Here is a 71,777-nt window from a genome sequence, read left to right as displayed (position 1 = left end):
ATTATTTTTAATCTAGACATCATTAAGAAGTATCTGACCTTTTTAATAGAATCCTACAAGTATTATTTGGCATTACAGACATTTTGAAATTTCCTTCTTTCACAAACAAGCATGTGACGTTTAGAAAAATCATGTTGAGAAACCATTTTTTTAGACTATTAACAACTCAATGGTTTCTCTCATGTGTGAACTGCCAGGTGGCGTTTCAGATTTCTACTTTCTTTATATCTTTTACCACAAACTGAACAGCTAAATGGTTTCTCTCCTGAGTGAACTGCCATGTGGGTCTTCAGATTTCCATTTAGTGTAAATTTTTTACCACAAGCTGAACAGCTAAATGGTTTCTCTCCTGAGTGAACTGCCAGGTGGGTCTTCAGATGTCCATTTTGTGCGAATCTTTTACCACAAACTGAACAGCTAAATGGTTTCTCTTCTGAGTGAACTGCCATGTGGGTCTTCAGACTTCCATTTTGTACAAATCTTTTACCACAAACTGAACAGCTAAATGGTTTCTTTCCTGAGTGAACTGCCATGTGGTACTTCAGATCTACATTTCGTTTAAATCTTTTACCACAAACTGAACAGCTAAATAATTTCTCTCCTGAGTGAACTGCCATGTGGCACTTCAGATCTACATTTCGTTTAAATCTTTTACCACAAACTGAACAGCTAAATGGTTTCTCTTCAGAGTGAACAGCCATGTGGTACTTCAGCTGTCCATTATGTGTAAATCTTTTACCACAAACTGAACAGCTAAAGGGTTTCTCTCCTGAGTGAACTGCCACGTGGATCTTCAGAGTTCTATTTAGTGTAAATCTTTTACTACAAACTGAACAGCTAAATGGTTTTTCTCCTGAGTGAACAGCCATGTGGTACTTCAGACCTCCACGTTGTGTATATCTCTTTCCACAAACTGAACAGCTATATGGTTTCTCTCCCAAGTGAACTGCCATGTGGATCTTCAGAGTTCCATTTAGTGTAAATCTTTTACCACAAACTGAACACTTGAAAGGTTTCTCCCCTGTGTGGGTCCTCATGTGTATCACAACAGCTGCTTGGGAAGAAAAACTTTTTTTACAAAGTGAACAGATGTTTTTTTTGCAATTCAAAAGCTTCACTCCTGTTTGGATTCCTAGTTGTTTTTTTCGTTTCTTTTGTCCGAAGCTTGTAGCACATTCCGAGGAGCTGACTGATACTTCAGCTGTATTACATACCACATTACTCACAGGTGCATTATTGTTTTGCACAGGGTTTACATCTTCATGAGGATTCCTGGAGCCCTCCAAAGCCCAACTTGTGTCATCTGTCTTTGATTCAGAGAGTGAGGTGTTGTCAGGAGTATCTGGTATGTCTTTGTTTGGCAGAAGTTTTAAACCTTCCTGAGGTTCATCTCTCTCCTCCCAATCACCACTGTCATCAGTATCAGATCCAGAAAAGTCTGAAGTCTTGTCAGGAGTATCTGGCTGTAAATGACTGTCTGGATTAAAGTCTCTTCCTGGTTCTGCTCCTCCACAGTCCTCTCCGTCAGCTTCTGTTTTTATATGCTGCGTGTCTCTGCTGTCTTCAGTTTGGTTTTCAGGAAGCTGTGAGATCTGAGGTTTCTCTTCGTCTTCTTCTTCCTTCTTCACAGGGACAAGTTGGAATGTCAACATGCTGACATCAACCTCCTCCTGCTCTCCTTCCTGTCTGCCCCAGAGTTCCTTCTCTTCATCTTTAATTTGTGCTGAGTTTGGTGGCTCGCTCTGGTCCAGTCTAGGGCTCAGATCCTGCTGCTCAGGGGAAACCTCGTCTTGACTCACCACCAGCTGCTGCACATCTGTGAAAACAGTGAAATACATGAAGTTATAAAATCCTGAATTTACTAATCAGATGAAACCACTGACAGCACTACCTCATAGAGGGTATGCACGAGATGTCTCAGTGGGCAGAGTCCACTGAGACAGTGGTCGGATTGCGTCACACCGGCGTGATAAGTGCTGTCCCAATTCAGCAGCTCCTTCGAATGCAGCCTTCTTCTCCTCAATTTGGAGGCTCCAACGGTTGGATCCTTTGCAGTCTTCCCTTCCCAAGATGCATTGCGCGCAAGGGACATTCAACTTTAACAATGGCATCCCCGTCATTCAGATGGTTTGCTATGACTCCAGTAGCTAAACTGGAGTGAAGCATAATTTAACGTTACATCGCTTCAACATATTTGGTTTGATCAGAGTCAGGGAGAGAAAGAGAGAGAGAGAGACTTCGATGGGGAGCTGATGGACCTCATCAAAGACGACATGAGGTTACAGAGAGCGCAGGAGAGCGAGGCACAGATGGAGAAGATGTTCTGGAACATTTCATAGAGAAATAATTTCAGTTAAATATTCAAATTGAAATAGTTTATTCTGTTACATGTTCGTCATGTTTTCTATGTTTAATGTTATTTTAATATAGGTTTTAATTTGATCTGACTATGTATGGATGCACCAAACTGATTAAAATGACAACTTCTGAATCGTTGATTAATTTATTTTAAGAAATGCAGCATGATTCACTACAGGTGCAAACTAAATCACAAGAACATCATCTGACCTTCCAAGAAAATATTTAGACTGCACATTATTTACTGTACTGCCAGCTACCTACCTGAGAGAGCAGACAACAAGCAGACTCCCCATGCCAGCAGGCAGCATTAGAGTATTATGATAAGAGAAGGCCATTTTTACGTGTATTATAGGGAGTCTACTAATCCAGAATAATGTCTGATAAAAGGTTGAAAATGTCACTGGTGTCGTCAGCCCTTGGTCGTCAGTAGAAAAGGCAAAGAAGAGGCGAAGGCAACAGATGAGGAGAAACCTCACTAAAAACCTTTCTAACTATGTTATTTATGATCTTATGTACACAACATTAACTCTCTTAAAGTATCACAGATGACGTCTTCACCATTTGTTGAGATTTGGTCATTTTGTATTCAAGTTCTGGACAAATATTATGTACATTATCCGAATCGTGAGCTGTGGTGCAACACCACGAAATGGAGGCAAAATGAAGCGCAGGGGAGGCGAAATCTGTGGCTTCGCAAGAGTTGAAAACATCCAACTTAAAATTCAACACATTCACAAACAAACGGGTAATGTTCACATTTTACTGGGAATGAAAAAGCATAAAAAAACAATACAAACCTAATCTGTGGAGGCAGACTCGAGGGTTGAAAGCATCCAGCAGGTGGCGTTGTTGCTTCGCTTCCCGTTTTAATCGACGGATTTCCTCCTCATATTCCGCTTTTGTTCTTTCAAAGTGCTCCAGAATCTTTTCAGCAGCTGCAGGCAGTCTCTGCTCGGTGAAAGCTCTCAGCAACTCAACTTCAGACATTTTAGGAAAAAAATCGCGGAAACTTCTCTCCCAAAAACTCCCGTTTATATTTCAAACTGAAGTTACTGAGCCGTTACCATGGTTACCTTACCCATAGATATGTCTAAAAAGAAGAAGCTCCTTTTCCACACAGCAGTCCGGTACGGATCAGTACAGTCTGGTTCGATGAAGTATGATCCCGTTTGAGTTTCCTCAGCCACCCGCGTGTTAGTCTTATGTAAAAAGCGCCATGTGATAGCAGCTAACAGCTAACAGCTAACTAATAAATTCAACAAAGGAGAAAAACGCTACTCAAAAAAAAAATCCACGCTGGAAGACATCCAGCGGTTCATCCACTTCGTCACTAGCATGTAGATCTTTCTAACAAAACTAAATCAAGCTTTGTCTCAGAGAAGGCTGTGTGCCGCGAGGAGAAATAAACAGACGTAAACGATCACAGTCTATGGTTTAAACATGGCGGAGTGTTTTTTTTTTACTGTTGTAACACGGGAAGTGACGATTTCTTCAACCAATCAACGGACTGCAGTGTTTGGCTCCACCCCGAACCAACTACGACAGGAAGAAGGGAGAGTTTTTCTACAAAATAAAAGTAAAGAAAAACGAATGATAGCGTGATGATGGCGCTCACCATCACCTTCTACAAGAGTATGGTCCATGTCTTATACCTATAAGAAATCTAAATTATTTTAACTTGACCCAAATAACATAAAAATGTTAGAAGAGTGGTTGAAAATTACAGATACAACTCATAGACCATAAACTCGCTTACAGGAGACCAAAACCTTATCTCTTTACTTAAATTTGCAAGATGTTTTTAGAAGTTTTGAATCAAGTGGTTTTTGAAAATCAATCATTTTCTTTTGGTCATCTTGAAACCTTGCAATTATAGCATCAAAATCGCAAAACAGCTTCTTTGCGACAGGATCAATGTCCTGTCCTGTATTCAACAAGGAGAAAATCTTTTTAAATTCACTCCTTATACATTCAGAGGTGTAGGTCATTTCTTCCTTAATAATGAGTGATGTGTTACCAGAATGCCGTCTCTCTATAGATTCAAAAACCTTTCGACCATTCTTTAACCATAAAATAATGCATGTCATTCTCCAGGCTTTTTCTTCACCTGACACCGTCTGCTTGAATGGGAACACGATTGTAGGAATCGCATTACGCGTACAGGGATTCTTCCCCAAGTCTCTGTCAGTCAGCACTGATTGAGCTATCAGCCACTCACAATGTCATCGTCGCCAGACTGTCCGGCTGCAAAAGCTATGTGTGGTACATGTGATACTGCATGTGTTAACTTCTTGGAATGTTGTCCCTCTGTAACATCAGAGCAGGCATCTTGTATGTCATTGACACCAGCTTGAACCATCGTAAAGTCAACGTGTTTGTTGGTTCTAAGTTTCCCCTTGTCATTAATTTTAACGTTGCCGGGCCACTGAGAACTCATCAACTCCCACGCTTTGAATACAGACAGCATGTATTCTTTGTCCCACATTGGATCACAAACAGAAGTATTGTCAACTAAATAACCACGAATCAGATCGAGTTTGTGTTCTTCAAAACTTCCTTCTATGGGATAACGATTATCAGTCCATGAAGCCAACGTGCTTAAAAAAGGTTCTACATAGTAAAAAACGATTTTGCTCTGAATCCATTCCCTCGGGGTCATATTTTTGACAGGTTTGTCAGGTAAAAGAGTTAAGTTGGGATTGGCTTTTAACAAGGCTTTCATAGCTTTACGTTCTGTCCTGGGCAAATCAAGCACAGTTTTATATTTGATACTGGGTAAAGTATTTGTTGAGGTTTTACTATTGTGATTCCCCATGATCTAATGTATTTGAGGTTTAATGAAGTTAATGAAAAAGTTTTCAAGAGAAATAGCTTGTACAAGTTATTTGTCATCTAAAGCAATTTTAGTATGTTACTTATTAGTAGTTAGTTAGGTCTAATAAACAATATACAATTTCAAAAGGAATTAAGATATATAAATGTTTATATGTATATTGACATGTACTAAACAACAAACAGTTATGCACATTTTATATGCTGCAAAATAAATACAGTCTGTAATAATTTTGTTTTGACATTTTTTGAAATCTAAATTTTGTTTCCTGGATGGTATGATCATAAAATTGTGATTGCTCGAGACTTTTTAGACACAATATATAAAACAAGACAACAACATAAATCAACGATCAACAAACAACAAATCAGGCCTATTCAGTCATTTAGTTCATTTTGTCAAAGACTTTGTATTTTCCACATCGATGTCTTGTACCACATCATCAATAATGAAAATTCGAACCTCATTATACAACTCCTTATCATCGTCCACTCAATGATCTCCTCATAGGTACTATTCGCTTTGACTCAGGCGTCCACTCGCCAATCTCCACATTAAATCTGACTCCCTTGGCGTCCACTCGCCAATCTCCACATTAAATCTGACTCCCTTGGCGTCCACTCGCCAATCTCCACAAACGACGATATTTTATAACCCAAAGATAAACTTTGTCATAGTAGAAAGTCCTCTAATGAGTCATTAGTATATCACATGAAACAAAGAACAATACAACAACATAGAACGATTTTATGATCCAGATAGTCCAAGAATTATAACACTTTAAAGTAAATTTAAGTATAATATCTATTTATCCAATTAAAATGATAGAAACAGCCGCAAACAGGTTCTTGATTGACAGAGATTTACACTTCTCACCCAGTAAAGTAGTTAAGAAAATCAACCACTTATCTGGGCTTGAAGTCTCCGTCAATCTGTTCGTAGACGCCACTGATGGGTTGAATAATATAAATGTCCATAAAGTTGAATCTATCAACAGACTGGATAATATTAACGCAGCATATCACGGCCGTGGTTCTGATCTAACAGACAACACTGAGACTCTGTGCAGGCTGAGAGATAGACGGTTTATTGGTGAGTGTGTAGTGTGGAGCCCTTATATACAGCACAACAGATGTCACAAATTCCTTCCCACTTTAGATATTTCTGCATGTGGTATGAAGAATCACATTACCTTTACACTTTAAATGTCAAACCTCTATTTGAGGAACACTTCATCATTGTACTGTCAACTGAGGCCATACATTATACTTTTATGATACCTCATATATCGTGTTTCTCTTCACATATGGTAATATCTTCTCAGAATAAATCGTAGTCTGCTAACAGCAAAATCATCTCCACAAGATGTAACCAAACTGAACGTATTCACAGAAATTCGTACTATCAGAGAGTTTGTAAAGAGTCGCTCTGTGATGAGCTGGGATTAAAAAGAGTCTGACGAAGAGGAGTCCAATTTATATTCTCACTTATTTATCTTCTGAACGTTTCATCATTTAGATTCTAATCAATCATTTTCAGTATCCTGACACATAAATATCTGTATTTATAAAATGCAGAGTTCGTTGTCTAAATACAGGCTAGGTTAAGTCCAAACTGTTTGATAATAATTAATAATTATAGACAATTCACAATGAAATATTTTAGTCAGTAGAAACTGTCCTTTTGGTTATGAGTAGACTGCAGGTTGTTCTTCAGGTGTTTGTTGTCAGGTAAAGACACTAAACACTGTAACTGTGTGTGTTTGATTAGAAATAATACAGTGTGTGTGTTTGATTAGAAATAATACAGTGTGTGTTGGATGAGAAATAATACAGTGCGTGTTTGTGTGGACATAAACAGCTGTTCGGCTGATTGACAAATGAACGTGATCAGCTGATGTCGCGTCATGTGACGCTGTCGAGGAAACGACGTGTCATGTGTCTTAAAGCTGATTTCCTCCGTCCTCTCTCATCGGCTTCGTTTCCTCCGTGCATCTCTGGTGGGCGGGACTAAGACGCAAGTGGAGGAGACAACTTTGGAGGACACTCGATGCAAAGAAAGATAGAAAGATAGAAAGATAGACACTTTATTGATCCCGAGGAATTTTAGCGTCGGAAATTCAAGCAAAATAAGGGAACCGGAGCTCCATAAGGGACGCTCCCATAGATGACCTGAGGGGCCGAGATGTAAACTGGAGTGAAGCCATGAAGGGCTTAAAACACAAGCAGGATATTTACGTGCGTCTATTCTGAGCTGGGAGCCGGTGCAAGAATGTCAAAAGAGATGTTATGTGATGACATATTTTGCATCTGCAAGAGTCTGGCTTCAGCATTTTGAACAAAATGTACATGCGTGTAGAGGTCTGGTTAATATCAAAATATTGAATTTCAGTAGTTGGGTCTGGAGGTCATCAGGGCATGGATGCGGCTTACCCAAGGAGACTTTGACATGTGGCTGCAGGAGCTGGGCATAAACCGACCAGTGATCCACGGCTGCCCCTGGCTGCATGCACATCCAAGGATTGTCTCAGAGCTCCATTTTTTTTGCACATCCTGTACTGCAAAGGGAACACAAGTAAGAATTGTCTTCTGTGTATCAGTATGTGTATCTGTTCTTTTGGAAATATTTTGTTCACAATCAGAGCAGCTGAAATATGTCATTAAGCACTCAGTGAGCAGGTCAGTAAATACCAAGACCAATTTACAAAACACAAAAAGAAATATTGCAAACAAGAATTTATTTTGTTTGGAACAAAGAGATATTTTACATACAAAACAAATACAAATTTGAATTACTGTTTCAGAATGCATAATTTATTTAATCGTGTGACTTAGTCTGCTGTAAAGATCAAACTGAAGAAGACATATTTTGGAATCTGTTTTATTTATTATTTTTAATCTAGACATCATTAAGATGTGTCTGACCTTTTTAATAGATTCCTACAAGTATTATTTGGCATTACAGACATTTTAAAATTTCCTTCTTTCACAAACAAGCATGTGACGTTTAGAAAAATCATGTTGAGAAACCATTTTTTTAGACTATTAACAACTCAATGGTTTCTCTCATGTGTGAACTGCCAGGTGGCGTTTCAGATTTCCATTTTGTGCAAATCTTTTACCACAAACTGAACAGCTAAATGGTTTCTCTCCTGAGTGAACTGCAATGTCTGCGCTGTGAGCGCTGCAGTAAGACTCTGGCTGCTGGCAGCCACGCAGAGGTGAAGGATACGTGCAACGCCACCACGAGTCAGACACATGATTGTTTTTTTACTTTTTTTTAACAATATTAAATAACGAGGAGGAAATCTGATGTTTCTGTTGCAGCATGATGGACAGCCGTACTGCCACAAACCGTGCTACGCTGTTCTGTTTGGACCGAAAGGTAAGAAGAAAGAAACACTCATCAAACAACTAAAATTATTATTATTATTATTATTATTATTATGGTTATGTCAGACCTATATATATATATATATATATATATATATATCAGGGCGCGGTTGTCTCCTACCACGCCCGAGCATGATTGATCCCGTCTCACCCGTCGGTAACATCGTTCTGTACTCGAGCACACTCGCGTATGAACACAGTCAGATACAGCAGGTGGAAGTAGTTCACACAGTTGGTTTGTAAATCTCGCATAATTAGGGGTGTGGCTTAGTTGAGGCATCTGCACGCTTGTTTATCAGTTTAATGGAGGATTGTTGATCGGGCCTTTTAGAGTTCAACCCTGTGTTGTGCTCCCCTCCAGGTGTTAACACTGGAGGTGTCGGCAGCTACATCTACGACGATCCTGAAGCCGAGGCGCAGCAGTGAACTCTGACGAAGCTCCACCTCCAGGACCCTCGATGTCTCTCTGATTTGCCTTCCTCAGTCGCTCGATATGTACTGCACTCACAGGGACGGATACGTAGATGTTCTGTTGTATTTGTATATTGTTTATATATCTATTTTTTGTACCAAAACAAACCTTAAACATGTTTTCCCAAGTGAGCTTTGGATTTCCCTTTAGGTCTTTTGGTTCTCGTTGCCGAATATTTAACAGCATTGTAGTGAATGAATTAACACGTCAGAGATTTTTTCACTTATTAAAACTTTTTCAGACTTTTGTGCACTTAAAAAAATGTACTGTGTGAAAACAGCCCACCAGTTAACCGTCAGTGTTATTTAAACAGGTTTATCCGGGAGGAGGTATAGCTAATGTAACGCACAGAAATGTGCTGGTTTTAATGAATGTTTGACGCTGATTTTTTGTCTGTTGTGAATTTAAAAAATGCACATCAGATTTTCTAACGTAAAACTTTGTGTTCATTGCCTCCAGAAAATAAATGTTTGGATGATACAAAATGACAAAAAATACTCAAAAGATCAGCTTTCTTTTTCCTTTATTTTAATCGATGAGTAACTTTGACAATGGGTCCGAATTGCCAAAGGACGAGTCGGAATCAGTCACAGCGAGAAAACTGTTTTCTTAAGAAGCTAATTTAGAAAGTATTAATTTGATTAATGGTCATATGCAAAATCCACTTTACTATGTTTTTCTAACACCATGTGTCCCTAGTCTGTCCATCCTCTCCGTCTTCTGCCTGCTCCACTTTTCAGAAAATGTGTGCTCAAACAGGCTGTTTGGAGATTTTCCCTTCATGACATCACAAAGGGCAGTAGCCCCTCCCCCAGGTGGGTGACACTCCCACAGCTAGGTGTTTGTTCTGCCCTCTGAGTCTGCCTTCTCACCGTAAACAATAGGACATGGAGCGAGAAAGCAGCGAGTACACCCGAGCCCTTCCAGAGAGGGGGCGTGGCCAGACACAGCTCATTTACATATTTAAAGCTACAGACACAGAAACAGCCTGTTCTGAGCAGGGCTGAAATAGAGGGGTTTATAGACATGATCAAATACAGGATCAGAGTGGATTTACAACAACAGACTGCACATACATTTTGGAGGGCTCTGAGAAATTAATAAAGAAAATCCATTATGTGAGTGTTTTATGTTTTTTAGCAGTATTACTATTTTTTAGTACTACTATTTTTTTCTGTCAAATTGTTTGTTTTATATCTGCAGTATATCTGAAGCAGCATAATACTTCCTGTAAAAAAAGATTAACAACTCAAGCATTCACAACACAACACAGCTTTCACCTTGACATTGACAGTGGATGTTGTGTCAAAAACATCCACTAAAAACCACAGTTGAACTGAGAGTTTCATTCAAAGAACTTTGAAGTTTTTACGCAAACTTTAAACGGCGGTTGCTAACAAGTAGCTAACAAACTAGTGGTTATTGCAGACATTACACGTCATCGCACAACTTATTAAGATAACGTTTAGCTGTCTTGTCAAATCCGCTGATTAGATCGATGAAGCATAACGGTTGTGACGTCATTATAAACTGACCGTGTACTTCGCGAGAGCATAACGTTAGCTCGGCTGCATTAACTCTTCAAACTTCATATAAATGATGTTTATCTGTAAAGATTATCCAGCTGAACTAAACAGCTATACATCAGAAACGTGTCTGACACGGAGATTATTTTCTGCATTGATCCAGAATCCAACGCAAAAATCCCATAGGCGAATTTTCGTAGGAACCACCATTTTTTCCATTCTTGTCATTTTTGTCTATAGACTATAGACTGGTATAATAATGACAATAGACTTAGACATGTAAGGACTATCTTCTGTGTATCTCATCTCTTGGAAGTATTTTTTCACAAACAGAGCAGCTGAAATATTTCATTAAGCACTGTGAGCGGGTCAGTAAATATCAAAACCAATTTACAAAAGACAAAAAAAGAAATATTGCAAAAACAACATATTTGTACAAACAAAATGTCATTCATTAATTCATTCAGAATGCATAATTTATTTAATCGTGTGACATGTCTGCTGAAAAGATCAAACTGAAAAAGACTTATTTTGGAGTCTGTTTTGTGTGCGTGTTTTTTTTATCTAAACATCGTTAAGATTTGTGACCTTTTTAAGAGATTCCTACAGGAATTTACTGGCATTACAGACATTTTGAAATTTCGTTCTTTCACAAACAAGCATGTGAAATTTGGAACAATCACGTTGAGTCCATTTTTTAAGACTATGAACAACTCAATGGTTTCTCTCATATGTGAACTGCCAGGTGGCGTTTCAGAATTCTACTTTCTTTATATCTTTTACCACAAACTGAACAGCTAAATGGTTTCTCTCCTGAGTGAACTGCCATGTGGGTCTTCAGAGTTCCCTTAAGTGTAAATTTGTTACCACAAACTGAACAGCTAAATGGTTTCTCTCCTGAGTGAACTGCCATGTGGGTCTTCAGAGTTCCCTCATGTGTGTAGAGGTCTGGTTAATATCAAAATATTGAATTTCAGTAGTTGGGTCTGGAGGTCATCAGGGCATGGATGTGGCTTACCCAAGGAGACTTTGACATGTGGCTGCAGGAGCTGGGCATAAACCTACCAGTGATCCACGGCTGCCCCTGGCTGCATGCACATCCAAGGGTTGTCTCAGAGCTCCATTTTTTTGCACATCCTGTACTGCAAAGGGAACACAAGTAAGGACTATCTTCTGTGCATCTCTTCTCTTGGAAATATTTTGTTCACAAACAGAGCAGCTGAAATATTTCATTAAGCACTCTGTGAGCAGGTCAGTAAACATCAAGACCAATTTAAAAAACACAAAAAGAAATATTGCAAAGAAGAATTTATTTTGATTGGAAGAAAGAGATATTTTACATACAAGACAAAGACAACATATTTGTACAACATTTTTGAATAATAATGTTTCAGAAAGCCGAATTTATTTAATCATGTGACTTTGTCTGCTGTAAAGATCAAACTGAAAAAGACTTATTTTGGAGTGTGTTTTGTGTTTTTTTTTTATCTAAACATCGTTAAGATGTGTCTGACCTTTTTAAGAGATTCCTACAGGAAATAATTGGCACTACAGACATTTTGAAATTTCCTTCTTTCACAAACAAGCATGTGACTTTGGAAAAATCATGTTGAGAGAGCATTTTTTTAAGACGATGAACAACTCAATGGTTTCTCTCATGTGTGAACTGCCAAGTGGCGTTTCAGATCTCCACTTCTTGCAAATCCTTTACCACAAACTGAACAGCTAAATGGTTTTTCTCCTGAGTGAACTGCCATGTGGGTCTTCAGATTTCCATTTAGTGTAAATCTTTTGCCGCAAACTGAACAGTTAAATGGTTTCTCTCCTGAGTGAACTGCCATGTGGGTCTTCAGAGGTCCATTTTGTGTAAATCTTTTACCACAAACTGAACAGCTAAATGGTTTCTCTCCTGAGTGAACAGCCATGTGGTACTTCAGAAATCCATTATGTGTAAATCTTTTACCACAAACTGAACAGCTAAATGGTTTCTCTCCTGAGTGAACTGCCATGTGGGTCTTCAGATTTCCATTTAGTGTAAATCTTTTGCCACAAACTGAACAGTTAAATGGTTTCTCTCCTGAGTGAACAGCCATGTGGGTCTTCAGAGTTCCATTTTGTGTAAATGATTTACCACAAACTGAACAGCTATATGGTTTCTCTCCTGAGTGAACTGCCATGTGGTACTTCAGAGTTCCATTTCGTGCAAATCTTGTTCCACAAATTGAACAGCTAAATGGTTTCTCTCCTGAGTGAACTGCCGAGTGTCGTATCAGATTTCTATTATTTGTAAATCCTTTACCACAAACTGAACACTTGAAGGGTTTCTCCCCTGTGTGGGTCCTCATGTGTCTCACAACAGCTGCTGGGGAAGAACAACTTTTTTTACACAGTGAACTGGTGTTTTTTTTGCAATTCAAAAGCTTCACTGCTGTTTGGATTCTTTTTTGTTTTGGTTTCTTTTGTCCGAAGCTTGTAGCACATTCAGAGGAGCGGACTGATATTTTAGCTGTATTACATACCACATTACTCACGGGTACACCTTTCTTTTCCATAAGTTTTAAACCTTCCTGAGGTTCATCTCTCTCCTCCCAATCACCACTGTCATCAGTATCAGATCCAGAAAAGTCTGAAGTCTTGTCAGGAGTATCTGGCTGTAAATGACTGTCTGGATTAAAGTCTCTTCCTGGTTCTGGTCCGGCACAGTCCTCTCCGTCAGCTTCTGTTTTTATATGCTGCGTGTCAATGCTCTCTTCGGTTTGGTTTTCATGAAGCTGTGAGATCTGACGTTTCTCTTCGTCTTCTTCTTCCTTCTTCACAGGGACAAGTTGGAATGTTAACATGCTGACATCCACCTCCTCCTGCTGCTCTCCTTCCTGTCTGCCCCAGAGTTCCTTCTCTTCATCTTTAATTTGTGCTGAGTTTGGTGGCTCGCTCTGGTCCAGTCTAGGGCTCAGATCCTGCTGCTCAGGGGAAACCTCGTCTTGACTCACCACCAGCTGCTGCACATCTGTGAAAACAGTGAAATACATGAAGTTATAAAAACCTGAATTTAGTAATCAGATGAAACCACTGATAGCACTACCTCATAGAGGGTATGCACGAGATGTCTCAGTGGGCGGAGTCACTGCACTTCAAGGCAGCGAGTGACATCATCAGTGGTGTGAAATTCAAGTCAAAATTCAATTCAAGTGTGAACTGGAACGCCCCCTGAAGTCATATTTATTAGTCAGAAAGTCAGAACAACGATTGTGTCCCACCAACCGCGCTGACCGACGCCGATAAGAAATGTTGAATCGGCCAAAAAATGGCGACGATCCCTCACTGACCGTCTAACCAGGAGTGATGGCCGACGATCTCCTCACTGTGTCAGGGCCTTTAAAGTCCCTGGAAGCCAAATTCCACAAAACGTGTCTAACTATGTTATTTATGATCTTATGTACACAACATTAACTCTCTTAAAGTATCACAGATGACGTCTTCACCATTTGTTGAGATTTGGTCATTTTGTATTCAAGTTCTGGACAAATATTATGTATATTATCCGAATCGTGAGCTGTGGTGCAACACCACGAAATGGAGGCAAAATGAAGCGCAAGGGAGGCGAAATTTGTGGCTTCGCAAGAGTTGAAAACATCCAACTTGAGATTCAACACATTCACAAACAAACGGGTAATGTTCACATTTAACTGGGAATGAAAAAGCATAAAAAAACAATACAAACCTAATCTGTGGAGGCAGACTCGAGGGTTGAAAGCAGCATCCAGCAGGTGGCGTTGTTGCTTCGTTTCCCGTTTTAATCGACGGATTTCCTCCTCATATTCCGCTTTTGTTCTTTCAAACTGCTCCAGAATCTTTTCAGCAGCTGCAGGCAGTCTCTGCTCAGTGAAAGCTCTCAGCAACTCAACTTCAGACATTTTGGAAAAAAAATCGCGGAAACTTCTCCCCCAAAAACTCCCGTTTATGTTTCAAACTGAAGTTACTGAGCCGTTACCATGGTTACCTTACCCATAGATATGCCTTAAAAAAAAGCTCATTGTCCACACAGCAGTCCGGTACGGATCAGTACAGTCTGGTTCGATGAAGCATGATCCCGTTTGAGTTTCCTCAGCCACCCGCGTGTTAGCCTTATGTAAAAAGCGCCATGTGATAGCAGCTAACCGCTAACAGCTAACTAATAAATTCAACAAAGGAGACAAACCCACGCTGGAAGACATCCAGCGGTTCATCCACTTCGTCACTAGCATGTAGATCTTTCTAACAAAACTAAATCAAGCTTTGTCTCAGAGAAGGCTGTGTGCCGCGAGGAGAAATAAACACACGTAAACGATCACAGTCTATGGTTTAAACATGGCGGAGTGTTTTTTTTTACTGTTGTAACACGGGAAGTGACGATTTCTTCAACCAATCAACGGACTGCAGTGTTTGGCTCCACCCCGAACCAACTACGACAGGAAGAAGGGAGAGTTTTTCTACAAAATAAAAGTAAAGAAAAACGAATGATAGCGTTACAGCAATAAGCTGAAGACTGATAAAAGCTTTCCCTCGGGATCAATAAAGTATCTATCTATCTATCTATCTATCTATCTATCTATCTATCTATCTATCTATCTATCTATCTATCTATCTATCTATCTATCTGTCTGTCTGTCTGTCTGTCTGTCTGTCTGTCTGTCTGTCTGTCTGTCTGTCTGTCTGTCTGTCTGTCTGTCTGTCTGTCTGTCTGTCTGTCTGTCTGTCTGTCTGTCTATCTATCTGTCTATCTATCTATCTATCTATCTATGTAACGTGTTTTTCTTTAGGGGAACCAAATCTTGGTTTTCCTAAAAAAGGCGCTCACCATCACCTTCTACAAGAGTATGGTCCATGTCTTATACCTATAAGAAATCTAAATTATTTTAACTTGACCCAAATAACATAAAAATGTTAGAAGAGTGGTTGAAAATTACAGATACAACTCATAGACCATAAACTCGCTTACAGGAGACAAAAACCTTATCTCTTTACTTAAATTTGCAAGATGTTTTTAAAAGTTTTGAATCAAGTGATTTTTGAAAATCAATCCTTTTCTTTTGGTCATCTTGATCCTGTCGCAAAACAGCTTCTTTGCGACAGGATCAATGTCCTGTCCTGTTTTCAACAAGGAGAAAATCTTTTTAAATTCACTCCTTATACATTCAGAGGTGTAGGCCATTTGTTCCTTAATAATGAGTGATGTGTTACCAGAATGCCGTCTCTCTATAGATTCAAAAACCTTTCGACCATTCTTTAACCATAAAATAATGCATGTCATTCTCCAGGCTTTTTCTTCACCTGACACCGTCTGCTTGAATGGGAACACGATTGTAGGAATCGCATTACGCGTACAGGGATTCTTCCCCAAGTCTCTGTCAGTCAGCACTGATTGAGCTATCAGCCACTCACAAATGTCATCGTCGTCAGACTGTCCGGCTGCAAAAGCTATGTGTGGTACATGTGATACTGCATGTGTTAACTTCTTGGAATGTTGTCCCTCTGTAACATCAGAGCAGGCATCTTGTATGTCATTGACACCAGCTTGAACCATTGTAAAGTCAACGTGTTTGTTGGTTCTAAGTTTCCCCTTGTCATTAATTTTAACGTTGCCGGGCCACTGAGAACTCATCAACTCCCACGCTTTGAATACAGACAGCATGTATTCTTTGTCCCACATTGGATCACAAACAAAAGTATTGTCAACTAAATAACCACGAATCAGATCGAGTTTGTGTTCTTCAAAACTTCCTTCTATGGGATAACGATTATCAGTCCATGAAGCCAACGTGCTTAAAAATGGTTCTACATAGTAAAAACCGATTTTGCTCTGAATCCATTCCCTCGGGGTCATATTTTTGACAGGTTTGTCAGGTAAAAGAGTTAAGTTGGGATTGGCTTTTAACAAGGCTTTCATAGCTTTACGTTCTGTCCTGGGCAAATCAAGCACAGTTTTATATTTGATACTGGGTAAAGTATTTGTTGAAGTTTTACTATTGTGATTCCCCATGATCTAATGTATTTGAGGTTTAATGAAGTTAATGAAAACGTTTTCAAGAGAAATAGTTTGTACAAGTTATATTTCATCTAAAGCAATTTTAGTATGTTACTTATTAGTAGTTAGTTAGGTCTAATAAACAATATACAATTTCAAAAGGAATTAAGATATATAAATGTTTATATGTATATTGACATGTACTAAACTCTAAAATCGATGTCTTGTACCACATCATCAATAATGAAAATTCCGGCACGGACCAAGTCCGGAAACTGGTCTGGTAACTGGAGAGGTGCCAGTCCATTTCCTGAGCACTGCCGAGGTGCCCCTGAGCAAGGCACCGAACCCCAAAACTGCTCTGGAGCGCTCGCTGTGGGCAGCCCCCTCACTCTGAGACCTCTCCATTAATGCATGTCACTAGAACCCTGTTTGTGCATGAGTGTGTATCTCGGCCTATGTGTGTGTTAGACAGAGTGTAAAAACTGAATTTCCCCTCGTGGGATTAATAAAGTGTAAATTATTATTATTATTACAACTCCTTATCATCGTCCACTCAATGATCTCCTCATAGGTACTATTCGCTTTGACTCAGGCGTCCACTCGCCAATCTCCACATTAAATCTGACTCCCTTGGCGTCCACTCGCCAATCTCCACAAACGACGATATTTTATAACCCAAAGATAAACTTTGTCATAGTAGAAAGTCCTCTAATTAGTCATTAGTATATCACATGAAACAAAGAACAATACAACAACATAGAACGATTTTATGATCCAGATAGTCCAAGAATTATAACACTTTAAAGTAAATTCAAGTATAATATCTATTTATCCAATTAAAATGATAGAAACAGCCGCAAACAGGTTCTTTATTGACAGAGATTTACACTTCTCACCCAGTAAAGTAGTTAAGAAAATCAACCACTTATCTGGGCTTGAAGTCTCCGTCAATCTGTTCGTAGACGCCACTGATGGGTTGAATAATATAAATGTCCATAAAGTTGAATCTATCAACAGACTGGATAATATTAACGCAGCATATCACGGCCGTGGTTTTGATCTAACAGACAACACTGAGACTCTGTGCAGGCTGAGAGATAGACGGTTTATTGGTGAGTGTGTAGTGTGGAGCCCTTATATACAGCACAACAGGTGTCACAAATTCCTTCCCACTTTAGATATTTCTGTTCGTGGTATGAAGAATCACATTACCTTTACTCTTTAAATGTCAAACCTCTATTTGAGGAACACTTCATCATTGTACTGTCAACTGAGGCCATACATTATACTTTTATGATACCTCACATATCGCGTTTCTCTTCACATATGGTAATATCTTCTCAGAATAAATCGTAGTCTGCGAACAGCAAAATCATCTCTACAAGATGTAACCAAACTGAACGTATTCACAGAAATTCGTACTATCAGAGAGTTTGTAAAGAGTCGCTCTGTGATGAGCTGGGATTAAAAAGAGTCTGACGAAGAGGAGTCCGTTTTATATTCTCACTTATTTATCTTCTGAACGTTTCATTATTTAGATTCTAATCAATCATTTTCAGTATCCTGACACATAAATATCTGTATTTATAAAATACAGAGTTCGTTGTCTAAATACAGGCTAGGTTAAGTCCAAACTGTTTAATAATAATCAATAATTATAGACAATTCAAAATTAAATCTTTTAGTCAGTAGAAACTGTCCTTTTGGTTATGAGTAGACTGCAGGTTGTTCTTCAGGTGTTTGTTGTCAGGTAAAGACACTAAACACTGTAACTGTGTGTGTTTGATTAGAAATAACACAGTGCGTGTTTGTGTGGACATAAACAGCTGTTCGGCTGATTGACAAATGAACGTGATCAGCTGATGTCGTGTCATGTGACGCTGTCGAGGAAACGACGTGTCATGTGTCTTAAAGCTGATTTCCTCCGTCCTCTCTCATCGGCTTCGTTTCCTCCGTGCATCTCTGGTGGGCGGGACTAAGACGCAAGTGGAGGAGACAACTTTGGAGGACACTCGATGCAAAGAAAGATAGAAAGATAGATAGATAGATACTTTATTGATCCCGAGGAATTTTAGCGTCGGAAATTCAAGCAAAAAAAGGGAACCGGAGCTCCATAAGGGACGCTCCCATAGATGACCTGAGGGGCCGAGATGTAAACTGGAGTGAAGCCATGAAGGGCTTAAAACACAAGCAGGATATTTACGTGCGTCTATTCTGAGCTGGGAGCCGGTGCAAGAATGTCAAAAGAGATGTTATGTGATGACATGTTTTGCATCTGCAAGAGTCTGGCTTCAGCATTTTGAACAAAATGTACATGTGTGTAGAGGTCTGGTTAATATCAAAATATTGAATTTCAGTAGTTGGGTCTGGAGGTCATCAGGGCATGGATGTGGCTTACCCAAGGAGACTTTGACATGTGGCTGCAGGAGCTGGGCATAAACCTACCAGTGATCCACGGCTGCCCCTGGCTGCATGCACATCCAAGGATTGTCTCAGAGCTCCATTTTTTTTCACATCCTGTACTGCAAAGGGAACACAAGTAAGGACTATCTTCTGTGCATCTCTTCTCTTGGAAATATTTTGTTCACAAACAGAGCAGCTGAAATATTTCATTAAGCACTCTGTGAGCAGGTCAGTAAATATCAAGACCAATTTATAAAACACAAAAAGAAATATTGCAAACAAGAATTTATTTTGTTTGGAACAAAGAGATATTTTACGTACAAAACAAATACAACATATTTTAATTACTGTTTCAGAATGCAGAATTTATTTAATTGTGTGACTTTGTCTGCTGAAAAGATCAAACTGAAGAAGACATATTTTGGAGTCTGTTTTGTTTATTATTTTTAATCTGAGTGAACAGCCATGTGGTACTTCAGGCCTCCACTTTGTGAATACCTCTTTCCACAAACTGAACAGCTAAATGGTTTCTCTCCCGAGTGAACTGTCATGTGGAGCTTCAGATCTACATTTCGTTTAAATCTTTTACCACAAACTGAACAGCTAAATGGTTTCTCTCCTGAGTGAACAACCATGTGGGTCTTCAGACCTCCACTTCGTTTAAATCTCTTTCCACAAACTGAACAGCTGAATGGTTTCTCTCCTGAGTGAACTGCAGAGTGTTTCCTCAGGTCTCCATTTCGTGTAAATGTTTTACAACAAACTGAACAGCTAAATGGTTTCTCTCCTGAGTGAAATGCCATGTGGATCTTCAGAGTTCCATTTTCTCTAAATCTTTTACCACAAACTGAACAGCTAAATGGTTTCTCTCCTGAGTGAACTGCAGAGTGTTTCCTCAGCGCTCCATTTCGTGTAAATGTTTTACCACAAACTGAACAGCTAAATGGTTTCTCTCCTGAGTGAAATGCCATGTGGATCTTCAGAGTTCCATTTTCTGTAAATCTTTTACCACAAACTGAACAGCTAAATAGTTTCTCTCCTGAGTGAACTGCAGAGTGTTTCCTCAGCGCTCCATTTCGTTTAAATGTTTTACCACAAACTGAACAGCTAAAAGGTTTATCTCCTGAGTGAACTGCCATGTGGGTCTTCAGAGTTCCATTTAGTGTAAATCTTTGACCACAAACTGAACAGCTAAATGGTTTCTCTCCTGAGTGAACTGCCATGTGGGTCTTCAGAGTTCCATTTAGTGTAAATCTTTGACCACAAACTGAACAGCTAAATGGTTTCTCTCCTGAGTGAACTGTAGAGTGTTGCCTCAGCTCTCCATTTCGTTTAAATCTTTTACCACAAACTGAACAACTGAATGGTTTCTCTCCTGAGTGAACTGCCATATGGGTCTTCAGAGTTCCACTTTGTGTAAATCTTTTACCACAAACTGAACACTTGAAAGGTTTCTCCCCTGTGTGGGTCCTCATGTGTACCACAAGAACTGCTGGGGAACAATAACTTTTTTGACAAAGTGAACAGCTGGATTTTTTTAAATTCAAAAGTTTCACTCTTGTTTGGATTCCTTTTTGTTTTGGTTTCTTTTGTCCAAAGCTTGTAGCACATTCAGAGGAGCTCACTGATATTTTAGCTGTATTACATACCACATTACTCATGGGTACGCTTTTGTTTTTCATAAGTTTTAAACCTTCCTGAGGTTCATCTCTCTCCTCCCAATCACCACTGTCATCAGTATCAGATCCAGAATAGTCTGAAGTCTTGTCAGGAGTATCTGGCTGTAAATGACTGTCTGGATTAAAGTCTCTTCCTGGTTCTGGTCCTCCACAGTCCTCTCCGTCAGCTTCTGTTTTTATATGCTGCGTGTCTCTGCTGTCTTCAGTTTGGTTTTCAGGAAGCTGTGAGATCTGAGGTTTCTCTTCGTCTTCTTCTTCCTTCTTCACAGGGACATGTTGGAATGTGAACATGCTGATATCAACCTCCTCCTGCTCTCCTTCCTGTCTGCCCCAGAGTTCCTTCTCTTCATCTTTAATTTGTGCTGAGTTTGGTGGCTCGCTCTGGTCCAGTCTAAGGCTCAGATCCTGCTGCTCAGGGGAAACCTTGTCTTGACTCACCACCAGCTGCTGCACATCTGTGAAAACAGTGAAATACATGAAGTTATAAAAACCTGAATTTACTAATCAGATGAAACCACTGATAGCACTACCTCATAGAGGGTATGCACGAGATGTCTCAGTGGGCAGAGTCCACTGAGACAGTGGTCGGATTGAGTCACACCGGCGTGATAAGTGCTGTCCCAATTCAGCAGCTCCTTCGAATGCAGCCTTCTTCTCCTTGATTTGGAGGCTCAAACGGTTGGATCCTTTGCAGTCTTCCCATCCCAAGATGCATTGTGTGCAAGGGACATTCAACTTTAACAATGGCATCCCCATCATTCAGATGGTTTGCTATGACTCCAGTAGCTAAACTGGAGTGAAGCATAAGTTAACGTTACATCGCTTCAACATATTTGGTTTGATCAGAGTCGGGGAGAGAAAGAGAGAGAGGGGACTTCGATGGGGAGCTGATCATCAAAGACGACATGAGGTTACAGAGAGCGCAGGAGAGCGAGGCACAGATGGAGAAGATGTTCTGGAACATTTCATAGAGAAATAATTTCAGTTAAATATTCAAATTGAAATAGTTTATTCTGTTACATATTTGTCCTGTTTTCTATGTTTAATGTAATTTTAATATAGGTTTTAATTTGATCTGACTATGTATGGATGCACCAAACTGATTAAAATGACAACTTCTGAATCGTTGATTCATTTATTTTAAGAAATGCAGCATGATTCACTACAGGTGCAAACTAAATCACAAGAAGAACATCTGACCTTCCAAGAAAATATTTAGACTGCACATTATTTACTGTACTGCCAGCTACCTACCTGAGAGAGCAGACAACAAGCAGACTCCCCATGCCAGCAGGCGGCGTTAGAGTATTATGATAAGAGAAGGCCATTTTTACTTGTATTATATGGAGAAATAGTCTGGACAAATATTATGTACATTATCCGAATCATGAGCTGTGGTGCAACACCACGAAATGGAGGCAAAATGAAGCGCAAGGAAGGCGAAATTTGTGGCTTCGCAAGAGTTGAAAACATCCAACTTGAGATTCAACACATTCACAAACAAACGAGTAATGTTCACATTTTACTGGGAATGAAAAAGCATAAAAAAAACAATACAAACCTAATCTGTGGAGGCAGACTCGAGGGTTGAAAGCAGCATCCAGCAGGTGGCGTTGTTGCTTCGCTTCCCGTTTTAATCGACGGATTTCCTCCTCATATTGCGCTTTTGTTCTTTCAAACTGCTCCAGAATCTTTTCAGCAGCTGCAGGCAGTCTCTGCTCGGTGAAAGCTCTCAGCAACTCAACTTCAGACATTATAGAAAAAAATCGCGGAAACTTCTCTCTCAAAAACTCCCGTTTATATTTCAAACTGAAGTTACTGAGCCGTTACCATGGTTACCTTACCCATAGATATGCCTTAAAAAAAAGAAGCTCCTTTTCCACACAGCAGTCCGGTACGGATCAGTACAGTCTGGTTCGATGAAGACTGATCCCGTTTGAGTTTCCTCAGCCACCCACGTGTTAGCCTTATGTAAAAAGTGCCATGTGATAGCAGCTAACCGTTAACAGCTAACTAATAAATTTCGATCGTCCCAAAGCTCTTATAGCGAACGGAGGAGAGAGGAGGCTGATCCGAGGAGCGATGACCGAGGAGACACAAGAGCCAACTGCTCGGAAGTTGACTGCACGGAAGTCTTTTCACTGACAGACACGCCCCCTTCTCGTATATCACTCATTGATTGGACGCTGCACAGGATTGGACTTAAGTGGAACTTCTCAACATGAGCAGAGTTTAATACCGGAGAAAAGACGGACATTAAAAAGACGCTAAACGGAGCGTCGGACATTTAAACAGATGATGAACATCTGGGAGTGATGGGTTGAATAATATAAATGTCCCTAAAGCTGAATCTATCAACAGACTGGATAATTTTAACGCAGCATATTACGGCCGTGGTTCTGATCTAACAGACAACACTGACACTCTGTGCAGGCTGAGAGATAGACGGTTTATTGATGAGTGTGTAGTGTGGAGCCCTTATATATAGCACAACAGATGTCACAAATTCCATCCCACTTTAGATATTTCTGTACGTGGTATGAAGAATCACATTACCTTTACTCTTTAAAAGTCAATCCTCTATTTGAGGAACACTTTATCATTGTACTGTCAACTGAGGCCATACATTATACTTTTATGATACCTCACATATCGTGTTTCTCTTCACATATGGTAATATCTTCTCAGAATAAATCGTAGTCTGCGAACAGCAAAATCATCTCTACAAGAGATCTATCAGTTCCCCCTTTTTTTTATGTAACATGTTTTTCTTTCGGGGAACCAAATCTTGGTTTTCCTAAAAAAGGCGCTCACCATCACCTTCTACAAGAGTATGGTCCATGTCTTATACCTATAAGAAATCAAAATTATTTTAACTTGACCCAAATAACATAGAAATGTTAGAAGAGTGGTTGAAAATTACAGATACAACTCATAGACCATAAACTCGCTTACAGGAGACCAAAACCTTATCTCTTTACTTAAATTTGCAAGATGTTTTTAAAAGTTTTGAATCAAGTGATTTTTGAAAATCAATCCTTTTCTTTTGGTCATCTTGATCCTGTCGCAAAACAGCTTCTTTGCGACAGGATCAATGTCCTGTCCTGTTTTCAACAAGGAGAAAATCTTTTTAAATTCACTCCTTATACATTCAGAGGTGTAGGCCATTTGTTCCTTAATAATGAGTGATGTGTTACCAGAATGCCGTCTCTCTATAGATTCAAAAACCTTTCGACCATTCTTTAACCATAAAAAAATGCAAGTCATTCTCCAGGCTTTTTCTTCACTTGACACCGTCTGCTTGAATGGGAACACGATTGTAGGAATCGCATTACGCGTACAGGGATTCTTCCCCAAGTCTCTGTCAGTCAGCACTGATTGAGCTATCAGCCACTCACAAATGTCATCGTCGTCAGACTGTCCGGCTGCAAAAGCTATGTGTGGTACATGTGATACTGCATGTGTTAACTTCTTGGAATGTTGTCCCTCTGTAACATCAGAGCAGGCATCTTGTATGTCATTGACACCAGCTTGAACCATCGTAAAGTCAACGTGTTTGTTGGTTCTAAGTTTCCCCTTGTAATTAATTTTAACGTTGCCGGGCCACTGAGAACTCATCAACTCCCACGCTTTGAATACAGACAGCATGTATTCTTTGTCCCACATTGGATCACAAACAGAAGTATTGTCCACTAAATAACCACGAATCAGATCGAGTTTGTGTTCTTCAAAACTTCCTTCTATGGGATAACGATTATCAGTCCATGAAGCCAACGTGCTTAAAAAAGGTTCTACATAGTAAAAACCGATTTTGCTCTGAATCCATTCCCTCGGGGTCATATTTTTGACAGGTTTGTCAGGTAAAAGAGTTAAGTTGGGATTGGCTTTTAACAAGGCTTTCATAGCTTTACGTTCTGTCCTGGGCAAATCAAGCACAGTTTTATATTTGATACTGGGTAAAGTATTTGTTGAATCTTTACTATTGTGATTCCCCATGATCTAATGTATTTGAGGTTTAATGAAGTTAATGAAAAAGTTTTCAAGGGAAATAGCTTGTACAAGTTATATTTCATAAAGCAATTTTAGTATGTTACTTATTAGTAGTTAGTTAGGTCTAATAAACAATATAAAATTTCAAAAGGAATTAAGATATATAAATGTTTATATGTATATTGACATGTACTAAACAACAAACAGGCATGCACATTTTATATGCTGCAACATAAATACAGTCTGTAATAATTTTGTTTTGACATTTTTTGAAATCTAAATTTTGTTTCTTGGATGGTATGATCATAAAATTGTGATTGCTCGAGACTTTTTAGACACAATATATAAAATAAGACAACATAAATCAATCAATCATTTTCAGTATCCTGACACATAAATATCTGTGTTTATAAAATACAGAATTCGTTGTCTAAATACAGGCTAGGTTAAGTCCAAACTGTTTAATAATAATCAAAAATTATAGACAATTCACAATGAAATCTTTTAGTCAGTAGAAACTGTGCTTTTGGTTATGAGTAGACTGCAGGTTGTTCTTCAGGTGTTTGTTGTCAGGTAAAGACACTAAACACTGTAACTGTGTGTGTTTGATTAGAAATAATACAGTGTGTGTGTTGGATGAGAAATAATACAGTGCGTGTTTGTGTGGACATAAACAGCTGTTCGGCTGATTACAGCTGAACGTGATCAGCTGACGTCGCGTCATGTGACGCTGTCGAGGAAACGACGTCTCATGTGTCTTAAAGCTGATTTCCTCCGTCCTCTCTCATCGGCTTCGTTTCCTCCGTGCATCTCTGGTGGGCGGGACTAAGACGCAAGTGGAGGAGACAACTTTGGAGGACACTCGATGCAAAGAAAGATAGCAAGACAGATAGATACTTTATTGATCCCGAGGGAAATTCAAGCAAAATAAGGGTACCGGAGCTCCATAAGGGACGCTCCCATAGATGACCTGAGGGCCGAGATGTAAACTGGAGTGAAGCCATGAAGGGCTTAAAAGACAAGCAGGATATTTACGTGCGTCTATTCTGAGCTGGGAGCCGGTGCAAGAATGTCAAAAGAGGTGTTATGTGATGAAATGTTTTGCATCTGCAAGAGTCTGGCTTCAGCATTTTGAACAAAATGTACATGTGTGTAGAGGTCTGGTTAATATCAAAATATTGAATTTCAGTAGTTGGGTCTGGAGGTCATCAGGGCATGGATGTGGCTTACCCAAGGAGACTTTGACATGTGGCTGCAGGAGCTGGGCATAAACCTACCAGTGATCCACGGCTGCCCCTGGCTGCATGCACATCCAAGGGTTGTCTCAGAGCTCCATTTTTTTTTGCACCAATTTAAAAAACACAAAAAGAAATATTGCAAACAAGAATTTATTTTGTTTGGAAGAAAGTGATATTTTACATACAAAACAAATACAACATATTTGAATAACTGTTTCAGAATGCAGAATTTATTTAATCATGTGACTTTGTCTGCTGTAAAGATCAAACTGTTTTGTGTTTTTTTTTATCTAAACATCGTTAAGATGTGTCTGACCTTTTTAAGAGATTCCTACAGGAAATAATTGGCATTACAAACATTTTGAAATTTCCGTCTTTCACAAACAAGCATGTGACTTTGGAAAAATCATGTTGAGAGAGCATTTTTTAAGACTATGAATAACTCAATGGTTTCTCTCATGTGTGAACTGCCAGGTGGCGTTTCAGATTTTTACTTATTTTATATCTTTTACCACAAACTGAACAGCTAAAAGGTTTCTCTCCTGAGTGAACTGCCATGTGGTACTTCAGAGTGTCATTACGTGTAAATCTTTTACCACAAACTGAACAGCTAAATGGTTTCTCGCCTGAGTGAACTGCCATGTGGTAGTTCAGATGTCCATTATGTGTAAATCTTTTACCACAAACTGAACAGCTAAATGGTTTCTCGCCTGAGTGAACTGCCATGTGGTAATACAAACTTCCACTATGTGTAAATCTTTTACCACAAACTGAACAGCTAAATGGTTTCTCTTCTGAATGAACTGCCATGTGGATCTTCAAATTTCCACTTCTTATAAATTCTTTACCACAAACTGAACAGCTAAATGGTTTATCTCCTGAGTGAACTGCCATGTGGTAAGACAAACTTCCACTTTGTGTAAATCTTTTACCACAAACTGAACACTTGAAAGGTTTCTCCCCTGTGTGGGTCCTCATGTGCATCACAAGAGCTGATGGGGAAGAACAACTTTTTTTACAAAGTGAACAGCTGGGTTTTTTGCAATTCAAAAGTTTCCCTCCCGTTTGGATTCTTTTTTGTTTTTTTGGTTTCTTTTGTCCGAAGCTTGTAGCACATTTAGAGGAGCTGACTGATATTTTAGCTGTATTACATACCACATTACTCATGTGTACGCCTTTGTTTTTCATAAGTTTTAAACCTTCCTGAGGTTCATCTCTCTCCTCCCAATCACCACTGTCATCAGTATCAGATCCAGAATAGTCTGAAGTCTTGTCAGGAGTATCTGGCTGTAAATGACTGTCTGGATTAAAGTCTCTTCCTGGTTCTGGTCCTCCACAGTCCTCTCCGTCAGCTTCTGTTTTTATATGCTGCGTGTCTCTGCTGTCTTCAGTTTGGTTTTCAGGAAGCTGTGAGATCTGAGGTTTCTCTTCGTCTTCTTCTTCCTTCTTCACAGGGACATGTTGGAATGTGAACATGCTGATATCAACCTCCTCCTGCTCTCCTTCCTGTCTGCCCCAGAGTTCCTTCTCTTCATCTTTAATTTGTGCTGAGTTTGGTGGCTCGCTCTGGTCCAGTCTAAGGCTCAGATCCTGCTGCTCAGGGGAAACCTTGTCTTGACTCACCACCAGCTGCTGCACATCTGTGAAAACAGTGAAATACATGAAGTTTTAAAACCTGAATTTACTAATCAGATGAAACCACTGACAGCACTACCTCATAGAGGGTATGCACGAGATGTCTCAGTGGGCAGAGTCCACTGAGACAGTGGTCGGATTGCGTCACACCGGCGTGATAAGTGCTGTCCCAATTCAGCAGCTCCTTCGAATGCAGCCTTCTTATCCTCGATTTGGAGGCTCCAACGGTTGGATCCTTTGCAGTCTTCCCTTCCCAAGATGCATTGCGCGAAAGGGACATTCAACTTTAACAATGGCATCCCCGTCATTCAGATGGTTTGCTATGACTCCAGTAGCTAAACTGGAGTGAAGCATAATTTAACGTTACATCGCTTCAACATATTTGGTTTGATCAGAGTCAGGGAGAGAAAGAGAGAGAGGGACTTCGATGGGGAGCTGATGGACCTCATCAAAGAGGACATGAGGTTACAGAGGGCGCAGGAGAGCGAGGCACAGATGGAGAAGATGTTCTGGAACATTTCATAGAAAAATAATTTCAGTGAAATATTCAAATTGAAATACTTTATTCTGTTACATATTTGTCATGTTTTCTATGTTTAATGTTATTTTAATATAGGTTTGAATTTGATCTGGATGCACCAAACTGATTAAAATGACAACTTCTGAATCGTTGATTAATTTATTTTAAGAAATGCAGCATGATTCACTAGAGGTGCAAACTAGATCACAAGAAGATCATCTGACCTTCCAAGAAAATATTTAGACTGCACATTATTTACTGTACTGCCAGCTACCTACCTGAGAGAGCAGACAACAAGCAGACTCCCCATGCCAGCAGGCAGCGCTAGAGTATTATGATAAGAGAAGCCCATTTTTACTTGTATTATAGGGAGTCTACTAATCCAGAATAATGTCTGATAAAAGGTTGAAAATGTCACTGGTGTCGTCAGATCTTGGTCTTCAGCAGAAAAAGCAAAGAAGAGACGAAGGCAACAGATGAGGAGAAACCGTACTAATGGCTAACAGAGAGATTCCTCTCACCAACCGCGCTGACCGACGACGACACAAAGTGTTGAATCGGCCAAAAAATGGCTGACTGGGGTCGACAGATCAGGACACGCCACAAAAACAAGGGCAACGATCCCTCACTGACCGTCCAACCAGGAGCGATGGCCGATGTTCTCCTCGCTGTGTCAGGGCCTTTAAAGTCCCTGGAAGCCAAATTCCACAAAACGTGTCTAACTATGTTATTTATGATCTTATGTACACAACATTAACTCTCTTAAAGTATCACAGATGACGTCTTCACCATTTGTTGAGATTTGGTCATTTTGTATTCAAGTTCTGGACAAATATTATGTATATTATCCGAATCGTGAGCTGTGGTGCAACACCACGAAATGGAGGCAAAATGAAGCGCAAGGGAGGCGAAATTTGTGGCTTCGCAAGAGTTGAAAACATCCAACTTGAGATTCAACACATTCACAAACAAATGGGTAATGTTCACATTTTACTGGGAATGAAAAAGCATAAAAAAACAATACAAACCTAATCTGTGGAGGCAGACTCGAGGGTTGAAAGCAGCATCCAGCAGGTGGCGTTGTTGCTTCGTTTCCCGTTTTAATCGACGGATTTCCTCCTCATATTCCGCTTTTGTTCTTTCAAAGTGCTCCAGAATCTTTTCAGCAGCTGCAGGCAGTCTCTGCTCGGTGAAAGCTCTCAGCAACTCAACTTCAGACATTTTGGAAAAAAATCGCGGAAACTTCTCTCCCAAAAACTCCCGTTTATATTTCAAACTGAAGTTACTGAGCCGTTACCATGGTTACCTTACCCATAGATATGCCTTTAAAAAAAAAGCTCATTGTCCACACAGCAGTCCGGTACGGATCAGTACAGTCTGGTTCGATGAAGACTGATCCCGTTTGAGTTTCCTCAGCCACCCGCGTGTTAGCCTTATGTAAAAAGCGCCATGTGATAGCAGCTAACCACTAACAGCTAACTAATAAATTCAACAAAGGAGACAAACCCACGCTGGAAGACATCCAGCGGTTCATCCACTTCGTCACTAGCATGTAGATCTTTCTAACAAAACTAAATCAAGCTTTGTCTCAGAGAAGGCTGTGTGCCGCGAGGAGAAATAAACACACGTAAACGATCACAGTCTATGGTTTAAACATGGCGGAGTGTTTTTTTTTTACTGTTGTAACACGGGAAGTGACGATTTCTTCAACCAATCAACGGACTGCAGTGTTTGGCTCCACCCCGAACCAACTACGACAGGAAGAAGGGAGAGTTTTTCTACAAAATAAAAGTAAAGAAAAACGAATGATAGCGTTACAGCAATAAGCTGAAGACTGATAAAAGCTTTCCCTCGGGATCAATAAAGTATCTATCTATCTATCTATCTATCTATCTGTCTGTCTGTCTGTCTGTCTGTCTGTCTGTCTGTCTGTCTATGTAACATGTTTTTCTTTAGGGGAACCAAATCTTGGTTTTCCTAAAAAAGGCGCTCACCATCACCTTCTACAAGAGTATGGTCCATGTCTTATACCTATAAGAAATCTAAATTATTTTAACTTGACCCAAATAACATAAAAATGTTAGAAGAGTGGTTGAAAATTACAGATACAACTCATAGACCATAAACTCGCTTACAGGAGACAAAAACCTTATCTCTTTACTTAAATTTGCAAGATGTTTTTAAAAGTTTTGAATCAAGTGATTTTTGAAAATCAATCCTTTTCTTTTGGTCATCTTGATCCTGTCGCAAAACAGCTTCTTTGCGACAGGATCAATGTCCTGTCCTGTTTTCAACAAGGAGAAAATCTTTTTAAATTCACTCCTTATACATTCAGAGGTGTAGGCCATTTGTTCCTTAATAATGAGTGATGTGTTACCAGAATGCCGTCTCTCTATAGATTCAAAAACCTTTCGACCATTCTTTAACCATAAAATAATGCATGTCATTCTCCAGGCTTTTTCTTCACCTGACACCGTCTGCTTGAATGGGAACACGATTGTAGGAATCGCATTACGCGTACAGGGATTCTTCCCCAAGTCTCTGTCAGTCAGCACTGATTGAGCTATCAGCCACTCACAAATGTCATCGTCGCCAGACTGTCCGGCTGCAAAAGCTATGTGTGGTACATGTGATACTGCATGTGTTAACTTCTTGGAATGTTGTCCCTCTGTAACATCAGAGCAGGCATCTTGTATGTCATTGACACCAGCTTGAACCATCGTAAAGTCAACGTGTTTGTTGGTTCTAAGTTTCCCCTTGTCATTAATTTTAATGTTGCCGGGCCACTGAGAACTCATCAACTCCCACGCTTTGAATACAGACAGCATGTATTCTTTGTCCCACATTGGATCACAAACAGAAGTATTGTCAACTAAATAACCACGAATCAGATCGAGTTTGTGTTCGTCAAAACTTCCTTCTATGGGATAACGATTATCAGTCCATGAAGCCAACGTGCTTAAAAAAGGTTCTACATAGTAAAAACCGATTTTGCTATAAAATGCAGAGTTCGTTGTCTAAATACAGGCTAGGTTAAGTCCAAACTGTTTGATAATAATTAATAATTATAGACAATTCACAATTAAATATTTTAGTCAGTAGAAACTGTCCTTTTGGTTATGAGTAGACTGCAGGTTGTTCTTCAGGTGTTTGTTGTCAGGTATAGACACTAAACACTGTAACTGTGTGTGTTTGATTAGAAATAATACAGTGTGTGTTGGATGAGAAATAATACAGTGCGTGTTTGTGTGGACATAAACAGCTGTTCGGCTGATTGACAAATGAACGTGATCAGCTGATGTCGCGTCATGTGACGCTGTCGAGGAAACGACGTGTCATGTGTCTTAAAGCTGATTTCCTCCGTCCTCTCTCATCGGCTTCGTTTCCTCCGTGCATCTCTGGTGGGCGGGACTAAGACGCAAGTGGAGGAGACAACTTTGGAGGACACTCGATGCAAAGAAAGATAGAAAGATAGAAAGATAGACACTTTATTGATCCCGAGGAATTTTAGCGTCGGAAATTCAAGCAAAATAAGGGAACCGGAGCTCCATACGGGACGCTCCCATAGATGACCTGACGGGCCGAGATGTAAACTGGAGTGAAGCCATGAAGGGCTTAAAACACAAGCAGGATATTTACGTGCGTCTATTCTGAGCTGGGAGCCGGTGCAAGAATGTCAAAAGAGGTGTTATGTGATGACATATTTTGCATCTGCAAGAGTTTGGCTTCAGCATTTTGAACAAAATGTACATGCGTGTAGAGGTCTGGTTAATATCAAAATATTGAATTTCAGTAGTTGGGTCTGGAGGTCATCAGGGCATGGATGTGGCTTACCCAAGGAGACTTTGACATGTGGCTGCAGGAGCTGGGCATAAACCTACCGGTGATCCACGGCTGCCCCTGGCTGCATGCACATCCAAGGGTTGTCTCAGAGCTCCATTTTTTTTGCACATCCTGTACTGCAAAGGGAACACAAGTAAGAATTATCTTCTGTGTATCAGTATGTGTATCTGTTCTTTTGGAAATATTTTTTCACAATCAGAGCAGCTGAAATATGTCATTAAGCACTCTGTGAGCAGGTCAGTAAATACCAAGACCAATTTACAAAACACAAAAAGAAATATTGCAAACAAGAATTTATTTTGTTTGGAACAAAGAGATATTTTACGTACAAAACAAATACAAATTTGAATTACTGTTTCAGAATGCAGAATTTATTTAATCGTGTGACTTTGTCTGCTGTAAAGATCAAACTGAAGAAGACATATTTTGGAGTCTGTTTTATTTTTTATTTTTAATCTAGACATCATTAAGATGTGTCTGACCTTTTTAATAGATTCCTACAAGTATTATTTGGCATTACAGACATTTTATAATTTCCTTCTTTCACAAACAAGCATGTGACGTTTAGAAAAATCATGTTGAGAAACCTTTTTTTTTTTTACTATTAACAACTCAATGGTTTCTCTCATGTGTGAACTGCCAGTTGGCGTTTAAGAGTTTTACTTTCTTTATATCTTTTACCACAAACTGAACAGCTAAATGGTTTCTCTCCTGAGTGAACTGCCATGTGGGTCTTCAGAATTCCATTTTGTGCAAATCTTTTACCACAAACTGAACAGCTAAATGGTTTCTCTCCTACATTTCGTTCAAATCTTTTACCACAAACTTAACAGCCAAATGGTTTCTCTCCTGAGTGAACTGCCATGTGGTTCTTCAGAGTTCCATTTAGTGCAAACCTTTTACCACAAACTGAACAGCTAAATGGTTTCTCTCCTGAGTGAACTGCCATGTGGGTCTTCAGATTTCCATTTTGTGCAAATCTTTTATCACAAACTGAACAGCTAAATGGTTTCTCTCCTGAGTGAACTGCCATGTGGGCCTTCAGACTTCCATTTCGTGTAAATGTTTTATCACAAACTGAACAGCTAAATGGTTTCTCTCCTGAGTGAACTGCCATGTGGGTCTTCAGACTTCCATTTCGTATAAATGTTTTACCACAAACTGAACAGCTAAATGGTTTCTCTCCTGAGTGAACTGCCATGTGGGTCTTCAGATGTCCATTTTGTGAAAATCTTTTACCACAAACTGAACAGCTGATTGGTTTCTCTCCTGAGTGAACTGCAGAGTGTCTCCTCAGGTCTCCATTTCGTGTAAATGTTTTACCACAAACTGAACAGCTAAATGGTTTCTCTCCTGAGTGAACTGCAGAGTGTTGCCTCAGCTCTCCATTTTGTGTAAATGTTTTACCACAAACTGAACAGCTAAATGGTTTCTCACCTGAGTGAACTGCCATGTGGATCTTCAAATTTCCACTTTGTATGAATCTTTTACCACAAACTGAACAGCTAAATGGTTTCTCTCCTGAGTGAATTGCCATGTGGTACTTCACGCTTCCACTTGTCGTAAGTCCTTTACCACAAACTGAACAGCTAAATGGTTTCTCTTCTGAGTGAACTGCCATGTGGCACTTCACGCTTCCACTTGTCGTAAATCTTTTACCACAAACTGAACAACTGAATGGTTTATCTCCTGAGTGAACTGCCATGTGGGACTTCAGATCTCCATTTCGTGTAAATCTTTTACCACAAACTGAACACTTGAAAGGTTTCTCCCCTGTGTGGGTCCTCATGTGTATCACAAGAGCTGATGGGGAAGAACAACTTTTTTTACAAAGTGAACAGCTGGGTTTTTTGCAATTCAAAAGTTTCACTCCCGTTTGGATTCTTTTTTGTTTTTTTGGTTTCTTTTGTCCGAAGCTTGTAGCACATTCAGAGGAGCTGACTGATATTTCAGCTGTATTACATACCACATTACTCACGGGTACGCCTTTGTTTTTCATAAGTTTTAAACCTTCCTGAGGTTCATCTCTCTCCTCCCAATCACCACTGTCATCAGTATCAGATCCAGAATAGTCTGAAGTCTTGTCAGGAGTATCTGGCTGTAAATGACTGTCTGGATTAAAGTCTCTTCCTGGTTCTGGTCCTCCACAGTCCTCTCCGTCAGCTTCTGTTTTTATATGCTGCGTGTCTCTGCTCTCTTCAGTTTGGTTTTCATGAAGCTGTGAGATCTGAGGTTTCTCTTCGTCTTCTTCCTTCTTCACAGGGACAAGTTGGAATGTCAACATGCTGACATCAACCTCCTCCTGCTCTCCTTCCTGTCTGCCCCACAGTTCCTTCTCTTCATCTTTAATTTGTGCTGAGTTTGGTGGCTCGCTCTGGTCCAGTCTAGGGCTCAGATCCTGCTGCTCAGGGGAAACCTCGTCTTGACTCACCACCAGCTGCTGCACATCTGTGAAAACAGTGAAATACATGAAGTTATAAAATCCTGAATTTACTAATCAGATGAAACCACTGACAGCACTACCTCATAGAGGGTATGCACGAGATGTCTCAGTGGGCAGAGTCCACTGAGACAGTGGTCGGATTGCGTCACACCGGCGTGATAAGTGCTGTCCCAATTCAGCAGCTCCTTCGAATGCAGCCTTCTTCTCCTTGATTTGGAGGCTCAAACGGTTGGATCCTTTGCAGTCTTCCCTTCCCAAGATGCATTGCGCGCAAGGGACATTCAACTTTAACAATGGCATCCCCGTCATTCAGATGGTTTGCTATGACTCCAGTAGCTAAACTGGAGTGAAGCATAATTTAACGTTACATCGCTTCAACATATTTGGTTTGATCAGAGTCAGGGAGAGAAAGAGAGAGAGGGGACTTCGATGGGGAGCTGATGGACCTCATCAAAGAGGACATGAGGTTACAGAGAGCGCAGGAAAGCGAGGCACAGATGGAGAAGATGTTCTGGAACATTTCATAGAGAAATAATTTCAGTGAAATATTCAAATTGAAATAGTTTATTCTGTTACATATTTGTCATGTTTTCTATGTTTAATGTTATTTTAATATAGGTTTTAATTTGATCTGACTATGTATGGATGCACCAAACTGATTAAAATGACATTTATTTTAAGAAATGCAGCATGATTCAATACAGGTGCAAACTAAATCACAAGAAGAACATCTGACCTTCCAAGAAAATATTTAGACTGCACATTATTTACTGTACTGCCAGCTACCTACCTGAGAGAGCAGACAACAAGCACACTCCCCATGCCAGCAGGCGGCGTTAGAGTATTATGATAAGAGAAGGCCATTTTTACTTTTATTATAGGGAGTCTACTAATCCAGAATAATGTCTGATAAAAGGTTGAAAATGTCACTGGTGTCGTCAGCCCTTGGTCTTCAGCAGAAAAGGCAAAGAAGAGGCGAAGGCAACAGATAAGGAGAAACCACACTAATGGCTAACAGAGAGATTCCTCTCACCAACCGCGCTGACCGACGCCGACACAAAGTGTTGAATCGGCAAAAAAATGGCTGACGGGGGTCGACAGAGTGGGACACGCCACAAAAACAAGGGTGACGATCCCTCACTGTGTCAGGGCCTTTAAAGTCCCTGGAAGCCAAATTCCACAAAACCTTTCTAACTATGTTATTTATGATCTTATGTACACAACATTAACTCTCTTAAACAATAAACTGGACTGGACAACACACACCAACCACCTGTACGGGAAGACACAAAGCAGGATGTACTTCCTAAGGAGACTGCGGTCCTTTAACATCTGCAGCAAGCTGCTGGGGATGTTTTACCAGTCCGTGGTTTCCAGCGTGCTTTTTTACACCGTGGTATGCTGGGGGGGCAGCATATCCAAACAGCACACATCCAGACTGGACAAACTGATCAGGCGGGCCGGACTCTCTGGTGACGGTGGCAGAGAAGAGGACACTGGACAAACTGCTGGATATTATGGACAATGCCAGCCACCCTCTGCACACCGTCATCAGTAACCAGAGGAGCCGGTTCAGTGAGAGGCTGCTCCTTCCCAAGTGCAGAACCAACAGACTCAAAAACTCCTTTGTCCATCATGCCATCACGCTCTACAACTCCTCACTTGGGGGGAGGAGGACTAGAGCACACGGGACAGAGGGGAAGGAGTTAGAGCGTCTTTCCTTCTACCCTCATTGTGCAATAACACATAGACACTTTCACTTGTATGTGCAATAATCTCAACCAAGTGCAATAATCGAAATAATAATCATTGCCTTTTTTTGTATTTTTTTTTTTTCTGCTTCTTCCATGCATATTTTTTCCAACGGAAGAGTGTTCTATTATTTATGCTATATTATTCTTTATATTGTTACTTTTTGTTACCTGCTACATTTTTATTTTATTGTATATGCTGCTGGAACCTACATTTCCTTGAGGGAGTCATCCAAAAGGATCAATGAAGTTCAGTCTAAGTCTAAAGTATCACAGATGACGTCTTCACCATTTGTTGAGATTTGGTCATTTTGTATTCAAGTTCTGGACAAATATTATGTACATTATCCGAATCGTGAGCTGTGGTGCAACACCACGAAATGGAGGCAAAATGAAGCACAAGGGAGGCGAAATTTGTGGCTTCGCAAGAGTTGAAAACATCCAACTTGAGATTCAACACATTCACAAACAAACGGGTAATGTTCACATTTTACTGGGAATGAAAAAGCATAAAAAAACAATACAAACCTAATCTGTGGAGGCAGACTCGAGGGTTGAAAGCTGCATCCAGCAGGTGGCGTTGTTGCTTCGTTTCCCGTTTTAATCGACGGATTTCCTCCTCATGTTCTGCTTTTGTTCTTTCAAACTGCTCCAGAATCTTTTCAGCAGCTGCAGGCAGTCTCTGCTCAGTGAAAGCTCTCAGCAACTCAACTTCAGACATTTTGGAAAAAAATCGCGGAAACTTCTCTCCCAAAAACTCCCGTTTATATTTCCAACTGAAGTTACTGAGCCGTTACCATGGTTACCTTACCCATAGATATGTCTTAAAAAAAGAAGCTCCTTGTCCACACAGCAGTCCGGTACGGATCAGTACAGTCTGGTTCGATGAAGCATGATCCCGTTTGAGTTTCCTCAGCCACCCGCGTGTTAGTCTTATGTAAAAAGCGCCATGTGATAGCAGCTAACCGCTAACAGCTAACTAATAAATTCAACAAAGGAGAAAAACGCTACTCAAAAAAAAAACCCACGCTGGAAGACATCCATCGGTTCATCCACTTCGTCACTAGCATGTAGATCTTTCTAACCAAACTAAATCAAGCTTTGTCTCAGAGAAGGCTGTGTGCCGCGAGGAGAAATAAACAGACGTAAACGATCACAGTCTATGGTTTAAACATGGCGGAGTGTTTTTTTTTACTGTTGTAACACGGGAAGTGACGATTTCTTCAACCAATCAACGGACTGCAGTGTTTGGCTCCACCCAGAGCCATATAGAGATATTTTTTTTCTCCACTTTATTTATAATCAAAATCTGACTATTATAAAAATCACAGTTGACATCGAAAGTTACAGACCGAGCTTGACTTAACAAGACTTAATACACAAACAAACAAAAAACAAGAACCATGAACAAATAGAACAATAGAACATAAAACAAATATCTGAGGTCTATGTTGGAAGCAATGACTTTAAACCTTGAGTTAGTTCAGCAGTTTGTTTAGTTCTAATCTTTATGATTGATTTTTGTAAATTTGTTAATTCATTCATGAAAATGAGAAAAAGTGGTTTGACTTTTAGAAATCTGCATTTATGAATGTGTTGTTTGGCCAAGATAATGATTGCATTATACAATCTCCTCTTCTTTTTTTCTTCCATTAGAATACCCAATTTTATTTTGTTATATTCTAAAGTTGGAAAATTTAGTTCTTTTGTAGAAATCCAATTTCTAAACGAACCCCAAAAAGTTTTTTGTAAAATTGCAATCATTACAAGTCATTAATTATTTTAAAGTGTGTTTCTTTTGCTTTCGGTGAGATGGGGAGAGTGAGGTACTCGGTCCTAATTCTTGAAATATTATCAACAGAATAATCTTTTAAAAGAACATTTCTTTTGAGTGGAATTGGGAAGAGTTCATATGTTAAAAATCTTCAAATAATTTTATTTGTGCACTTCTTCTCCCCAAATTCAATACCATCTATATAAAGTGAAGGTAACTTAGGTATTATTTTTTGCCTTTTACTATATTTATGATTGCTTGAGGAATCGCCTTAATAACGGTTGAATATTGTTTAGTTGTACATTCCATGTTATATTTTACCATTAAATCATTGTAATCAAGCAAATTCCCCCATGAATCCATTAAATGTAAAATAGACCAAATACCTCTCTCCACCCACTCATGATAATATAAGGACTTACGTTTAAACAAGATACATCTATTGTTCCATATTGGACAGCCATATAGAGAGATGACTCATGTGGGATTCTCCGGCGGAGCAACGTGGCGGCCATCTTGGGTCAGACAGCGGACGTGCTGCGCTCTATGGGAGCAGGCGGAAGGTTAATGATAAACTTCAACAAAAATACTCTTAACTCCATGAAATATTGACGGATTTACAAACGGCTTGCTTTATTAAAGACCGTATTATACGTGGGTATGACACGTGACGTTTGTACATGTTGAAATTGCCGCTTTTGTTTTTGAAAAACAAACTTAATTGTGAAACATAGTTGTGTCCAGTGTTGAGCTTTGCAGCTTCACCATCGATCAACTCGGAGGATTGATGACAGAGACGGAACTTTTTCTTTAGCCTTTCAGTATGTTTATTTCACCGGCTCTCATTCCGTGGCTTCTCACTTGACACACTCTGTACAACTGCGCAGTACAAGTTCTAGATGCGATGAGTGACAAGAAAACGTGATGACGTAGTATGCATACATATCACCCTTATACCATACAGGGGGCTTACAGCATATCTCATATGTAAATTAAAATACATCACTGTACCTCAGTTAATAACAGAAATACATTAAATGACAACTGAGCACACAAAACAAAAGCTTATCTCAACAAGACTGAACACTGTAACTGTGTGTGTTTGATTAGAAATAATACAGTGCGTGTTTGTGTGGACATAAACAGTTGTTAGTCTGATTGACAGCTGAACGTGATCAGCTGATGTCGCGTCTCATGTCTGTTAAAACTGATTTCCTCCGTGCATCTCTGGTGGGCGGGACTAAGACGCAAGTGGAGGAGACAACTTTGGAGGACACTCGATGCAAAGAAAGATAGAAAGATAGATAGATTCTTTATTGATCCCGAGGGAAATTCAAGCAAAATAAGGGTACCGGAGCTCCATAAGGGACGCTCCCATAGATGACCTGAGGGGCCGAGATGTAAACTGGAGTGAAGCCATGAAGAGCTTACAACACAAGAAGGATATTTATGTGCGTCTATTCTGAACTGGGAGCCGGTGCAAGAATGTCAAAAGAGATGTTATGTGATGACATGTTTTGCATCTGCAAGAGTCTGGCTTCAGCATTTTGAACAAAATGTACATGTGTGTAGAGGTCTGGTTAATATCAAAATATTGAATTTCAGTAGTTGGGTCTGGAGGTCATCAGGGCATGGATGTGGCTTACCCATGGAGACTTTGACATGTGGCTGCAGGAGCTGGGCATAAACCTACCAGTGATCCACGGCTGCATGCACATCCAAGGATTGTCTCAGAGGTCCATTTTTTTGCACATCCTGTACTGCAAAGGGAACACAAGTAAGAATTATCTTCTGTGTATCAGTATGTGTATCTGTTCTTTTGGAAATATTTTTTCACAAACAGAGCAGCAGAAATATTTCATTAAGCACGGGTCAGTAAATATCAAAACCAATTTACAAAAGACAAAAAAAGAAATATTGCAAACAAGTATTTATTTTGTTTGGAACAAAGAGATATTTTACGTACAAAATAAATACAACATATTTGACTTACTGTTTCAGAATGCAGAATTTATTTAATCGTGTGACTTTGTCTGCTGAAAAGATCAAATTGAATATGACATTTTGGAGTCTGTTTTATTTTTTATTTTTAATCTAGACATCGTTAAGATGTGTGTGACCTTTTAAGTATTATTTGGCATTACAGACATTTTGAAATTTCCTTCTTTCACAAACAAGCATGTGACGTTTAGAAAAATCATGTTGAGAGACCATTTTTTTAGACTATTAACAACTCAATGGTCTCTCTCATGTGTGAACTGCCAGGTGGCGTTTCAGATTTCTACTTTCTTGATATCTTTTACCACAAACTGAACAGCTAAATGGTTTCTCTCCTGAGTGAACTGCCATGTGGGTCTTCAGATTTCCACTTTGTGTAAATCTCTTTCCACAAACTGAACAGCAAAATGGTTTCTCTCCTGAGTGAACTGCCAGGTGGGTCTTCAGATTTCCATTACGTGTAAATCTTTTGCCACAAACTGAACAGCTAAATGTTTTCTCTCCTGAGTGAACTGCCATGTGGGTCTTCAGAGTTCTATTTTGTGCAAATCTTTTACCACAAACTGAACAGCTAAATGGTTTCTCTCCTGAGTGAACTGCCATGTGGTACTTCAGATCTACATTTCGTATAAAACTTTTACCACAAACTGAACAGCTAAATGGTTTCTCTCCTGAGTGAACTGCCATGTGGTACTTCAGATCTACATTTCGTTTAAATCTTTTACCACAAACTGAACAGCTAAATGGTTTCTCTCCTGAGTGAACTGCCATGTGGTACTTCAGATGTCCATTATGTGTAAATCTTTTACCACAAACTGAACAGCTAAATGGTTTCTCTCCTGAGTGAACTGCCATGTGGATCTTCAGAGTTCTATTTAGTGTAAATCTTTTACCACAAACTGAACAGCTAAATGGTTTTTCTCCTGAGTGAACAGCCATGTGGTACTTCAGACCTCCACTTTGTGTATATCTCTTTCCACAAACTGAACAGCTAAATGGTTTCTCTCCCGAGTGAACTGCCATGTGGAGCTTCAGATCTACATTTCGTTTAAATCTTTTACCACAAACTGAACAGCTAAATGGTTTCTCTCCTGAGTGAACAGCCATGTGGTACTTCAGATGTCCATTATGTGTAAATCTTTTACCACAAACTGAACAGCTAAATGCTTTCTCTCCTGAGTGAACTGCCATGTGGATCTTCAGAGTTCTATTTAATGTAAATCTTTTACCACAAACTGAACAGCTAAATGGTTTTTCTCCTGAGTGAAATGCCATGTGGGTCTTCAGCTTTCCACTTCTTGTAAATGCTTTACCACAAACTGAACAGCTAAATGGTTTTTCTCCTGAGTGAACTGCCATGTGGTAATTCAGACTTGCACTTTGTGCAAATCTTTTACCACAAACTGAACACTTGAAAGGTTTCTCCCCTGTGTGGGTCCTCATGTGTATCACAACAGCTGCTTGGGAAGAAAAACTTTTTTTACAAAGTGAACAGACGTTTTTTTTGCAATTCAAAAGTTTCACTCCTGTTTGGATTCCTAGTTGTTTTTTTCGTTTCTTTTGTTCGAAGCTTGTAGCACATTCAGAGGAGCTGGCTGATATTTCAGCTGTATTACATACCACATTACTCACAGGTGCATCTTTGTTTTTCATACGTTTTAAACCTTCCTGAGGTTCATCTCTCTCCTCCCAATCACCACTGTAATCAGTATCAGATCCAGAGAAGTCTGAAGTCTTGTCAGGAGTATCTGGCTGTAAATGACTGTTTGGATTAAAGTCTCTGCCTGGTTCTGCTCCTCCACAGTCCTCTCCGTCAGCTTCTGTTTTTATATGCTGCATGTCTCTGCTCTCTTCAGTTTGGTTTTCAGGAAGCTGTGAGATCTGAGGTTTCTCTTCGTCTTCTTCTTCCTTCTTCACAGGGACAAGTTGGAACGTTAACATGCTGACATCAACCTCCTCCTGCTCTCCTTCCTGTCTGCCCCACAGTTCCTTCTCTTCATCTTTAATTTGTGCTGAGTTTGGTGGCTCGCTCTGGTCCAGTCTAGGGCTCAGATCCTGCTGCTCAGGGGAAACCTCGTCTTGACTCACCACCAGCTGCTGCACATCTGTGAAAACAGTGAAATACTTAGTTATAAAAACCTGAATTTACAAATCAGAAGAAACCACTGATAGCAGTACCTCATAGAGGGTATGCACGAGATGTCTCAGTGGGCAGAGTCCACTGAGACAGTGGTCGGATTGCGTCACACCGGCGTGATAAGTGCTGTCCCAATTCAGCAGCTCCTTCGAATGCAGCCTTCTTCTCGATTTGGAGGCTCCAACGGTTGGATCCTTTGCAGTCTTCCCTTCCCAAGATGCATTGCGCGCAAGGGACATGCAACTTTAACAATGGCATACCCGTCATTCAGATGGTTTGCTATGACTCCAGTAGCTAAACTGGAGTGAAGCATAATTTATTGTTACATCGCTTCAACATATTTGGTTTGATCAGAGACAGGGAGAGAAAGAGAGAGACTTCAATGGGGAGCTGATGGACCTCATCAAAGAGGACATGAGGTTACAGAGAGTGCAGGAGAGCGAGGCACAGATGGAGAAGATGTTCTGGAACATTTCATAGAAAAATTATTTCAGTTAAATATTAAAATTGAAATAGTTTATTCTGTTACATATTTGTCCTGTTTTCTATGTTTAATGTAATTTTAATATAGGTTTTAATTTCATCTGACTATGTATGGATGCACCAAACTGATTAAAATGACAACTTCTGAATCGTTGATTTATTTTAAGAAATGCAGCATGACTCACTACAGGTGCAAACTAAATCACAAGAAGATCATCTGACCTTCCAAGAAAATATTTAGACTGCTCATTATTTACTGTACTGCCAGCTACCTACCTGAGAGAGCAGACAACAAGCAGACTCCCCATGCCAGCAGGCGGCGTTAGAGTATTATGATAAGAGAAGGTAATTTTTACTTGTATTATAGGGAGTCTACTAATCCAGAATAATGTCTGATAAAAGGTTGAAAATGTCACTGGTGTCATCAGCCCTGGGTCTTCAGCAAAAAAGGCAAAGAAGAGGCGAAGGCAACAGATAAGGAGAAACCGTACTAATGGCTAACTGAGAGATTCCTCTCACCAACCGCGCTGACCGATGCTGATATGAAATGTCGAGTCGGCCAAAAAATGGCTGACGGGGGTTGACAGAGTAGGACACGCGACAAAAACAAGGGTGACGATCCCTCACTGACCGTCCAACCAGGAGCGATGGCCGACGTTCTCCTCGCTGTGTCAGGGCCTTTAAAGTCCCTGGAAGCCAAATTCCACAAAACCTTTCTAACTATGTTATTTATGATCTTATGTACACAACATTAACTCTCTAAAAGTATCACAGATGACGTCTTCACCATTTGTTGAGATTTGGTCATTTTGTATTCAAGTTCTGGACAAATATTATGTACATTATCCGAATCGTGAGCTGTGGTGCAACACCACGAAATGGAGGCAAAATGAAGCGCAAGGGAGGCGAAATTTGTGGTTTCGCAAGAGTTGAAAACATCCAACTTGAGATTCAACACATTCACAAACAAACAGGTAATGTTCACATTTTACTGGGAATGAAAAAGCATAAAAAAACAATACAAACCTAATCTGTGGAGGCAGACTCGAGGGTTGAAAGCAGCATCCAGCAGGTGGCGTTGTTGCTTCGTTTCCCGTTTTAATCGACGGATTTCCTCCTCATATTCCGCTTTTGTTCTTTCAAAGTGCTCCAGAATCTTTTCAGCAGCTGCAGGCAGTCTCTGCTCAGTGAAAGCTCTCAGCAACTCAACTTCAGACATTTTGGAAAAAAATCGCGGAAACTTCTCTCCCAAAAACTCCCGTTTATATTTCAAACGGAAGTTACTGAGCCGTTACCATGGTTACCTTACCCATAGATATGTCCAAAAAAAAAAGAAGCTCCTTGTCCACACAGCAGTCCGGTACGGATCAGTATAGTCTGGTTCGATGAAGCATGATCCTGTTTGAGTTTCCTCAGCCACCCGCGTGTTAGCCTTATGTAAAAAGCGTCATGTGATAGCGGCTAACAGCTAACAGCTAACTAATAAATTCAAAAAAGGAGAAAAACGCTACTCAAAAAAAAATCCACGCTGGAAGACATCCAGCGGTTCATCCACTTCGTCACTAGCATGTAGATCTTTCTAACAAAACTAAATCAAGCTTTGTCTCAGAGAAGGCTGTGTGCCGCGAGGAGAGATAAACACACGTAAACGATCACAGTCTATGGTTTAAACATGGCGGGGTTTCTTTTTTTTACTGTTGTAGCATAGGAAGTGACGATTTCTTCAACCAATCAACGGACTGCAGTGTTTGGCTCCACCCAGAGCCATATAGAGAGATGACTCATGCGGGATTCTCCGGCGGAGCAACATGGCGGCCATCTTGGGTTAGACAGCGGACGTGCTGCGCTCTATGGGAGCAGGCGGAAGGTTAATGATAAACTTCAACAAAAATAATCTCAACTCCATGAAATATTGACGGATTTACAAACGGCTTGCTTTATTACAGACCGTATTATACGTGGGTATGACACGTGATGTCTGTACATGTTGAAATTGCCGCTTTTGTTTTTGAAAAACAACTTAATTGTGAAACATAGTTGTGTCCAGTGTTGAGCTTTGCAGCTTCACCAGCGATCAACTCGGAGGATTGATGACAGAGACGGAACTTTTTCTTTAGCCTTTCAGTATGTTTATTTCACCGGCCCTCATTCCGTGGCTTCTCACTTGACACACTCTGTACAACTGCGCAGTACAAGTTCTAGATGCGATGAGTGACAAGAAAACGTGATGACGTAGTATGCATACATATCACCCTTACACCATACATTGGCCTTACAGCATATCTCATATGTAAATCAAAATACATCACTGTACCTCAGTTAATAAAAATAACAGAAATACATAAAATGACAACTGAGCACACAAAACAAAAGCTTATCTCAACAAGACTGAACACTGTAACTGTGTGTTTGATTAGAAATAATACAGTGCGTGTTTGTGTGGAAATAAACAGCTGTTAGTCTGATTGACAGCTGAACGTGATCAGCCAATGTCGCGTCTCATGTCTGTTAAAACTGATTTCCTCCGTGCATCTCTGGTGGGTGGGACTAAGACGCAAGTGGAGGAGACAACTTTGGAGGACACTCGATGCAAAGAAAGATAGATACTTTATTGATCCAGAGGGAAATTCAAGCAAAATAAGGGTACCGGAGCTCCATAAGGGACACTCCCATAGATGACCTGAGTGGCCGAGATGTAAACTGGAGTGAAGCCATGAAGGGCTTAAAACACAAGCAGGATATTTTTGTGCATCTATTCTGAACTGGGAGCCGGTGCAAGAATGTCAAAAGAGGTGTTATGTGATGACATATTTTGCATCTGCAAGAGTCTGGCTTCAGCATTTTGAACAAAATGTACATGCGTGTAGAGGTCTGGTTAATATCAAAATATTGAATTTCAGTAGTTGGGTCTGGAGGTCATCAGGGCATGGATGTGGCTTGCCCAAGGAGACTTTGACATGTGGCTGCAGGAGCTGGGCATAAACCTACCAGTGATCCACAGCTGCCCCTGGCTGCATGCACAGCCAAGGATTGTCTCAGAGCTCCATTTTTTGCACATCCTGTACTGCAAAGGGAACACAAGTAAGAATTATCTTCTGTGTATCAGTATGTGTATCTGTTCTTTTGGAAATATTTTGTTCACAAACAGAGCAGCTGAAATATTTCATAATGCACTCTGTGAGCAGGTCAGTAAATATCAAGACCAATTTACAAAACACAAAAAGAAATATTGCAAACAAGAATTTATTTTGTTTGGAACAAAGAGATATTTTACGTACAAAATAAATACAACATATTTGACTTACAGTTTCAGAATGCAGAATTTATTTAATCATGTGACTTTGTCTGCTGTAAAGATCAAACTGTTTTGTGTTTTTTTTTAATCTAAACATCGTTAAGATGTGTCTGAACTTTTTAAGAGATTCCTACAGGAAATAATTGGCATTACAAACATTTTGAAATTTCCTTCTTTCACAAACAAGCATGTGACTTTGGAAAAATCATGTTGAGAGACCATTTTTTTAGACTATGAACAACTCAATGGTTTCTCTCATGTGTGAACTGCCAGGTGGCGTTTCAGATTTTTACTTTTTTTATATCTTTTACCACAAACTGAACAGCTAAAAGGTTTCTCTCCTGAGTGAACTGCCATGTGGCGCTTCAGATGTCCATTATGTGTAAATCTTTTACCACAAACTGAACAGCTAAATGATTTCTCTCCTGAGTGAACTGCCATATGGCGCTTCAGCTTTCCATTCTCTGGAAATCTTTTACCACAAACTGAACAGCTAAAAGGTTTCTCTCCTGAGTGAACTGCCATGTGGGTCTTCAGAGTTCCATTTAATGTAAATCTTTTACTGCAAACTGAACAGCTAAATGGTTTCTCTCCTGAGTGAACTGCCATGTGGTACTTCAGAGTTCCATTATGTGTATATCTTTTACCACAAACTGAACAGCTAAAGGGTTTCTCTCCTGAGTGAGCTGCTATGTGGTTTTTCAGAGTTCTATTGCGTGTAAATCTTTTACCACAAACTGAACAGCTAAAAGGTTTCTCTCCTGAGTGAACTGCAGAGTGTTCCCTCAGCTCTCCATTTCGTGTAAATGTTTTACCACAAACTGAACAACTGAATGGTTTCTCTCCTGAGTGAACTGCCATGTGAGTCTTCAGATGTCCATTTTGTGCAAATCTTTTACCACAAACTGAACAGCTAAATGGTTTCTCTCCTGAGTGAACTGCCATGTGGGTCTTCAGATTTCCATTTTGTGTAAATCTTTTACCACAAACTGAACAGCTAAATGGTTTCTCTCCTGAGTGATATGCAGAGTGTTGCCTCAGCTCTCCACTTCGTGTAAATCTTTTACCACAAACTGAACAACTAAATGGTTTCTCTCCTGAGTGAACTGCAGAGTGTTTCCTCAGACTTCCACTTTGTGTAAATCGTTTACCACAAACTGAACACTTGAAAGGTTTCTCCCCTGTGTGGGTCCTCATGTGTATCACAAGAGCTGCTGGGGAAGAACAACTTTTTTTACAAAGTGAACAGCTGGATTTTTTGCAATTCAAAAGTTTCACTCCTGTTTGGATTCCTTTTTGTTTTTTTGGTTTCTTTTGTCCGAAGCTTGTAGCACATTCAGAGGAGCTGACTGATATTTTAGCTGTATTACATACCACATTACTCACAGGTACGCCTTTGAGTTTTAAACCTTCCTGAGGTTCATCTCTCTCCTCCCAATCACCACTGTAATCAGTATCAGATCCAGAGAAGTCTGAAGTCTTGTCAGGAGTATCTGGCTGTAAATGACTGTTTGGATTAAAGTCTCTGCCTGGTTCTGCTCCTCCACAGTCCTCTCCGTCAGCTTCTGTTTTTATATGCTGCATGTCTCTGCTCTCTTCAGTTTGGTTTTCAGGAAGCTGTGAGATCTGAGGTTTCTCTTCGTCTTCTTCTTCCTTCTTCACAGGGACAAGTTGGAACGTTAACATGCTGACATCAACCTCCTCCTGCTCTCCTTCCTGTCTGCCCCACAGTTCCTTCTCTTCATCTTTAATTTGTGCTGAGTTTGGTGGCTCGCTCTGGTCCAGTCTAGGGCTCAGATCCTGCTGCTCAGGGGAAACCTCGTCTTGACTCACCACCAGCTGCTGCACATCTGTGAAAACAGTGAAATACTTAGTTATAAAAACCTGAATTTACTAATCAGAAGAAACCACTGATAGCACTACCTCATAGAGGGTATGCACGAGATGTCTCAGTGGGCAGAGTCCACTGAGACAGTGGTCGGATTGCATCACACCGGCGTGATAAGTGCTGTCCCAATTCAGCAGCTCCTTCGAATGCAGCCTTCTTCTCGATTTGGAGGCTCCAACGGTTGGATCCTTAGCAGTCTTCCCTTCCCAAGATGCATTGCGCGCAAGGGACATTCAACTTTAACAATGGCATCCCCGTCATTCAGATGGTTTGCTATGACTCCAGTAGCTAAACTGGAGTGAAGCATAATTTAACGTTACATTGCTTCAACATATTTGGTTTGATCAGATACAGGGAGAGAAAGAGAGAGAGGGACTTCGATGGGGAGCTGATGGACCTCATCAAAGAGGACATGAGGTTACAGAGAGCGCAGGAGAGCGAGGCACAGATGGAGAAGATGTTCTGGAACATTTCATAGAAAAATTATTACAGTTAAATATTAAAATTGAAATAGTTTATTCTGTTACATATTTGTCCTGTTTTCTATGTTTAATGTAATTTTAATATAGGTTTTAATTTCATCTGACTATGTATGGATGCACCAAACTGATTAAAATGACAACTTCTGAATCGCTGATTAATTTATTTTAAGAAATGCAGCATGATTCAATACAGGTGCAAACTAAATCACAAGAAGATCATCTGACCTTCCAAGAAAATATTTAGACTGCTCATTATTTACTGTACTGCCAGCTACCTACCTGAGAGAGCAGACAACAAGCAGACTCCCCATGCCAGCAGGCGGCGTGAGAGTATTATGATAAGAGAAGGCCATTTTTACTTGTATTATAGGGAGTCTACTAATCCAGAATAATGTCTGATAAAAGGTTGAAAATGTCACTGGTGTCGTCAGCCCTTGGTCTTCAGCAAAAAAGGCAAAAAGGCGAAGGCAACAGATGAGGAGAAACCGTACTAATGGCTAACAGAGAGATTCCTCTCACCAACCGCACTGACCGATGCTGATATGAAATGTCGAGTCGGCCAAAAAATGGCTGACGGGGGTCGACAGAGTAGGACACGCCACAAAAACAAGGGTGACGATCCCTCACTGTGTCAGGGCCTTTAAAGTCCCTGGAAGCCAAATTCCACAAAACCTTTCTAACTATGTTATTTATGATCTTATGTACACAACATTAACTCTCTTAAAGTATCACAGATGACGTCTTCACCATTTGTTGAGATTTGGTCATTTTGTATTCAAGTTCTGGACAAATATTATGTACATTATCCGAATCGTGAGCTGTGGTGCAACACCACGAAATGGAGGCAAAATGAAGCGCAAGGGAGGCGAAATTTGTGGCTTCGCAAGAGTTGAAAACATCCAACTTGAGATTCAACACATTCACAAACAAACGAGTAATGTTCACATTTTACTGGGAATGAAAAAGCATAAATAAACAATACAAACCTAATCTGTGGAGGCAGACTCGAGGGTTGAAAGCTGCATCCAGCAGGTGGCGTTGTTGCTTCATTTCCCGTTTTAATCGACGGATTTCCTCCTCATATTCCGCTTTTGTTCTTTCAAACTGTTCCAGAATCTTTTCAGCAGCTGCAGGCAGTCTCTGCTCAGTGAAAGCTCTCAGCAACTCAACTTCAGACATTTTGGAAAAAAATCGCGGAAACTTCTCCCCCAAAAACTCCCGTTTATATTTCAAACGGAAGTTACTGAGCCGTTACCATGGTTACCTTACCCATAGATATGTCCAAAAAAAAGAAGCTCCTTGTCCACACAGCAGTCTGGTACGGATCAGTACAGTCTGGTTCGATGAAGCATGATCCCGTTTGAGTTTCCTCAGCCACCCGCGTGTTAGCCTTATGTAAAAAGCGCCGTGTGATAGCGGCTAACAGCTAACAGCTAACTAATAAATTCAAAAAAGGAGAAAAACACTACTCAGAAAAAAAACCCACGCTGGAAGACATCCAGCGATTCATCCACTTCGTCACTAGCATGTAGATCTTTATAACAAAACTAAATCAAGCTTTGTCTCAGAGAAGGCTGTGTGCCGCGAGGAGAAATAAACACATGTAAACGATCACAGTCTATGGTTTAAACATGGCGGAGTGTTTTTTTTTACTGTTGTAACAAGGGAAGTGACGATTTCTTCAACCAATCAACGGACTGCAGTGTTTGGCTCCACCCAGAGCCATATAGAGAGACGACTCATGCGGGATTCTCCGGCGGAGCAACGTGGCGGCCATCTTGGGTCAGACAGCGGATGTGCTGCGCTCTATGGGAGCAGGCGGAAGGTTAATGATAAACTTCAACAAAAATACTCTTAACTCCATGAAATATTGACGGATTTACAAACGGCTTGCTTTATTACAGACCGTATTATACGTGGATATGACACGGGACGTTTGAACATGTTGAAATTGCCGCTTTTGTTTTTGAAAAACAACTTAATTGTGAAACATAGTTGTGTCCAGTGTTGAGCTTTGCAGCTTCACCAGCGATCAACTCGGAGGATTGATGACAGAGACGGAACTTTTTCTTTAGCCTTTCAGTATGTTTATTTCACCGGCTCTCATTCCGTGGCTTCTCACTTGACACACTCTGTGCAACTGCGCAGTACAAGTTCTAGACGCGATGAGTGACAAGAAAACGTGATGACGTAGTATGCATACATATCACCCCTTACACCATACAGGGGGCTTACAGCATATCTCATATGTAAATCCAAATACATCACTGTATCTCAGTGAATAAAAATAACAGAAATACATAAAATGACAACTGAGCACACAAAACAAAAGCTTATCTCAACAAGACTGTAACTGTGTGCGAAATAATACAGTGCGTGTTTGTGTGGACATAAACAGCTGTTAGTCTGATTGACAGCTGAACGTGATCAGCTGATGTCGCGTCTCATGTCTGTTAAAACTGATTTCCTCCGTGCATCTCTGGTGGGCGGGACTAAGACGCAAGTGGAGGAGACAACTTTGGAGGACACTCGATGCAAAGAAAGATAGATAGATTCTTTATTGATCCAGAGGGAAATTCAAGCAAAATAAGGGTACCGGAGCTCCATAAAGGACACTCCCATAGATGACCTGAGTGGCCGAGATGTAAACTGGAGTGAAGCCATGAAGGGCTTAAAACACAAGCAGGATATTTTTGTGCATCTATTCTGAACTGGGAGCCGGTGCAAGAATGTCAAAAGAGGTGTTATGTGATGACATGTTTTGCATCTGCAAGAGTCTGGCTTCAGCATTTTGAACAAAATGTACATGCGTGTAGAGGTCTGGTTAATATCAAAATATTGAATTTCAGTAGTTGGGTCTGGAGGTCATCAGGGCATGGATGTGGCTTACCCAAGGAGACTTTGACATGTGGCTGCAGGAGCTGGGCATAAACCTACCAGTGATCCACAGCTGCCCCTGGCTGCATGCACATCCAAGGATTGTCTCAGAGCTCCATTTTTTGCACATCCTGTACTGCAAAGGGAACACAAGTAAGAATTATCTTCTGTGTATCAGTATGTTTATCTGTTCTTTTGGAAATATTTTGTTCACAATCAGAGCAGTTGAAATATGTCATTAAGAACTCTGTGAGCAGGTCAGTAAATATCAAGACCAATTTACAAAACACAAAAAGAAATATTGCAAACAAGAATTTATTTTGTTTGGAACAAAGAGATATTTTACGTACAAAATAAATACGACATATTTGAATTACTGTTTCGGAATGCAGAATTTATTTAATCGTGTGACTTTGTCTGCTGAAAAGATCAAATTGAAGAAGACATTTTGGAGTCTGTTTTATTTTTTAATTTTAATCTAGACAACGTTAAGATGTGTCTGACCTTTTTAATAGATTCCTACGAGTATTATTTGGCATTACAGACATTTTGAAATTTCCTTCTTTCACAAACAAGCATGTGACGTTTAGAAAAATCATGTTGAGAGACGATTTTTTTAGACTATTAACAACTCAATGGTTTCTCTCATGTGTGAACTGCCAGGTGGCGTTTAAGAGTTCCATTACATGTAAATGTTTTACCACAAACTGAACAGCTAAATTGTTTCTCTTCTGAGTGAACTGCCATGTGGGACTTCAGATCTACATTTCGTGTAAATCTTTTACCACAAACTGAACAGCTAAATGGTTTCTCTCCTGAGTGAACTGCCATGTGGTACTTCAGAGTTCCATTTCGTGCAAATCTTGTTCCACAAATTGAACAGCTAAATTGTTTCTCTCCTGAATGAACTTCCATGTGGGTCTTCAGAGCTCTACTTTGTGTAAATGTTTTACCACAAACTGAACAGCTAAATGGTTTCTCTCCTGAGTGAACTGCCATGTGGATCTTCAGAGTTCCATTTTGTTTAAATCTTTTACCACAAACTGAACAGCTAAATGGTTTCTCTCCTGAGTGAACTGCCATGTGGATCTTCAGAGATCCATTTTGTGTAAATCTTTTACCACAAACTGAACAGCTAAATGGTTTCTCTTCTGAGTGAACTGCCATGTGGATCTTCAGAGTTCCACGTGTTGAAAATCTTTTACCACAAATTGAACAGCTAAATGGTTTCTCTCCTGAGTGAACTGTAGAGTGTTGCCTCAGCTCTCCATTTAGTTTAAATCTTTTACCACAAACTGAACAGCTAAATGGTTTCTCTCCTGAGTGAACTGCCATGTGGGTCTTCAGAGTTCCATTTCGCGCAAATCTTTTACCACAAACTGAACAGCTAAATGGTTTCTCTCCTGAGTGAACTGCCATGTGGTACTTCAGAGTTCCATTTCGTGCAAATCTTGTTCCACAAATTGAACAGCTAAATTGTTTCTCTCCTGAATGAACTTCCATGTGGGTCTTCAGAGCTCTACTTTGTTTAAATGTTTTACCACAAACTGAACAGCTAAATGGTTTCTCTCCTGAGTGAACTGCCATGTGGATCTTCAGAGTTCCACTTTGTGTAAATCTTTTACCACAAACTGAACAGCTAAATGGTTTCTCTCCTGAGTGAACTGCCATGTGGATCTTCAGAGATCCATTTTGTGTAAATCTTTTACCACAAACTGAACAGCTAAATGGTTTCTCTTCTGAGTGAACTGCCATGTGGATCTTCAGAGTTCCACGTGTTGTAAATCTTTTACCACAAATTGAACAGCTAAATGGTTTCTCTCCTGAGTGAACTGTAGAGTGTTGCCTCAGCTCTCCATTTAGTTTAAATCTTTTACCACAAACTGAACATCTAAATGGTTTCTCTCCTGAGTGAAATGCCATGTGGGTCTTCAGAGTTCCATTTCGCGCAAATCTTTTACCACAAACTGAACAGTTAAATGGTTTCTCCCCTGTGTGGGTCCTCATGTGTATCACAACAGCGGATGGGGAAGAACAACTTTTTTTACAAGGTGAACTGCTGGGTTTTTTGCAATTCAAAAATTTCTTTCCCGTTTGGTTTCCTTTTTGTTTTTTTGGTTTCTTTTGTCCAAAGCTTGTAGCACATTCAGAGGAGCTGACTGATATTTTAGCTGTATTACATACCACATTACTCACAGGTACGCCTTTGTTTTTCATAAGTTTTAAAACTTCCTGAGGTTCATCTCTCTCCTCCCAATCGCCACTGTCATCAGTATCAGATCCAGAAAAGTCTGAAGTCTTGTCAGGAGTATCTGGCTGTAAATGACTGTCTGGATTAAAGTCTCTTCCTGGTTCTGGTCCTCCACAGTCCTCTCCGTCAGCTTCTGTTTTTATATGCTGCGTGTCTCTGCTGTCTTCAGTTTGGTTTTCAGGAAGCTGTGAGATCTGAGGTTTCTCTTCGTCTTCTTCTTCCTTCTTCAAAGGGACAAGTTGGAATGTCAACATACTGATATCAAACTCCTCCTGCTCTCCTTCCTGTCTGCCCCAGAGTTCCTTCGCTTCATCTTTAATTTGTGCTGAGTTTGGTGGCCCGCTCTGGTCCAGTCTAGGGCTCAGATCCTGCTGCTCAGAGGAAACGTCGTCTTGACTCACCACCAGCTGCTGCACATCTGTGAAAACAGTGAAATACATAGTTATAAAAACCTGAATTTACTAATCAGATGAAACCACTGATAGCACTACCTCATAGAGGGTATGCACGAGATGTCTCAGTGGGCAGAGTCCACTGAGACAGTGGTCGGATTGCGTCACACCGGCGTGATTTGTGCTGTCCCAATTCAGCAGCTCCTTCGAATGCAGCCTTCTTCTCCTCGATTTGGAGGCTCCAACGGTTGGATCCTTAGCAGTCTTCCCTTCCCAAGATGCATTGCACGCAAGGGACATTCAACTTTAACAATCCCCGTCATTCAGATGGTTTGCTATGACTCCAGTAGCCAAATTGGAGTGAAGCATAATTTAACGTTACATCGCTTCAACATATTTGGTTTGATCAGAGTCAGGGAGAGAAAGAGAGAGAGGGACTTCGATGGGGAGCTGATGGACCTCATCAAAGAGGACATGAGGTTACAGAGAGCCCAGGAAAGCGAGGCACAGATGGAGAAGATGTTCTGGAACATTTCATAGAAAAACAATTTCAGTTAAATATTCAAATTGAAATAGTTTATTCTGTTACATATTTGTCATGTTTTCTATGTTTAATGTTATTTTAATATAGGTTTTAATTTGATCTGACTATGTATGGATGCACCAAACTGATTAAAATAACAACTTCTGAATCGTTGATTCATTTATTTTAAGAAATGCAGCATGATTCACTACAGGTGCAAATGAAATCACAAGAAGAACATCTGACCTTCCAAGAAAATATTTAGACTGCACATTATTTACTGTACTGCCAGCTACCTACCTGGGAGAGCAGACAACAAGCAGACTCCCCATGCCAGCAGGCGGCGTTAGAGTATTATGATAAGAGAAGGCCATTTTTACTTGTATTATAGGGATTCTACTAATCCAGAATAATGTCTGATAAAAGGTTGAAAATGTCACTGGTGTCGTCAGCCCTTGGTCTTCAGCAGAAAAGGCAAAGAAGAGACGAAGGCAACAGATAAGGAGAAACCGCACTAATGGCTAACAGAGAGATTCCTCTCACCAACCGTGCTGACCGACGCCGACACAAAGTGTTGAATCGGCCAAAAAATGGCTGACGGGGGTCGACAGATCAGGACACGCCACAAAAACAAGGGCAACGATCCCTCACTGATCGTCTTACCAGGAGTGATGGCCGACGTTCTCCTCGCTGTGTCAGGGCCTTTAAAGTCCCTGGAAGCCAAATTCCACAAAACCTTTCTAACTGTTATTTATGATCTTATGTACACAACATTAACTCTCTTAAAGTATCACAGATGACGTCTTCACCATTTGTTGAGATTTGGTCATTTTGTATTCAAGTTCTGGACAAATATTATGTACATTATCCGAATCGTGAGCTGTGGTGCAACACCACGAAATGGAGGCAAAATGAAGCGCAAGGGAGGCGAAATTTGTGGCTTCGCAAGAGTTGAAAACATCCAACTTGAGATTCAACACATTCACAAACAAACGGGTAATGTTCACATTTTACTGGGAATGAAAAAGCATAAAAAAACAATACAAACCTAATCTGTGGAGGCAGACTCGAGGGTTGAAAGCAGCATCCAGCAGGTGGCGTTGTTGCTTCGCTTCCCGTTTTAATCGACGGATTTCCTCCTCATATTCTGCTTTGGTTCTTTCAAACTGTTCCAGAATCTTTTCAGCAGCTGCAGGCAGTCTCTGCTCGGTGAAAGCTCTCAGCAACTCAACTTCAGACATTTTGGAAAAAAATCGCGGAAACTTCTCTCCCAAAAACTCCCGTTTATATTTCAAACGGAAGTTACTGAGCCGTTACCATGGTTACCTTACCCATAGATATGTCTAAAAAAAAAAAGAAGAAGCTCCTTTTCCACACAGCAGTCCGGTACGGATCAGTACAGTCTGGTTCGATGAAGCATGATCCCGTTTGAGTTTCCTCAGCCACCCGCGTGTTAGCCTTATGTAAAAAGCGCCATGTGATAGCGGCTAACAGCTAACTAATAAATTCAACAAAGGAGAAAAACCCACGCTGGAAGACATCCAGCGGTTCATCCACTTCGTCACTAGCATGTAGATCTTTATAACCAAACTAAATCAAGCTTTGTCTCAGAGAAGGCTGTGTGCCGCGAGGAGAAATAAACACACGTAAACGATCACAGTCTATGGTTTAAACATGTTGCAACACGGGAAGTGACGATTTCTTCAACCAATCAACGGACTGCAGTGTTTGGCTCCACCCCGAACGACAGGAAGAAGGGAGAGTTTTTCTACAAAATAAAAGTAAAGAAAAAACGAATGATAGCGTTACAGCAATAAGCTGAAGACTGATAAAAGCTATCTATCTATCTATCTATCTATCTATCTATCTATCTATCTATCTATCTATCTATCTATCTATCTATCTATCTATCTATCTATCTATCTATCTATCTATCTATCTATCTATCTATCTATCTATCTATCGAACTATCTAACTGTCTATCTATCTATCTATCTATCTATCTATCTATCTATCTATCTATCTATCTATCTATCTATCTATCTATCTATCTATCTATCTATCTATCTATCTATCGAACTATCTAACTGTCTATCTATCTATCTATCTATCTATCATACAAGTTCAAAAAGAAAAAAACAAACAATTTACATACAGTTGTCTATTTGCCCAACTACATCGTTACTTTGCGATGCCAAACAAAATATTCATCAGAACCTGCAAATTTAATATCATGCATTTAATCAGAGAACAAGATTAAACACTATAGTTAACTATGCAGGCGTCAGTTATACAGATCTAACATCGATACGTTTATGTTTTAAAATGACATTCATACAACAAACTTGCTTGTCCTCTCTTATTGTGTATTAAAAAAATGGAGTGAGTCTAAACTCAAATTACAAGCATTTAAAAGTACATGAACATACTTCTTATGTCTATTTAAGAATATGCTTTGAGTTAGTATATTTATGTGACTATAGTTCCCTCTTTGTTTTATTCCAGGTGGAAAAGGCTTTAAACAGGATATAGGCAGGAAAGATTGAGGTTGTTGTTACTACAGACAATCTGAAAGTTATCTAAAAGGTGTTCTAGGTCATTCCGTCTCACCCTTGTCCTTTAAAGCTTCCTGAGAGCGTCCACGCAAAGAGCCAAATCAGTTTTCTGCTCCTTGTAAATTTCTCTTAAGAGCTTGTAAAAGTGTTTCACATCTTGTAAGTTAGTTTTCCAAAGTTATTCATTTTTGATTCAGTAATTTTGTTGGATGTTTGGTGGCTTTGGCTCAATCGGTAGAGTAGGTTACATCACTCAACAGGAAGATTGGGGGTTCGATCTCCAGCTCCTGTGACATGAAGAAAGTTATGGACAGTGCATATTAATGAACAGCTGTAACAATTACTGCTTTAAAGATACCAGATTGTAGAAGTGCTCGTTTCCATATGTGGTCCCTATATACGCAGGTAACAGAGGCTGACACATTACAAATTCAAGAGTTTAGAGTTTATTGTCACCAAAAACAGTACAGTTTAAGGGCTGTGCGCCGACAGAGAGTGACAAAGAAACATACATGGGGGGCAACAGGACATCCAGTGCATATGGTTATGAGGGGACCGGGGAATGAAACTGAGGTGGATCTATGTCATGCATTTTATTGAGGGCTGAGGTGACTGCAGGCACCAGGCTTTTGCCGTATCGCGCCCTCCTGCTCAACAGGGACCTGTATCTACGTCCGGAGGGCATGATGGTGAGGTGGCAGTTGAGAGGGTGGGTGATGTCCAGTGCTATTATGCGTGTGATGGCCTTTGAGTTTAGTTCTGACAGGGTGGGTGGATTAGCTTGGCTGCAATGTTTGTGACAGTTTGTGAGTTTGACCCGGTTTTTGACTGTGAGCATGTTGAAGAAGCAGGAGGAACAGTAGAGCAGGATGGGCTGGACGATGCTTTGATATAGCAGGAGGAGGTGATTGGGGGGGTGACATAGAGACCTTTGAGTTTCCGGATGGCGTGCAGTCTTTGGTGGCTCCTTTTTTGAACGTCCGTTGTGTGCTGGTCGAGGGTGAGTTTATTGTCTAGTGTGAGTCCGAGGTATCTGAAGCTGTGGACAGTTTCAACTGTGTCGTTGTTAATGAGGGTGGGGGGCGGGGGTGATGGGGTGCCTATTATTATTTCTTTAGTTTTGTTTAAGTTGAGATGGAGGAAGTTATGCTTACACCAGTTTGAAAAGTGAGTGACAGTGTTGTGGTAGTCTGTTATGGAGTTATTGTCTGACAGGAGGGCGAGTGTGGCAGTGTCGTCAGAGTATTTGAGGTAGGTGGTGGTGGGAGAGGGGCTGGTGCAGTCGTTGGTGTACAGGGTATAGAGGAAGGGGCTTAGCACACAGCCCTGGGGGGCTCCGGTGTTGGTGATGAGTGGGGGTGATGTGGATGTGCCTCCCCGAACAGCTTGCCGTGTGTCGCTGAGGAAGTTGTGCAGGAGGTGGATCAGAATGGGTGGAGTGTTGAGTTTATGTCGCTTTTGGATGAGCAGGTGCCTTTGAATGGTATTGAATGCGGAGCTGAAGTCCACGAAGAGGATCCTTACGAAGGTGCCTCAGGAATCTAGGTGCTTAGGTTCTTGGGTATCGGGATTATTGTTGCGCTTTTCCAGAAGAGGGGGATTGTAGCAGTCAGATATGACTCACAGAAGAGGGAGTGGGCATTGTGGCACAGGTCTTCAGCACCCTTGCTGGGATGGGTCCTGGGGCCTTGGATGGATTACATCGGCTGAGCTGGTGGCGCACTTCCGCGATTGTGAAGGGGGCGGGCTCATTAGGATCTACTGGGGGGAAAGCCTTGAGAGCTTCCATGCACTCTTTAGAGTAGTCCTGTGTGTCGAAGTGGTCAAAGGTACAAGTGACACGAGACAATAATATAAGGTAAAGATTAAACGTGGTCACAGACCTGGTGTGTTTTTAACTCACTATTTGAGGTGTGTTTTGAAGCTTTGTTGCAGCATTTACATTTTTATTAAATTGTGCAAAAAAAAAAAAAAAATGCCCAGACGCCTTGTTTGTAACTGTCACGCTAAACCATCTTATTCTGAAATACAGGAACCGGAAGTTGCATCTTTTATCTCGCTAACTTATTGCTAAGTTTGCTTCTGCTTTTACAAGCACCGCCGCCATCTCGGTAAAAGGGACTACTGTCGCTCTTTTTTGCAGCAGGAACGACTTAAAACAAACTCAACAGTCACCTGAAAGACTGCTAAGCGTCATATTTGACGTAACGTTTTATTTAGTACGTAAAACGGTGTGTTACACGCTCGCGACGAAGAAGAGGAAGCTACATTAGCTAGCTGCTAGCGTGTGACGTTGTTTAGCTAAACTCAAGATTTCATAGCCTGTTTATGTTTTCTCCGGTCCGGAGACATGTTGGACGGAACCGCAGCTCACGTCGATGACTCCAACATCGGCGACGTCGAGAACAACAACCCGGTATCGGTGACTTCCGGCGGCGGCTGCTGCGATGGGGTGAAGAAAACGAGGCTGAAGAAAGGAGGCAGGAAGCTGTACGAGCAGAGAAACACCATCAACATCCGCCTGTCCGACCACAACAACAACAATACAAACAACACCAACAACAACAACACCACCACCTCTCTGACGGCCTCATCTGCCAATAAAGCAGCATCTACGGCCGGTACCGAGCCCGGTACTCAGACGGTACGGAGCCTCCATCACCTCAAACAGGGAGCCAAGAAAGAGGTGACTGTTGGTGTTGTTTTATTCAGCGCTGCAGCAGATCTCAACCAATTAAAACCTCCGAGTCATAAAGTAGAAAAAGGCTGTTTATGCTTTAAACGTTATAATACTTAAAAAGGTTAAAAGGTGTCTTTATTATCCAAACAGGGAGATGAGTTTGCAGCAGGAAACATACAAATACACAGACAAAACTTAATAAAACAACTAACACCTGGTTCATTGAATAATTTAGATCATTTTTATCATTTAAAGTCACTAATTTCTCTCATCTTTATTAAGATTATTATTAAATAATTATTAAATCTTTAAAAGCTATCTTACCCGTTTCTCTCATTATTTTTATTAAATTTATTAGATATTTATAAACTATCTTACCCGTTTCCCTCATTATCTTAAGATTTTAATTAAATATTTAAAAACTCTTTTCTCTCATTATCTTTATTAAGATTATTATTATTGAATATCTGATTTAAAGCGTCTTTCGGCTGTGGTTAGACGTGACGCAGTCACCGAGCCTCGTCGTGTGAAAACGAAAGTCAACTCGTCTTCCTCTTTAGTGGTCGGAGGTCGCACCCGTCTCTGTGAATGAGATTGACAGGAAGTGGTTGTGAACAGGGAAGGACGAGGTTAGAGGCTTTAAATGGAAGAAGACTACAATGCTTATATTTGTAGTAATAAAATTCATCATATGCAAACTGAGCTTCCCTTTAAGTTTAGATCCATGAACCCAGATCCTTAATGAAATCTGTATATTACAGCACCCTTAGTGAACCAAGAACATTTTTTACAGGATAATAAATAATGAGAATAATAAATCATATATATATATATATATATATATATAATAATGTGCGTCTTTCTGCTCAACATAAAAGGCTGATTGATCCCAGAAATAATAACTTTGATCTCATAACTGACTTGATAACATTTTGTTTGTTAGCTGCTGAGATCCAAAGGGGGCAGATTGGAGCGAGGGGCCATGCAGCCAGGAGGCCAACCCGCCCGCAACCTGCCCAGGCCCGATCCAGTCACCCAGAACGTGATCACGCGGGAACGCCGGCCCAAGCAGGCCCAAAGCCCCGCTGCTCCTCACTCCACCAAGAAGAACAACGGCACTCCCAACAAACCCTCCCCGCTCCCCCCGCCTGCACTCCGAGAGCAGAAAAGACCCCTCCACGCCTCCAACAACGTGGAAATCGTCAACGCGTCGCTCGCCGAAGACGCACCCGAATCCCTCAAAGACGGGGAGAAAGTCTACGCCGGAGCCAAGTTCAGCGAGCCGCCGTCACCGAGTGTCTTACCCAAACCGCCCAGCCACTGGGTCGGAGAGAACGAGCCTCAACGGAGCAACCAAAGTCGGGAGCAAATGACTGTTCACCTGAAGTCGCTGCTGAAGGTTCAGGATCAATCATGACCGACACCTGAACGCTTCAGTCTGAGCCATCCCACGCTTACATAACGCCCGATGCAATCAATTGGAACGCGTGCACGACGCTCGATCGGCTTTTAACACACTGCAATATCGTGTCGAGGACGTTCTGATCCACAGTAATACAATTTCCCATCGTCCAACATGGCTGCCTGCATCGTGTCAGCGCTGGAGTTCTGACCGCAAGCTGAACGTGTCTGCCTTCGTGATGGCAGCCGGAGCCGAGCGAGAACGTGTTTGAGGTCGTCTCCAGCAGCGACGCCATCCGAGTCTCCCGTTTGCAGCTTGTGCAGACGAGAGGTCGCTTTGTTCGGCAGCACGGACTTTCTCAAAGAAGAAGCTCCTTTAAATGTACAGAATTATATATCGTAAGCACTTAACGTGTGTATATTTTTTTCCCTCGTCGTTTTAACTGAGATTCTAGTTTTGTTACCGATGTTTTCCAAGAAAAGAAAAAAAAAAAAACAAAAAGATGAAAAGTCCCCTGTAAACTGAGGCACTTTGTTAACGCTCTGTCAGTGAAAGAGAAAAAAACCTTTCTCTTTGATTTGCACTGAAACGTGAAACGAGGAAGGAAGGAGCCGGAAGCGCTCGTTTTTGATGACCGGCCACTTTGATGAATTCACCAGCCTCAGAGAGCGGACCAATCAGAAGCTGTTGTTCCCTCCCTGCTGACGGGTGGAGTCATGGACTGTGAGGCGGACGATGTGAAAAGTCTCGCCAAACGGACGAGCAGTATCCACACCCCATCCTTTTTTCTCTTTTTGAACTTTATCGCACTGACTGAAAATACGTTCACATTGTCGCCCTTTTTTTTTTTTTTGCTTCCTGTCCGCACTTTGTTTTTCCTTCTTTTCCACATTTTATTGATCCAAGTTCAAAGAAGAGTAATGATCTTTTAAAACGGAGGCAATCACTTGTTCTGCTGCTGCTGCTTCAGAAAAATCCCTGAACACACGCCGGGGGGGATTTCTAATAACGTTGACCTTTAAGTAAAGGCCTTGTGTTCGTATTTCAGCTTTTATGAAACGATCAGAAACAATTCTGCTTCCTCTCGTCGGGTTTGGTGCCACATTTTAAGATAAGCTAATTTAGCCTTGTTTTCAGTTGGGACAGCTGAAGAGAGAAAGAAAATATGAGTTGGGGGGCAAAAGAGCCGAGGTCAGACTCGAACCCACGACCGCGACCTGCGAAGTCCACCAACGCCCTGCAGAATGTTTAACATATTTATTGTTTTACCAATGAGAAGAAAAATAGCTGAAAGCAAACAAAGTCAAACATCCGTTCATTCTGTTTTCTCAGCTGTCGTTTCGTGATCAGGCTTTACAACCATGATTGAATCTGATTTGAAGCCAAGCCCTTTGTGGACCAAGCATGCTCTGTGCACTTCAGGGCCCGTAGGATTTTCCAGTTGTGTTACATTTGTTTCTGTCTTCACAAACTGCAGCAGCGAACGTCGTGTTTCCAAAAAGCACGGCTGCTTCGTTGTTTTTCCTTTTCTGCAAACATGACGGCGAGGATGACCGAGTGTCAGACTCTTCCAACCAGACGACTTTCACATGTATTCCAAACGAGGATGACGTCAAACAGCAGATTAGTTCATATTAATAACAGTCATTATTTGCGGCAGCACTCTTAAAAAAAATCTGTGACAGGCGCTTCAGAGAGAGGAGGTTAAAAGTTAAAGACGATGAGTCTGTGCAAATCACTTCACAAAGTTTGTCGACACATTTTAGGAAAACAAATTAACAAATTGAAGAGTTTGTTTCAGGCGTAAAGGCTGAGAGAGAAAAGTCTTAAACAGTAAATGTTGGCACGTGGACTTTTGTCGTTGCGTCGGAAACAAATGAATTGGCGTCACGCTCGCTCACTTCCTGGTCGCTGGAGTCGGTTGGAAATGTGTGTCAGCGCTCGCCGCTCGTACGTGTGTTTCACATCTTGTCAATTTGTTTCCTTAAAATCTTCACCGCTTTTCCAAAATGTACGTTTTTCTCGAGCTTTTTGTAAGTTTTCACGCTTACTTTTGTTGTTTTGGTTTGGACTTCCCAGCCACCGTCTTTGTGCTGAAACGCACCGAGGTGTGCGTTCTCATGACTTGATCAGCAGCTTGGAAATAATAACGTAGTATCATCGAGCAATAGAAAGAAAACTGTGTGAAGCAGAAACTCAAGTTCATCACTCCGACACCGACGGGGGACGGAGAAATGTTTGTTTTTTTATCACACTCCTCAGCAGATGTTTGATGTGAGGCCAACAGTTGAGTTTTAATGGAAGCGTTTCATTTTGGATGAAGGTTGAAAACAGTCGTGTGGACGCATTTTGTTTTTAAAAATGCACTTTTTAAAAAAAATTTGTACGGCTTCATGTGAACGTAATCTTTCTGTGTCTGTTTATTACATGACGTTTTAAAGGGGACTTCCTTTTTCAGCACATACCTCTTTCTTTACCTGTTCTCTCTTCCAGGATGCTTCGAAGCAAGGCATTAACGTATTCCAAGAGAACTACAGAGTGTGTTCAAATGTGGCACCGGTGATCTTGTGATTTACAGAATGTACCATGTATGTGTTTTCTTTTGTGTTTTTATATATATAAAAAAAAAGGTGAATGGTTTCTGGGATGCAGGCAGCAGCTGGATGTTGAATCTTGACCTCTGTGACGTCACGTTAATGGAAAATTGTATTACTGTGCTGAGAGCGGCCCGTCATATTATTGCAGTGTTTTAAAATGTTTGTTCGATTTATCCAGGATACAAATTTGGTTTAAAAAAAAAAAATGTTTATTTTATGAAGCGTTTCATATCTAAATTAAAAATTACATTAAAATATTGGCTACCCCATTCAAGCTTGTGTGTGTTTATTTTAATGTCAATCTTACTCCTGTTGTCGGCAATGAGGAGAAAATCATTTTGTTATTTTCACAGCTTAAAGAGATTTTTTTTTCCAGACCCTTTTTCTTGAATTTCCCTCGGGATCAATAAAGTATCTATCTATCTATCTATCTATCTTTAAATTAGTATAACAGGTTATAATAGCTGCAACATAAAATCTACCCTGTGATTTCCAACCCTTTATCTACAGTGAACTGAAGTTATCGGCTCATCAGCAGCAAACATTTCTTCCAAACACTAAACAGAGAGGCTGAGGTGCTAAATTAATATCACATTCTTGGAGATGAAGAAACGACGGGACAGTTAATTAAAATCCTCTACCAAGTCTGGAAGATTCATCATTCATACCATCTGCTGTTTTTTAGAATATAAACAGACAACAGCGCTGCACGCAAATATATAGGTTATGATTTTTGTAAGATCTGGATTATTTTGTTGTTACCTGGAGGGGACTCTCCTTGGGTCTCTCACACCCTAGTGGGTCCTAACCACTTTAAAGCAGAGTGTCCCTCCCCAGTCTATGCTTCCCTCTCTGGTATTGGAACAATGGGGACAAAAAGCTTCTTACCTTAGTCTTCTGTCCCTTTGGTCCGTCGTGGTCCAACAAGAGGAAAATATAAGATCTAAAAGGAAATGGGTTTTTGTTGGAAAGTCCTTACAATGGAAGGTTTCCTTTTATTTTATAATAACACAATTGATTAAATACAGAGCTTACAAAATAATACAAATCCTACAAAAGAGTGCTATTCTCACAGTGAGTGACTAGAGCTAAATAAAAGAGAATATAAGTCAGCTGATCACAGGTGCAGAACAAGTGTAGAGCAAAAGTCAAGTCCCAAAAAGGAAGACCGAACCAGAGAGAAGCTTGTGCTTCCCTCCTTTATACTCTGGTTGACTCTCAACATTTACGTCATGAAAATTTCAATATACATTTTGGGTTACGTCCAAAATAATGTATCAAAACAAGACATATATGGTTCTATGTGTGTTTCTCATGCAGCTGCAGGACACTCCCTGATCTCTAACAGGGCACTTGAACGCACCCCACTATGTGAGCAGTCCAGGACCCCCAATAAGATTTACAGCCTGCACTTACACAAGCGGTTTTATGACCGCCAACTATTCTAACACATAATAATATGACACTCCTTACAATGTTATAAGTACACATTATGCATGTAATACATATCAACTTTTTATGATAAGGTTTATGAAAGTAAAAGATGACTATTGTGATTAGCTAAATTCAGCCTGAACTCAGCTTGAGTGGAAATTCCCCTGTGAGGGGGTCAAAGTGTCAGCCAAGCTTTCAGCTGTTGACAATGAGCAGTCTCCCTCGCTTCAGACCGGTGTGGTGAGGTGAATCGTCTGGGACCTTTCAACAACACTTCCTCTAAATCTTCAGAAAAACTGACTTCAACCATAAAATGAGGAACCAACAGATCTCAGACTAATCTAAAATCATATCATAGTTTTTATCCATCGATGACATCAACAGTTGAATTCTCTCTTTAGCTGTCTGCTCATACATGTTGCCAAACATGATGATGAATCCTGTTTACTGAGAAATTCTTGTTTAAAGAAAAAAAAAAATAAAGGTGCAATCTTAACACCTTTAACTTCCTCAGTCCATCTTCCTGTTCAAAAACAGAAAACTTCTCACAGTGTTTGAACTTCACACTGTTTAGGAGTCTTAACCGTCTTATACTAACTATTTCAGGTCTTTGCATCGAAGAAAATTCAAAGGAAAAATTATAAAAGTGAACATTTTTACAATTTGTGTCTGACGTGAAAATCTATTAACAGACTCAAAGTCACTTTGAGGAAGTGATGTCATACTAACCACACAAAGTAGATGATGCTAAAAAAAAAAACCCAACATCTTTATGAACTCACAGTTCAGTTCACAGTTGTGAGCCTGACACCAGAAGAAGAAGACCGACTGAGAATCATGATGGACGGGTTCAAATGGACTCAAATGTCTTTCATTCTTGTGCTCGTGCTTCAACTAGCAGGTAAGAAAACGATCACATAAGAATATAAAATGCACAAAAACAAAGAATATCTTTCAATATTGATGAGAAAGCTTTATAACTTGGGCTGTGTAACTCGTCGATGGAGCGTAAGTGTCAGGAGGAGACTTAATATCATTTAAAAGTAATTAAAGATAGAGAAGAGTATATGAGATATTATCATCCTGATTGAAACACTTTTTGAAAAAAACATGCAGTATCTATGTTTTTTTTCTACTTGGTGTCATAAATGTTCGAGGAGATTTAAATGTATATTTTTTTCTGATAATGATGCTTTAATTTAAAGTTAAGGAGACATGAAACATGAACAGTCTTAACAGAAGACGATGTATTCATAGACTGGTGTATTTGTTTTCAGGGCAAACTTCATGGTTCATGATCTCTTAAACAGCAAACTTCTTCTCTTTTCTCTCTGCAGCTGGAAATACACCGTCTTCCCTCTACAATGTCAGAGCTGGAGATGACGCCGCATTGGCTTGTGGAAACGTGATAAGAGATCGGAGTAACTGTAGCAGAACTACATGGACTTGGACCACATCAACAACCCCAGCAGTAGAGCTGTTTAAACTTGGGGAGGTTGCTAAAGACAGTGGATTTCAATCAGACAGACTGAGTGTGACAGCGGACTGTTCTCTGGTTATAAAGAAGGTCAGAAAGGAGGATGCTGGTTATCTTGTATGTCAACAGTTCAAATCAAGCAGACAAAGGCCTCCAGATGCTCCGGTGTATCTGTCTGTTGTTTCCAGTGAGTATTCACTTCAACTTGTCTTTATAAAATAATCAACATGTTAACATGACTCTGTTGAAGTTTTTTTTTTTTAAATGTGTTTTCTCTCATATCTCCGTCCTCACCAGTGACTGAGCAGAAGAAAGATGATCAGGTCACATTAAACTGCTCTATGTCGGTGTTTAATGATTGTAGACAAACAGTGAAGTGGCAGTTTGATGGTAAAGATGTGAAACAAGTTGTGAGGATATCAAACTCTCCCTGCTCTGTCTCTGTGACTCTTCCAACTGATCATGAAATCTACACATCAAGACATCAGTCACTCGAGTGTAAAGTGGGTGTTGGTGATGGAGGTCAGCAGTTTCCCTTCAGACTTCAGGCCTCAGAGGAGAATCCAGGTAAGAAATGTGATTATTATAATTTTAGAAAACTGTTCATGTACTTATTGAGCAATTAATGCAACAATCTGCTCAAGTGAAAACTAAACTGTTCTATAAAGATTTAAACATTTAAACTTCAAACATAATGTATATGTAAAAGTGTATTAAGGTGTGTATATATGTGTTCAGGTGAGATCACCACAGAATCAACAACAAGACCGACGGAGAAGAACAAAACAACAACGGACGCAACTGAATCTGGAGTAAACGATTCTTCAAAACTGAGAGGTAAAGGCTCAACTTCTTTTAAATGCTATTTGAAACCAAATTAGCATGTGCAGGAAAAGGAACTTTGGTGCAGCAACTCCTCAGTGGATCCTTCAAAAGTGTCGGCTAACAAAGGATATAATCCTTATTATTTTATTGTAGGCCTATAGGGAAGAAGAGGTTGATTTTATTGACAGTAAAAATGTTTGTTTGTTTTTGTTCTCTTTGCAGCCCAGTGGAGGTTGATCGTTGTGTCTGTGGGTTTGTCAGCTCTCATACTAACTGTTGTGACGGTCAACGTGTGGGCAAGAACTAAAGGTGAGAACCTTCACAGACTTTTTATGAACACACAAATTCTCTGTTGAAGCGAAAGTCGACTCTGTCTCTTGTTTTTCTTCAGGTAAACAAACACGTGTGGATGACAACATGGTGAGTTCTCCTAACCAGTGTTTGTGATGTAAGGCCCCGTGGTCACCTGGTGGTTTTTTCTGGGTAGTGAAGCGCTGACTGTGCACTCAGAAGCTGCATGAAGGGTCCAGTAACCATTTATTATCATTTCCACCGTGAAAAGTTTGGAACGGTACCAAAACAAGAGCTCCGCACCGTTCTTCTTTTTTGGTGCCCTTCTGTTTGGGGTCCACGGGTATTAAAGGGTCCAGTTCTTCTTCTTGAACATTGAACTGAATTCATAGTGGGCTACACTGTGTTGGGCTGCTATGATGTCAACAGGCAAGGCAGGCAGCTGATTTGGGCCCCAGACCAGTAGGGGGCGCTCTAAAGGTTGACAACCTTTGAACCACAGCAGAGGCTCAGTATGTGCAAATTTTGCAATGACAGTCGGATACCTCCCTGAGTGGGGCCCCACCTGACAACGCTTTCTCTCGTTGCCCTGCTTAGCGTAGCATGCATTTTTAATTTGAAACATTTGTCGATGAAAGTCAACCGACGGAGAATGAAGAGGAGTGAACTGTGAAAGATTCAATAAAGAGACAAAGAGGAAGCCAAGTCAGAGTTGGAAAAATGGTGATAAATGCTGGTTGGAGGGGCCCCCATTTAATTGGATTGACTGTGTCATTGTTGTTTTTTAACAGGTGATTGAAGACCATGATGGTGATGATGATGTCGTTAACTATGAAAACGTCAGACCTTCTGAAGTGTGACCAAAATCTTCCGTCTCTGTCAGACTACAAAGATCAACAACTGGTGTTTCTATCAGTTCTCGTAGTGTCTCCTCGACATGAAGGAAAACCTCCCTCCATCGGTGAACTTCTCAGTTTTCCATTCAAACAAGAATTTATTTAAACATAAAGAATCAATCCCAATCAAAGAGATTCAATGACCAGAAAATGCAAAAAAAACCTTTCCAGACCTAAAATGAATGTAAATAAATGCTATATATATTATATCTGATGCACAGCATGTTTAATTTTGTGATAGATGTCCCATGGTGCTGTAATTCACTCCCCGACCACCAGAGGGCCCCGTCACCTCTTTAAAAAAAGACTTAAACCCTTCCTCATTCAAAGAGCCTTAGTTCACTTTCCTCTCATCTCTCGATGTATACTCTTTGTTTTTACTCTGGAGCACTTTATTTTTATTTAAATGCAACGTGTTATCATTATTAAAGGCAGGGTCGGTCATTTCCTCCAGATAAACTTTTTCCAGATTGTGGTCTAAATTGTCTTTAGGTCCTAAAAGAAACTAATAACTCAGGTGCTCCGAAAAAGCAACAGAGAAAATCTGTGAAAACTTCGACCAATGTCCCAATCTGATGAACCAATCATACGCCTCCCTGTCTGCCTGCTTGTTATATGGGGTGAGTGCAGACGGAGCCCCGAGGGAATGACTTTTTTAAAGTCCTGCTACCTTTCGAATATGACCAACCCTGCCTTTAAGGCGCAGCTTGAGATATAACACTCGTTCCTTATTTCTGTCTCTGAATAAAGGAATACAAAGCTTTTAAAAGAAATTGCACTTTATTTCTATGTTCTGTACAAGTTACAAAGATTCTCAGAGAGTGTGTGGACATAAACAGCTGTTCGGCTGATTGACAGCTGAACGTGATCAGCTGATGTCGCGTCATGTGACGCTGTCGAGGAAACGACGTCTCATGTGTCTTAAAGCTGATCTCCTCGGTCCTCTCTCCTCGGCTTCGTTTCCTCCGTGCATCTCTGGTGGGCGGGACTAAGACGCAAGTGGAGGAGACAACTCGGAGGACACTCGGTGCAAATAAGGGAACTGAGAAAGGCCCTTGGTGCAAATAAGACACTTGGGATGTACCCCGTGAGTCTGTGCGTGATGACGGAGGTACGTGCGTGCATGAGCGGTATGCGCGCTCGCGCGGTGCCAGCAGCGCCATTAACGGCTCTTAGTAAATTCATAAATCTCGCTCCGTCGATAAACATTCAAATCATTTAAACGTATTTTTTAATTGTTAAAATGTAACCAAACTGATATTCAGTTCCTGGTTATATATTAGATATACACCTCATCAGTTCTGCAGAGTCTTGAACAATATTTATAAGGTTATTAATTAGTTTTGTCGTGTTTGTATTGCCCCCCGGGGACAAATAAAGTTTTTGTTTGTTTGTTTGTTTGTTGTTTTATTTTGAATTTTGAATTTCTGATGTTTACCTCGCCATCATCAGTGAAACCTTAAGAGCTCTGACCCACATTCTTAGAAAAACACTGTTGCGAGAGCGCGGGGATCTCGGCTAAGCAGTTGGTATTTTAGGAATTATTTTAATATCCTAGTTTGTTGCTCTTATTTACTACTTGACCTTGAAACCTCGACCCTGCCTCACTTTGACTGCTTGGTCTGGGCCGAGTGTGAATCTCGTCAGGAGGACCAATAACTGCCTTTCATAAAGATATCGCTGCTGCCTTGAACTAGAACATCACTATTGGTTATTAGGAGCGGTTAAAGTAATACACAGTTTATTCAGCTTTTATACCTTTAAAGTTATTGAGTTATTACAGTTTTGAAGTCATTCCCCTCTATGGTCAGATCATAGGCTGTTAATACTGGAAAGGCCTCCTTCACAGCCGTTACCTGGAGGGGACTCTCCTTGGGTCTCTCACACCCTAGTGGGTCCTAACCACTTTAAAGCAGAGTGAAAATTCTCCTGTGAGGGGTCAAAGTGTCAGCCGAGCTTTCAGCTGTTGACGATGAGCAGTCTCCATTGCTTCAGACCGGTGTGGTGAGGTGAATCGTCTGGGAACTTTCAACAACACTTCCTCTAAATCTTCGAGGTGCAATCTTAACACCTTTAACTTCCTCAGTCCATCTTCCTGTTCAAAAACAGGAAACTTCTCACAGTGTTTGAACTTCACACTGTTTAGCAGTCTTAACCGTCTTATACTAACTATTTCAGGTCTTTGCATCGAAGAAAATTCAAAGGAAAAATTATAAAAGTGAACATTTTTACAATTTGTGTCTGACGTGAAAATCTATTAACAGACTCAAAGTCACTTTGAGGAAGTGATGTCATACTAACCACAAGAAGTAGATGATGCTAAAAAAAAAACAACATCTTTATGAACTCACAGTTCAGTTCACAGTTGTGAGCCTGACACCAGAAGAAGAAGACCAACTGAGAATCATGATGGACGGGTTCAAATGGACTCAAATGTCTTTCATTCTTGTGCTCGTGCTTCAACTAGCAGGTAAGAAAACGACCACATAAGAATATAAAATGCACAAAAACACACACATCTTTCAATATTGATAAGAAAGCTTTATAACTTGGGCTGTGTAACGTGTCGATGGAGCGTAAGTGTCAGGAGGAGACTTAATACATGAATTAATTTGCAGCAAGTTGGTGACATAAAAGTTGTATTTCTTCTGTTTTTGTAATCACTGCTCAGTTTTTACCTCTGTACCTTTCATACTTCACAACACATCATTTAAAAGTAATTAAAGACAGAGAAGAGAATATGAGATATTATCATCCTGACTGAAACACTTCTGAGAATCTCTAAAAAATAAAAAAAAACATGCAGTATCTATGTTTTTTTCTACTTGGTGTCATAAATGTTCGAGGAGGTTTGCTGCCAGAAAAAGAAAAAAAGTGATGCAAGTGTTTATTAAGAAGTTAATGAGGAAGTGACTCTTAACGGATTAGAGGAAGTACATAAACATTTCTGTTCAACAAAGATAAAGACGCAGAAGATGATGGTAAATGGTTGAATTTAAATGTATATATTTTCTGATAATGATGCTTTAATTTAAAGTTAAGGAGACATGAAACATGAACAGTCTTAACAGAAGACGATGTATTCATAGACTGGTGTATTTGTTTTCAGGGCAAACTTCATGGTTCATGATCTCTTAAACAGCAAACTTCTTCCTCACATTCACCTCAAATTGTCCCCGTGATGATGATGACGTTAGAAAGTCAGATTTATTCTCTTTATATTTCAATCTTCTCTTTTCTCTCTGCAGCTGGAAATACACTGTCTCCCCTCTCCTACAACGTCAGAGCTGGAGATGACGTCACATTAGCCTGTGGAAACATGACAAGAGATCAGAGTAACTGTGACAGTACTACATGGACTTGGACCACATCAACAACCCCAGCAGTAGAGCTGATTAAACTTGGGAAGATTGTTGAAAACTCTGGA

At 40.4% G+C, this 71,777-nt stretch overlaps 4 protein-coding genes and 2 long non-coding RNA genes across 9 annotated transcripts; 2 read left to right on the top strand and 4 right to left on the bottom strand.

Moving 5' to 3' along the window:
* The first annotated feature begins 8,360 nt into the window (after positions 1-8,360).
* LOC306832289 lies at positions 8,361-9,588 on the top strand. The gene is made up of 3 exons (XR_013780205.1): positions 8,361-8,414; positions 8,521-8,578; positions 8,948-9,588. It is a non-coding gene; the product is annotated as an uncharacterized lncRNA (long non-coding RNA).
* Positions 9,589-19,440: 9,852 nt separating this feature from the next.
* On the bottom strand, positions 19,441-22,772 carry LOC306833350 (uncharacterized protein; the record flags this gene model as incomplete). The annotated part of the gene is made up of 3 exons (XM_079358559.1): positions 22,235-22,772; positions 20,681-21,128; positions 19,441-20,587 (listed from the first exon to the last, which is right to left on the bottom strand). The coding sequence occupies exons 1-3, from the start codon at positions 22,425-22,427 to the stop codon at positions 19,441-19,443; spliced, it is 1,788 nt and encodes a 595-aa protein (XP_079214685.1). The 5' UTR covers positions 22,428-22,772.
* Positions 22,773-33,546: 10,774 nt separating this feature from the next.
* On the bottom strand, positions 33,547-37,280 carry LOC306836211. The gene is made up of 2 exons (XR_013780747.1): positions 36,622-37,280; positions 33,547-34,347 (listed from the first exon to the last, which is right to left on the bottom strand). It is a non-coding gene; the product is annotated as an uncharacterized lncRNA (long non-coding RNA).
* A 3,869-nt stretch (positions 37,281-41,149) lies between these two features.
* On the bottom strand, positions 41,150-44,155 carry LOC306833261 (uncharacterized protein; the record flags this gene model as incomplete). Its single annotated transcript, XM_079358408.1, has 2 exons — positions 43,512-44,155; positions 41,150-41,970 (listed from the first exon to the last, which is right to left on the bottom strand). Coding segments are annotated over exons 1-2 (1,014 nt in total), but the record flags the coding sequence as incomplete, so codon positions are not given.
* A 1,741-nt stretch (positions 44,156-45,896) lies between these two features.
* Positions 45,897-55,864, bottom strand: LOC306836196 (uncharacterized protein). Of its 3 annotated transcripts, none has more exons than XM_079363174.1 (2): positions 55,242-55,864; positions 45,897-47,630 (listed from the first exon to the last, which is right to left on the bottom strand). In XM_079363174.1, the coding sequence occupies exons 1-2, from the start codon at positions 55,432-55,434 to the stop codon at positions 46,036-46,038; spliced, it is 1,788 nt and encodes a 595-aa protein (XP_079219300.1). In that variant the 5' UTR covers positions 55,435-55,864; the 3' UTR covers positions 45,897-46,035. The 3 variants fall into 3 exon arrangements, 2 of the variants coding, with proteins under 2 accessions (XP_079219300.1, XP_079219301.1); XM_079363175.1 differs by lacking the exon at positions 55,242-55,864 and adding an exon at positions 49,137-49,359; XR_013780745.1 differs by lacking the exon at positions 45,897-47,630 and adding an exon at positions 52,257-53,696 and having other exon boundaries at positions 55,242-55,359.
* A 2,676-nt stretch (positions 55,865-58,540) lies between these two features.
* Positions 58,541-63,701, top strand: LOC306832229 (uncharacterized protein). Of its 2 annotated transcripts, none has more exons than XM_079356736.1 (2): positions 58,541-59,392; positions 60,372-63,701. In XM_079356736.1, exons 1-2 carry the CDS (start codon positions 59,099-59,101, stop codon positions 60,843-60,845), a joined length of 768 nt encoding a protein of 255 aa, XP_079212862.1. In that variant the 5' UTR covers positions 58,541-59,098; the 3' UTR covers positions 60,846-63,701. The 2 variants fall into 2 exon arrangements, with proteins under 2 accessions (XP_079212862.1, XP_079212861.1); XM_079356735.1 differs by having other exon boundaries at positions 58,544-59,434.
* Positions 63,702-71,777: the final 8,076 nt, after the last annotated feature.

Source organism: Symphodus melops, assembly GCF_947650265.1.
Source record: "Symphodus melops genome assembly, chromosome: 1".
Lineage (NCBI taxonomy): Eukaryota > Metazoa > Chordata > Actinopteri > Labriformes > Labridae > Symphodus > Symphodus melops.
This window is presented reverse-complemented; position numbering and strand designations above follow the sequence as displayed.

What these genes read in the sequence shown, in the direction of transcription:
- LOC306836196 (XM_079363174.1), bottom strand. Translation starts at nt 55,434, where the DNA reads ATGTCTGAAGTTGAGTTGCTGAGAGCTTTCACCGAGCAGAGACTGCCT. An exon ending in AGTCTGCCTCCACAGATTAG is followed by an intron (nt 47,631 to 55,241) that starts GTTTGTATTGTT and finishes CTGTTTTCACAG; the next exon opens with ATGTGCAGCAGCTGGTGGTG.
- LOC306832229 (XM_079356735.1), top strand. Translation starts at nt 59,099, where the DNA reads ATGTTGGACGGAACCGCAGCTCACGTCGATGACTCCAACATCGGCGAC. An exon ending in AACAGGGAGCCAAGAAAGAG is followed by an intron (nt 59,435 to 60,371) that starts GTGACTGTTGGT and finishes TTTGTTTGTTAG; the next exon opens with CTGCTGAGATCCAAAGGGGG.